This window comes from Solanum dulcamara, chromosome 8 (genome assembly GCF_947179165.1).
Source record: "Solanum dulcamara chromosome 8, daSolDulc1.2, whole genome shotgun sequence".
NCBI classification, from domain to species: Eukaryota; Viridiplantae; Streptophyta; class Magnoliopsida; order Solanales; family Solanaceae; genus Solanum; species Solanum dulcamara.
The window spans coordinates 22,085,112-22,157,200 of record NC_077244.1 but is presented as its reverse complement, the minus strand read 5'-3'; the positions used below and the strand labels follow the sequence as shown (position 1 = coordinate 22,157,200).

The window sequence follows — 72,089 nt, the reverse complement described above, 5'->3', positions numbered from 1 at the left end:
TGAATAGGAGGCTACAAAACTTCTTAGGAAAAAAGTTTTACTTTTTTCATGATCTATGTCGTGCAATAGAGTGGTTAAGTCTTTTTCCTCTAACGCTTGTTTTTTGCAATTTTCAGAATATGCCTCCATGAAGATACTTCGTTAGAAGAAACATGGTTGAAGAGGAGCAACAAGATCCGAATGACCCTATAGATGATCACGTTTCCAATGCCGAGTTCCGAGCGGCCTTTCAAGTGTTTGCTCAAACTATTACGGCTCAAGTAAATCATGAAGTGGTTGCTCCTGCGAATCTGAATGCTAGTACGCGGTAACAAGAATTTGAGATTTCATGAGGATGAATCCTCTGGAGTTTTAGGATTCTAAAGTTGATGAGGATCCCCAAGAGTTTGTCGATAGCATCCATAAGATTGTTGAGATCATGGGAATTAGCCTGGTTGAAAGGGCGGAGTTGTCTACGTACCAATTGAGGGGTGTTGCTCAAATTTGGTTTGATCAATGGAAAAGTGAGAGGCCTAGAGAGGCAGAGCTCGTGACTTGGGATTGATTCAAAGGGGTGCTTCTTGATTGCTTCTTCCCATTAGAGTTGAGGGAGGCCAAAGTGCAAGAGTTTATCAACCTTAAGCAAGGTGGTATGAGTGTGAGGGAGTATGCTCTCAAGTTTTCTCAATTGTCAAAATATTCTCCATTCATGGTTGCCGACCCAAGAGCTCGTATGAGCAAATTCATATCGGGTGTGTTGGACATGGTTGCAACAAAATACAAAACAATGATGTTGATTCAGGAGAGGGATATATCTAGTCTCATGACCTATGCGGAGCAAGTAGAAAGTGAGAAGCTAAAGGTGAAGAATAGGGATTCTAAGATGCTAAGGACCGGTGATAGTGAATTCTCCCATGCTAAGTATGAAAATGGTGGACGTCCTTGTTTTCGTCAAAAGTACTCCGGCCAAAGGTCTTCTAATACTACTATGCCAAGGTTTGACAAAGATAGGATTTCCAACCCTAAACCTCAAGGAGGTGATCCTATAGGCCATGTTACTTCCGCATGCAATAAGTGTGGTAGGAACTACAAGGGTGAATGTCTAGCCGGGTTAAATGTGTGCTACCAATGTGGTAAGCCGGGTCATCATCCAAGGGAATGCAATGTCAAAGATGGTTGTCCTCAAGGACAAGTTGCTTAAGGTGGCCAAGAAAAACCAAAGGGTGGTCAATGCAATAATAGGTTCTATGCCCTCCATGGTAGGCAGGAGGTGGAGGAGATGCCTGATATTGTTATCGGTATGTTACGAGTCTTTCACTATGATGTTTATGTTTTGCTTGATCCAGGTGCAAATTTATCTTTTGTTTCCCCTTATGTGGCCATGAGATTTGATGTTAGTCCCGAGATATTGCTATAATCCTTCTCCATTTATACTCCCGTTGGTGAGTCGATTATGGCTAAAATAGTCTATAGAAGTTGTTCGGTTACTATTTTCCATAAAGTTACCCTATGAGACCTAGCTGAGCTTGAGATGAACGATTTTGATGTTATTCTTGGAATGGATTGGCTATATGCATGTTATGATTTTATTGATTGTAGAACCTGAGTGGTTAAGTTTCAATTGCCAAATAAGCCAGTCATAGAATGGAAGGGTAGTAACTCCGTGTTTAAAGGCCAATTCATTTTGTGCCTTAAAGCTTGGAAGATGATTTTCAAGGGTTGTATCTATCATCTTCTAAGGATTAGGGATGAGAATTTCGAAACCCCTATCCTAGAGTCGGTCCCATTATAAATGAGTTTCCAAATGTGTTTCCCGATGATTTACCCAGTGTTCCTCCTGAAAGGGAGATTGATTTTGGTATAGACTTTCTTTCGGATACTCAACCTATTTCTATCCCTCCTTACCGGATGGCTCCAATGGAGTTAAAGGAGTTGAAGGATCAATTGAAGGACTTGTTAGACAAGGGGTTCATTAGGCCAAGTATTTTTGCATGGGGTGCTCCCGTATTGTTTTTTAGGAAGAAGGATGGTTCACTACATATGTGCATTGATTATTGGCAATTGAATAAGGTAACCATCAAGATTAAGTATCCAATTCCGAGAATAGATCACTTGTTTGATCAATTGAAAGGGGCAATTACTTCTCTAAGATAGACCTTCATTTCGGTTATCACCAATTAGGGGTGAGGGAGTGTGACATTCCTAAAATGGCATTTTGGACAAGGTATGACCATTATGAATTTCTAGTCATTCTATTTGGTTTGACCAATGCTCTTGCAACTTTCATAGATTTAATGAATAGGGTGTTCAAGCACTACCTAGATATATTTGTGATTGTATTCATCGACGACATTTTGTTTTACTCTCAGAATGAGGAGGAGTATGTAAGTCATTTGAGGATTGTATTCCAAGCTCTAAGAGACAAAAAACTATTGCAAAGTTCAACAAATGTGAGTTTTGGTTATGGGAGGTGGCCTTTCTTGGTCACAATGTGTTTGGTGAAGGGATTATGGTTGATCCTAAGAAAATTGAAGCGGTTAAGAATTATCCTAGACCATTATCTCCTTCGGATATTAGGAGTTTCTTGGACCTAGCCGGATATTATAGGATATTTATGGAAGGGTTTTCATCAATCTCGTCACCTTTGACCAAGTTGACTCAAACAAAGGTAAAGTTTTAATGGTCGGAAGCATCTGAAAAGAGTTTCCAAGAATTGAAGGATTATCTCACTATCGCTCCTATCTTGACCTTGCTGGAAGGGTTCGATGGTTTTGTGGTGTATTGTGATGCCTCAAAGGTTGGTCTTGGTTGTGTATTGATACAACATGGTAGTAATAGCCTATGCTTCTAGGTAACTTAAGGTGCATGAATGAAACTATCCAACCCATGATCTTGAACTAGTAGCAGTTGTGTTTGCCTTGAAGATTTGGAGACACTATCTTTATGGTGTCCATGTGGATGTGTTCACCGATTATAAGAGTTTACAATATGTGTTTAAGCAAAAATATTTGAACCTTCGGCAAAGTAGATGGCTTGAGTTATTGAAGAATTATAATATGAGTGTGTTATATCATCTGGGAAAGGCAAATGTGGTTGTCGATGCACTAAGTAGTTGTCCATGAATAGTGTGGCACATGTTGAAAAGATAATAAAAAATTGATTAAAGATGTTCATAGGTTGGCACGTTTAGGTGTGCATTTGGTTTATTCCAATGATAGAGATGTTATTGTTCATAATGGTTCGGAATCATCTCTTATAGAAGATATCAAGGCCAAGCAAGACCAAGATCCAATGTTGGTTGAGTTAAAGAAGTCGGTTGCCAAAAAAGCTATTGAAGCTTTCTCCTAAGGGGTAGATGGTGTGCTACATTACTAAGGCTATTTGTGTGTACCCAACATTGATGGGTTGAGAGAGTTGATATTAAATGAGGCGCATAGTTCCCAATACTCGATTCATCCGGGTTCCACCAAGATGTATCGTGATTTGAGAGAACTGTATTGGTGGAATTGCATGAAGAAGGACATAGCGGAATTGCATGAAGATAACTGTGTTATTGATTTTGAAGGAATTTGGGATGAACATTTTCCATTGATTGAGTTTTCCAGTAATAATAGTTGTCACTCTAGCATCCAAATGGCTCCTTTCGAAGCATTGTATGGGAGGAGATATAGGTCCTCGGTGGGACAGTTTTAAGTAGGTGAGATGGCCTTGTTTGGTCCATATTTGGTTATTGATGCTATGGATAAGGTAAGAGTCATAAGGGAGAGGTTGAAGATGACTCAAAGTCGTCAAAAGTCCTATTCTGATGTTAGAAAAAAAGAGCTTGAATTTGAATTGGATGATTTGATCTATTTGAAGGTTTCACCCATGAAGGGTGTAATGCGTTTTGGCAAGAAAGGAAAAATGAGTACTAGATACGTTGGACCATTCAAGGTATTGAGAAGTGTTGGCAAAGTGGCTTATGAGTTAGATTTGCCATTTGAGTTAGCTATGGTTCACCTGGTGTTTCATGTGTCTATGTTGAGGAAGTTTGTGGGTGATCCCAACTCCATTGTGCCCTTGAAAGATGAAAGTGTTGAGGAGAATTTGACATATGAGGAAGTTTCGGTAGAAATCTTAGACCGAAAAATTAAGAAGTTAAGAAATACAAAAGTTGTATCCGTAAGTGTTATGGAGGAATCAACAAGTAGAAAGTGATACTTGAGAGGCGGAGGCGGATACGATGAAACAATACCCGTACCTCTTTCCCTCTACTCAAGGCTAAAGTAGTAAATTGTTCTTATTCAAGCTAGTTGAACTCTTCGTATTCAGTTCCTCCTATGTCATTCATATGCATGCATGTTCATGAAAAAGTTGATTTCAAAGTTACGATTTTATGTTAAGTTGAAGATTTCATATTCCATGCATTTTAAGATGACATCATAATCATGATGGGTCGCTAGTCCTCTTTTCCTGTTTTTCTTATGAAAAGTTAAATCTCATTCGAGGATGAATGTTTCCAAGGGGCAGATATTGTAACATTCTTCAAAATTCTCATAAGTGCCTTAAGAATGCCTTGGGAATAGGCCACTCTCGTAACACATTATCCTTATTATTTTTGGTAAATTTGAATTTGGAATGTCGATCAGAGGGTCAAAACCTGCAGAAAAATGATCTCGATAGATTTTTAGGAATCATGTATTGAAAGATGAATTTTGTCAAAAATTGCACAAAACAGTGAGCTGCGCGGAAGCTCCGCATTGCCCACATGTTCCCATTTAGTGTAATTTTTCCCCGAGTCACAATCTGGCTAAAAATCTCATTCGCTAAAAATTGGTCTACCCGGGAGAAGCTCCACGTCGTGGACCTGGGCAAGAAATTTAGCTCGAATTCAGTGTTTAAGTAAGAGCACTTTAGACTTTTCCTTAATTGTTAGTTAATGAACCTCGACATTTTTAGGGCCTAATTCTACTCTATAAACTACCCTAAACCCTTAATTCCATTCATTCTTCTACAATTCACCTATTAAAATATTTCTCTCTACAAGATCTCTCAAGGAATCCATTGAAGACTTCAAAGAAATTCACTCAAGCTCTCCATCAAAACCTATGAAATTATTCCAAGTTCCTTGGTGTCCTCACTCAAGGTATGTGGGTATTGATTCATGGATTCTTTCATCCATGATGCCCAATTAATTTCTCAAGGTTACTATTAAATTCAAGTATGGGATTGTATGGGATGTCTATTCAAATTGCATGAGTTATGATTCTACTCATGGTTATGAATCTATTTTAGGATAAATTGATGGTTATTGCATTGAATTGAAGAGCTTTTCCATGAATTCTCCTACATTGATCTATAGGGTTCATGATATGAATTATTGGTATTGAAATACTTCCAAATGATATTATCTTTATGAATTATGTATGGGCTGATAGAAAGTATATGATCACGCATGGTTTTAAGTCAATTTCATGATTTTCAAGTCAATCTATCATGTATTCATGTTTTACCCTAATTTCCAAGTATGAATTATTATGTTAAGATGAGTTATGAGTTGATCATGAGTTAAATGATTTCCAATGAAAGTTTTATAGGAGTTAAAATTGAGATTTGTGATTCTAAAGTTAAAGTTATGATGATGATCAGAGTTAAGATCAAAAGATGTTTATAGATGGTGATAAGGATAATTCTCACTGAAGTTATGAATTCCTATGAATCACTCAATAGATGAACTATTCCTAATATGTTTTAAATATGGATTGATAGGCAGTTACTATCTTTCCCTCATATGTTATGATCACGTTTATGAGTTTTCATTGGGATATTGACTAAGCACCGAGAGGGCTTCTAGGTGGGGTTCGGTCCGGTAACGCAGTTAGTTATCCAAGGAAATCCTAGTAGCAACCTAAAGTCCCAAACTATGTTGCCCACGTAGGTTGCCTTCATGGCCTAGCTAGTGGATCCACATATAGCACAGTTGAGTTGAGTTGAGTTATTTTTGGAGTATGCCCTGGCAAGGTAGCCTCCCTTATTTCAATGTAGGAGTCATCGGCCTATCTCGATGCAGGAGTCATCGGATTTCATGTAATAGCTCACATGGTCTTAGTTATCGGTTAAAGGTCCTATCCCACATAAGTTGAAGTTGAAATTATGAGACGTCAAGTTATGAGTTTATGATAAAGTTTTATGATATGCATTGACCAAGAGTTACTTATGATTTAAGTTGCTTTAAAACTATACTCATGTTCATTATGATTGGTCGTGCATCCTATGACATATTGATTACGTTCTTTACTTGTTCATGCATACCTCACATACATAGTACATTCAAAGGTACTAATGTATATTTTGCCTACATTGTCTCATAATGTAGGGGCAGACGACACTCATGATCACCCCACAAGGCTAGATATTTGCTTTAGATTTCAAAGAAATTGGTGAGTCCTCATTCTACTAAGGATAAGAATTTTATTCATGTTACTATTGCTTATACTTTCTTCTATTGTTAGGCTGATCTAGGAGCTTTTCCTAAGCCCCCATCAAAGACTAGACTAAAGGCATGTTTAGACGATATTATGGTGTAGTCCGATTGGACGTTTATAGAGTTGATCTCCCTTAGTCTCATTCCCTACTTAATGATTACTTCCACTCATGTTTATATTTTTCTTTACCATATGTATGCGATATATGCTAAGATGTCTTATGGTTGGGGTCCCTCACATCCCGATCGTCGTATTTCGACTAGGCCCTAGATTGGGTCGTGACACATAAGTGGCTTTAGATAATTTATTATGACTTTTTTGTTGGGTGTTGTGCCATGAGTGGCTCTATATTGGCTTATTGGTTGAAATCATCATCCTCTCATTATGCATATGATCTTGATTACTTGTATTGGTGTTGAAACTTTGATATGAAATGGCGGTATAAGGAATTAATGAAATTATATGAAAAAGAATGACAAGAAAAATATGATTTCGAGGGACGTGACCCGCACCAGGATGATTTTGAGGGACATACCCTACGCCGGCAATGATATACAAATATTATTTTGAGGGAAGTGCTCCACACCAGGGTAGGTTCATGGATTTATATGTCTCCTATGGGTCCTGGCTTGCCACTAAACATCGGGTGTATATCGGTAGGACAAACATGCATCATTCTCTATGACATTTGTATTGTCATTGATTGATGTTTGTGAATGATTTATTATTATTGATTATTGGTTTCTCTTGTAAGTGCTACCTCAATTTCCCCTTTCTCCATTGTTGATATTGTTGGAAATTAGATGGTGATGATTATTCGCTGAGTTGCTTCTATTATGTTACATCCTTTATTATTATTATATCTCCTAGAATAGGTTGGTTGCTGATTTTCTGTGTAGGTTATAGTAGGGTTCGGATGGTGTGTTAGGATTCAGAGTGTTCGACACCGCTTTGTTTAGGGTCGGCTAGGGATATTTGATGTGTACCCATTGTTATTTTGATACTCACTTCCTTGCTTGTCTACACTTGTGTAAGTTACGGATTCGGTTCATCCTGGTCATCTTCTGCATCAGTATTTGAGGTTTGCATTTAGGAGTACTTCAGGTAGCTGCTAGTTGCTTCATCAAATGTTATATACCCATTACATTATGTCCTTATTCTATTCTAGAATTAAAGATATTCAGACATATATTTTCATCGAATCTGTAAAATTATCTAATAGCGTGATATATATATGGATTCGGGGTAATATTTTCTTAGTTCTTTTCTTTCATTTCTTTTTCTACAATTATCTTTATAGAAGATTGTTTATATTTACCTGTCTTGGTGGGATAAAACAGGTGTTATCACAATCGATTTTTGAATCATGACATTTACAAGTAAGGATTAATTGCATCTGGATAAGTAGATTTTCCTTTGAAGTTCTCGTAATGAACATATGTCGGATATACTCGGTCAATCAGTATATTTGGTATCTTTGAACCATCTAGCTTTGGTATATACCTAGACCACCACATGTAACACAATCAATCCTTTACTATCTATGATTCTTACGGTTGTGTTTGTTTCATCCTTGAACACCTTTTGGTTTCATGAGTGTATAGAGAATGTGCTTTTACAATCATCTTCTTTGAAACGGCTTACACTTCACACTCACATAGGTGATTTTTAACAACGTTATCGCTTAGATACACTATTTGGCCAAATCTGCCAAACCCAGAAACCATTAAAAAATTAAGTTTTATTAACTCATTAAAAATTTAACAATATTGAACCGTTAGTCACAACTTTTAATGATCTCCTTGAACCTAAATTTTGGGATCTCTAGTATGTTAGGTAGGGTTACCTCCATGATGACTTGTCCTAAGTCTTAAACCCATTTCCTTAGATGATCTTTCAACTACTTTTCTAGTTAGGCCTTTTGTATGCGTATCTGACACATTATCTCTATACTTTACATAGTTAATAGTGATAATTCTAGTAGAGAGTAATTGTCTCACGGTATTATCTCTTAGTCATATGCGATGAGATTTTTCATTATACATAACACTCCCTACCCTACCTGTTGCTACTTGACTATCACAATGTATACATATAGGTCCCACAAGTTTGTCCAGAATGGATGTCTTCAAAAAAATTGGAGTCATTCATCATCTTCATCGGCCTTATCTAAAGAGATAAATTTAGATTCCATTGTAGAATGAGAAATACATATCTATTTGAATAATTTCCAAGAGATTGCTCCTTCACCGAAGGTAAATACATACCTACTTGTGGATTTTACTTCATTTAACCCGCCAATGATCCATTTTGCATCACTATATCTCTCAATCACATCAGAATATTAGTTATAATGCAAAGCAAAATTTTGTGTATGTTTCAATTACCCCAAAACTCATTTCATTGTCATGCAGTGAGTTTGATTCGAAGTACTATTGAGCCAACTCAATTTGCTAATAGCACATGCTATATCTGGTCGCGTATAATTCATAATATACATCAAGCATCCCAACACTCTTGCATAGTCTAATTGTAAGCGACTTTCACATTTATTCTTCTGAAATGTGAAGCTCACGACAATTGAGTTCTTGACAACATTAAAATCCAAATAGTTGAATTTTTCAAGTACTCTTCTAATATAATGAGAATGCGATAATGTTACTGTAACACCCCTCAAAATGTTTCCCTAAGATTCGAACCTTTCTTGTATACGTCTAGAGTCGAACTCAATTATTTTGAAGTATGTTCACGAGTTAAGATGAGTTCCTAAGTAATTAAAGAGTATTAGAGGTGATGTGGGGTCATAAGGGATTCTTAGAGCCAAGCTAAGTCCAAAAGGATTCGTCTTGGGTAAGTTGTTGAGGGAGTTTGTATAAAGGTCGACTTCTAACGGCCATAGCATTTGAAATATGACGATCTAGGTGGCCCACGACCTATTAAATTAAAGGTCGTCGAGTCTTCTTTCCAACGCCACCAAGAATGAAAATTTTGAAGTTTGGAGTCAAAAGATATGGCGATTATAAGATAAACTAGCGAGGCAGGGATTTTAGGCCTGGGCTACAATTGCTGGAAAACTGGGCTTGGCGCCATAGGGGCGCGACGCGCCACTATCTCGCCAGGAACAAGCCTCAGTAGTTTGGCCCCTAGCGCGGCGCGCCACTGCGAGGTGTGCAGGGTTTTCAAGCCAAATTTCCAGAACCCAGAAAATATGGCCTTGGCGCTGTAAGGGCGCGATGCGCCACTATCGCGCCAAAAACATGTCTCAGTAGTTTGGTCCTTGGCGTGGTGCGCCACTAAAAGTTGTGTAGGCTTTTAGGCGTAATCGGCCTGGCACTGCAATGGCGCGATGACCCATTATCGCGCCAGAAGCGTTTTAGCCTATTTTTCAGAACTTTTGAGAAGGGGCAATTTGGGAATTGTTCCAAATTATATATGTATCCTTCTTGAGCATTTGGGGAGATATTTTTCAGCCCCACTCTCTCTCTAAAAGCCCTAGAAAATTCTCTCTTCATCTTCTTCCTCTTCTTTTCCATTTCTAATCAAGATTCGAGTTCCCATTGAAGACCCAACATCAAGGCTTCTTCAAGAATCTATTCTAAGGTATGTAAGTCTAACCAAAACATGGGTTGAGTCCACCCATGTGCCCTACATCTTCTTTTGATTTATTGTCCATAAGAATGAAGTTTATTGGTAGAGGTATGTCCAAATAGGTCCCTTTTGATCTATTATCCTAATTCCCTTTTTGATGATGTTGTGGAGTCAAGAAAGTGATATGCTACATGTTGTTATGAGTTGATTGAGATGAGGTGTCGAGCATATATTGTTAATTTCCAAACTATGATAATTTTGATAAAGAAATGTTAATTTTCTTAAATATGTTGTTTATCTTGAATTGTTAATTTGAAACCTTGGAGTTGTGGTGAGTTCCAAAGATGTGTTAAATGAATAGAGAAATGATTGGATAGGTTTGTATGTTGCTATAACGTACATTTAAATTTACTCTTGAAAGATATGAATGGGAGAGGTTTGATTGTGATAGAGTTGATGAGTTGACAAGGTTGTAATGAGACTTGTCGACATGATTTGATTGAGTTGATTGGATGGAGTTTTATGAGCGTTGAGTCTTGGGAGGAGTATCGAGCACCGAATTGGGCAAGAGTATAGTCCATACTCGAACCCAATAACAACGTCGCCAAATGTAGAAGGGGATTGAACCGTTAAAGTCGGATATTTCTCCAAATTTATTGTCCTGACATTATAGTACTTGGTTGGATTAGATCCATGATTGGTTGATTCGTTCATACCCTGGCAAAGTATGAACAAATGCGGCAACAACGTCGGCTTGTTGTAATTTCAATGGCTTATAAGTGATGGTTGTCGGATAAGAGAAACTCCCATATAGGTCTAAATAGTACTCTGAGTTGGATTGAGTTGAATGGTATGTGGTTGGTCTTGTCTAAACCATATTCTTGTTTAGACTTAGGATACTTAATTGAGTTGTTATTTCTCTCGAGTTGAGATTCCGAGTTGATTTGGTTCATTCGGATGTTGTTTCACTCGGCCATTTTGCATACTCGTACATTCCATGTACTGACGTCATTTGACCTGCATCATTTCATGATACAGCGATAGGTACTAGAGATCATCAACCGGTGCTCCGTTGAAGATCTACATACACTCTCAGCCAGTTGGTGAGTCCTCCTAGTTTTCGGAGGATATTGAGCTTTCTTGCATAGTTTTGTCGTCGTTTCCTTTAATTTGATTGTTGGTAGCCATGGGCTTGTCATTGGAACCTCCTAGACTTTGATAGAGGCTTCATAGACTAGAGTGTGGGGAGGTTAGACTTATATTTTGAGGAGTCTTACTATATTTGTTTTTGTTGAGTTGATAGTGTTTGGCCTTCGGCCCCCATAATGTGTTTATAATTGAATCCTCCATCAAGTGAATGTGATTGAATGATAGTGTGACTGAATTAGGTGGTTCGCTTGAAGGACAGAAATGGCTTTCGAGTGCCGGTCACGTCTAGGGTACCCTCTCGGGGCGTGACAAATATGGTATCAGAGCCCAGAGTTTAAGAGTCCTAGGGAGTCTATGAAGCCGTGTCTAGTAGAGTCTTGCTTATGGGTGTGTTGTGCACCACACTTATAAGCAGGAGGCTATAAGACATTAGGAATTGTTTCACTTTTTTTATACTCTGAATTTGTGCGATAGAGTTAAACTCTATAAAACTCCTTTCTAATTCGTGCATTTATACATTACAGATAATGTCTCCTAAACGTACGGCTAGCCAGAGGAATATTGATAACCCCGAGATGCCCCAGTTAGAGGTACGCCCATCGAAGGCTAGAGGCTGACCGGTGAGGTATGCGGAGGCACCTCAAGTGCCTGCTACTCCACCTGTACCCACATCAGAGGTAGAATTTCATGGGGCGATTGCAATGCTCACGCAATTAATGGCTGCACGAAATGGTAACTAGAGTTCGCCGACTCTTAGCTCTAATTCCCAAGAGTCGTCTGCTGCCACCAGAATTAGAGACTTTCTGAGGATGAATCTGCCAGCATTCACGGGTTCTAAGGTTGATGAAGACCCCCAAAACTTTATTGATGAGATGTGGAAAATTCTTAAAGCTATGCATGCTACGGAAATTGAGGGGGTTAAGTTGGTGTCTTATCAACTCAATGATGTGGCAAACATCTGGTATAACCAATGGGAGAAAGGTAGGGGTGAGGATGCTGAACCTGCTAGGTGGGATGAATTTGAGGGAGCCTTTCTTGACCACTTCTTTCCCCGAGAATTGAGGGAAGCGAAAGTGGAGGAATTTGTGAATCTAAAACAAAAGGGTATAACAGTTAAATAGTATGGCCTGAAGTTCATCCAGCTGTCCAGGTATGCTCCAGAAATGATCCCAGATGTGAGGTCAAAGATGAAAAAGTTCATCTCTGGATTGGGGAGACATGTGAAGAAGGAGTGCAAGGCAGCATTGTTGATCTCTGACATGGATATTTCTAGATTGATGGTGTATGCTCAATTGGTGGAGGAAGAGAACAGGAAAGACAGAGAGGAGCATCTGAGCAAGAAGGCAAAATCAGCAGGGCAGGAGAATGAACAGAAATAAATCAAGGGCAACAGGTCTTTCTTCCAGAAGAGGCCTTCCAACTATGCCTTATCTACCGCCAGTGCACCCATGCCGCAGAACAGGTAAGATTGGCAGGGGCGGAGTCGCCAGAATTTCAGACCCCAGGGTTCTCAATCCCAAGCTAGCGTGGGTCAAGGTTCGCAAGGGAAGCCACCATGCATCAAGTGTGGTAAGCTCCATTTGGGAGAGTGCAGAGCGGGAAGGGATGGTTATTACAAGTGTGGCCAAAGAGACCATTTTCAGAGAGAGTGTCCAATATGGGGAGACAAAGCTCAGTTCTCTACCACCGCAGCGCCAGCTAGGGGTAATCAGAGAGGCACTACTTCAGGTACGAGTGGAGGTACAAACCGCATATATGCCATGGGTAGTTGCCAAGATCAAGAGAACCCTCCAAATGTCATGATGGGTATGATTCGAGTCTCTTCTCTTAACTGTTATGTTTTGATGGATCCGGGTGCCACCCTATCTTTTATGACTCCTTATGTGGCTAGTAAATTCAATAAAATTCCTGAATGTCTTCTTGAACCCTTCAGTGTAGCTACTCTTGTCGGTGATTCTGTCTTAGCTGAGAGAGTCTATAGAGGTTGCACTGTGTCAATTCATCACAGGGATACCTTGGCTGACTTGGTTGAGTTAGACATAGTTGATTTCGATGTGATCCTTGGCATTGACTGGCTTTATGTCTGTTATGCCTCTATTGATTGTAGGACTCGGATTGTTAAGTTCAAATTCCCGAATGAGGCAGTCATAGAGTGGAAGGGGAGTCCTGTTATGCCTAGGGGTAAGTTTATTTCTTACCTTAGGGCCAGGAAGCTAATCTCAAAAGGGTGTATCTATCACCTTGTCCGAGTGAAAGACGACAATGTTGAGTCTCTATCCCTCGAGTTGGTCCCGATTGTCAATGAGTTTCCCGAAGTTTTTCCTGAAGATCTGCCTGGAGTCCCTCCTGATAGGGAGATTGACTTTGGGATTGATGTTCTTCCTGATACCCAACCTATCTCAATCCCTCCATATAGAATGGCTCGAGCTGAGTTGAAAGAACAGTTGAAGGACTTGTTAGATAAGGGATTTATTAGGCCGAGTGTCTCACCGTGGGGTGCTCTGGTCCTATTTGTGCGAAAGAAAGATGGGTCCCTTAGGATGTGCATTGATTACAGGCAGCTGAACAAGATCACCATAAAGAACAAGTACCCTCTCCCCATAATAGATGATTTGTTTGATCAACTTCAGGGTGCCACCTGTTTCTCAAATATAGACCTAAGATCGGGCTACCATCAGTTGAAGGTAAGGGAGTGTGATATCCCAAAGACAGCTTTTCGGACCCGTTATGGCCACTTCAAATTCTTGGTTATGTCCTTTGGGTTGACTAATGCCCCCGCAGCTTTTATGGATCTCATGAACCGAGTGTTTAAACCATATCTTGATATGTTTGTGATTGTATTCATAGATAATATTCTGGTCTACTCCAAGAATGAAGAGGAGCACGCCCATCATCTTAGAGTCGTCTTACAAACTTTGAGAGAGTAGGTATTGTATGCAAAGTTCTCCAAATGTGAATTTTGGAATGCATCAGTGGCTTTCTTAGGCCACATCGTATTCAGAGACGGTATTCAGGTTAACGCTCAGAAGATTGAGGCAGTGAAAAACTGGCTCAGACCCACATTCCCGACAGAGATAAGGAGCTTCTTGGGTTTGGCTGGCTACTACCGAAGGTTTGTAGAGGGATTCTCATCCATATCATCACCATTGACCAAGCTGACCCAAAGGAAGGCTAAGTTCCAATAGTCTGATGCTTGTGAGGAGAGTTTCCAGAAGTTGAAGACCAAGCTAACCATTGCTCATGTTCTAACCTTACCCGATGGAACAGAGGGCTTTATAATCTATTGCGATGCATCTAGAGTTGGTTTGGGCTGTGTGTTGATGCAGAAGGGTAAGGTGATAGCCTATGCTTCAAGACAACTTAAGGTTCATGAGACGAATTACCCAACTTATGACCTTGAACTGGCAGCTGTGGTATTTGCCCTTAAAATTTGGCGCCACTACTTGTATAGAGTACATGTTGATGTATTCACCGATCACAAGAGCTTACAGTATGTCTTCAGCCAGAAAGAACTCAACTTGAGGCAACGGAGATGGCTCGAGCTACTCAAGGACTATGACATGAGCATCCTCTACCATCCAGGTAAAGCTAATGTTGTTGCTGATGCTCTTAGCATGTTGTCTATGGGTAGCACTACCCATGTAGAGGAGGGAAGGAGGGAATTGGCGAAGGAAGTACATAGATTAGCCCAATTGGGAGTTCGTCTTGAAAAGAACAATGAAGGTGGAGTTACTGTTCAGGATGGGTCTACATCCTCACTTGTGGCAGAGGTAAAGGAGAAGCAAGACCAAGATCCCGTCCTTCTCCAATTGAAGGGAGTTGTTCACAAATAAGAGGTAATGGTTTTTACCAAAGGGGGAGATGGTGTGTTGAGGTATCAAAATAGATTGTGTGTGCCTGATGTCGATGATGTTTGAGAGAGGATTATGGCCGAAGTGCATAGTTCTAGATACTCTATTCATCCGGGCTCCACAAAAATGTATCATGATTTGAGGGAAATCTATTGGTGAAGTGGGATGAAGAGAGATATTGTGGAGTTTGTTTCCAAGTGCCTAAATTGCCAATAGGTGAAAGTCGAGCATCAAAGGCCATGTGGTTTAGCTCAAAACATAGAAATTTCGGAATGGAAGTGGGAGATGACCAACATGGACTTTATTACGGGTTTGCCGAGGTCCCGAAAACAACATGACTCGATTTGGGTGATTGTGGATAAAATGACGAAATCAGCTCACTTTTTGGCAGTTAAGACTACTGATACCGCAGAAGATTATGTTAAGTTATACATTCAAGAGATCGTCAGATTGCATGGAGTCCCCTTGTACATCATCTCGGACAGAGGAGCTCAATTCACTTCCCAATTCTGGAGATCTTTTTAGAAGGGACTGGGCTCAAAGGTGAACCTTAGTACGGCCTTTCATCCCCAGACGGATGTCCAAGTGGAGAGCACCATTCAGACGTTGGAGGATATGTTGAGAGCTTGTGTGCTTGACTTCAAAGGAAATTGGGATGATCACTTACCTCTCATAGAGTTTGCATACAATAATAGCTATCATGCAAGCATTCAAATGGCTCCTTATGAAGCTTTGTATGGGAGAAGGTGTAGATCACCAATTAGATGGTTTGAGATTGGTGAAGTTGAGTTGATTGGGCTCGATTTTGTTCACCAAGCCATGGAGAAGGTGAGAGTTATTCCAGATAGGCTGAAGACAGCCCAAAGCCGCCAAAAATCTTACACCGATGTGAGGAGGAAAGACTTGTAGTTTGAGGTGGGCGATTGGGTATACTTGAAAGTGTCACCCATGAAGGGCGTCATAAGGTTTGGAAAGAAGGGGAAACTTAGTCCTCGATATATTGGTCCTTACCAGATTGCGAGGTGGATTGAAAGTGTTGCCTATGAGTTAGAGTTACCCTCAGAGCTAGCCTCTATTCATCCGATATTCCACGTTTCGATGTTGAATAAGTGCTTAGGCGATCCCTCGTTGGTAGTCCCCATTGATAGTATTAGAGTTAAGGATAGCTTATCCTATGAAGAGGTTCCGGTCCAAATTCTTGATCGCCAAATCCGCAAATTGAGGAACAAAGAGATTGCCTTAGTTAAAGTCTAGTGGAGAAATCAATTCATTGAGGAAGCCACATGGGAAGCGGAGAAAGACATGGAATCTAAATATCCACATCTATTCATGCCTACCGATGAGAATGTTGAAGGTAATGTCCATTTCCTTGACTTGAATTTGTTTGCGCATTATGAGTTTGATTGGTAATTTGTTTGAGAAATTGATTGGTTGATTGACTGAATTCTGATTGTGATTTGTACCCCGAGTCCATTCTTGGTCACTCATCATTCGAGGGCGAATGATCCCAAGGGGGAGATAATGTAACACCCCTCAAAAAATTTCCCTAAGATTCGAACCTTTCTTGTATACGTGTAGAGTCGAACTCAATTATTTTGAAGTATGTTCACGAGTTAAGATGAGTTCCTAAGTAATTAAATAGTGTTAGAGGTGATGTGGGGTCATAAGGGATCCTTAGAGCCAAGCTAAGTCCAAAAGGATTTGTCTTGGGTAAGTTGTTGAGGGAGTTTGTATAAGGGTCGACTTCTAACGTCCATAGCATTTGAAATATGATGATCTGGGTGGCCCACGACCTATTAAATTAAAGGTCGTCGAGTCTTCTTTCCAATGCCACCAAGAATGAAAATTTTGAAGTTCAGAGTCAAAAGATATGGCGATCCTAAGACAAACTAGCGAGGCAGGGATTTCAGGCCTGGGCTGCAATTGCTGGAAAACTGGGCTTGGCGCCGCAGGGGTGCGACGCGCCACTATCGCGCCAGGAACAAGCCTCAGTAGTTTGGCCCCTAGCGCGGCGCGCCACTGCGAGGTGTGCAGGGTTTTTAAGCCAAATTTCTAGAACCCAGAAAATATGGCCTTGGCGCTGTAAGGGCGCGATGCGCCACTATCGCGTCAAAAATATGCCTCAGTAGTTTGGTCCTTGGCGCAGCGCACCACTAAAAGTTGTGCAGGTTTTTAGGCGTAATCGGCCTGGCGCTGCAATGGCGCGACGGGCCACTATCGCGCCAGGAGCGTTTTAGCCTATTTTTCAGAACTTTTGAGAAGGGGCAATTTGGGAATTATCCCAAATTATATATGTATCCTCCATGAGCATTTGGGGAGATATTTTTCAGCCCCACTCTCTCTCTAAAAGCCCTAGAAAATTCTTTCTTCATCTTCTTCCTCTTCTTTTCCATTTTTAACAAAGATGTTTTCTAAGAGCTTCAAGATTCGAGTTCCCATTGAAGACCCAACATCAAGGCTTCTTCAAGAATCTATTCTAAGGTATGTAAGGCTAACCAAAACATGGGTTGAGTCCTCCCATGTGCCGTACATCTTCTTTTGATTTATTGTCCATAAGAATGAAGTTTATTGGTAGAGGTATGTCCAAATAGGTCCCTTTTGATCTATTATCCTAATTCCCTTTTTGATGATGTTGTGGAGTCAATAAAGTTATATGCTACATGTTGTTATGAGTTGATTGAGATGAGGTGTCGAGCATATATTATTAATTTCCAAACTATGATGATTTTGATAAAGAAATGTTAATTTTCTTAAATATGTTGTTTATCTTGAATTGTTAATTTGAAACCTTGGAGTAGTGGTGAGTTCCAAAGATGTGTTAAATGAATAGATAAATGATTGGATATGTTTGTATGTTGCTATAACGTACATTTAAATTTACTCTTGAAAGATATGATTGGGAGAGGTTTGATTATGATAGAGTTGATGAGTTGACAAGGTTGTAATGAGACTTGTCGATATGTTTTGATTGAGTTGATTGGATGGCGTTTTATGAGCATTGAGTCTTGGGAGGAGTATCGAGCACCGAATTGGGTAAGAGTATAGTCCATGCTCGAACCCAATAACTACGTCGCCAAACGTAGGAGGGGATTGAATCGTTAAAGTCAGATGTTTCCCTAAATTTATTGTCCTGACATTATAGTACTTGGTTGGATTAGATCCATGATTGGTTGATTCGTTCATACCCTGGCAAAGTATGAACGGATGCGGCAACAACGTCGGCTTGTTGTACTTTCATTGGCTCATAAGTGATGGTTGTCGGATAAGAAAAACTCCCATATAGGTCTTAATAGTACTCTGAGTCGGATTGAGTTAAATAGTATGTGGTTGGTCCTGTCTAAACCATATTCTTGTTTAGACTTAGGATACTTGATTGAGTTGTTATTTCTCTCGAGTTGAGATTCCGAGTTGATTTGGTTCCTTCGGATGTTGTTTCATTCGGCCATTTTACATACTCGTACATTCCATATACTGACGCCATTTGGCCTGCATCATTTCATTACGCAGCGACATGTACTAGAGATCATCAACCGGTGCTCCGTTGAAGATCTACATACACTCCCAGCCAGTTGGTGAGTCCTCCTAGTTTTCGGAGGATGTTGAGATTTCTTGCATAGTTTTGCCGTCGTTTCCTTTAATTTGATTGTTGGTAGCCATGTGCTTGTCATTGGAACCTCCTAGACTTTGATAGAGGCTTCATAGACTAGAGTGTGGGGAGGTTGGACTGTTATTTTGAGGAGTCTTACTATATTTGTTTTTGTTGAGTTGATAGTGTTTGGCCTTCGGCCCCCATAATGTGTTTATAATTGAATCCTCCATCAAGTGAATGTGATTGAATGATAGTGTGACTGAATCAGGTGGTTCGCTTGAAGGCCAGAAATGGCTTTCGAGTACCGATCACGTTTAGGGTACCCTCTCGGGGCAGGAAAGCTACACCTTGTGAAGTTTTATGAATTCTGATTCCTAAGGTCAAATCAACTACTCCTGAGTCCTTCATATCAAATTTGCCAGACAACATGCACTTAGTAACATTTATTTTGTTAGTATATTTACTTATTATCAACATGTTATCAACATATAAATAAATAATGACTTTATGATTTGAAGTATTTTTAATATAGACACATTTATCTTGCTCGTTGATCTTAAATATGTTTGACAATATTGTTTGGTAAAATTTAGCATGCCATTGTTTGGGTGCTTGTTTGAGTCCATAAAGTGACTTTACAAGTTTGTATACTTTTTTTCCTTATTAGGAACCACAAATCCCTTATGTTGTTATACGAATTTCTTCCTCCAATTGTCCATTTTTTAGAATGTTATCCTAATGTCCATTTGATGGATTTCAAGACCATGTACAATCACTAGTACTATTAACACACGAATAGATATTGTCCTTGTTACTGATGAGTATATGTTAAAGTAATCGAGACTTTTTTTGACCATGACTATTGACCATAAGTCTATCCTTATATTTGTCAATAGTGACATCGACTTTCATTTTCCCTTTAAAGATCCATTTTGATCCTAAAGATTTATTTTCAGTAGGGAGATCAATCAGTTCCCATGTATGATTATTTAAAATAGATTTAATCTCACTATTGACTGTTTTTTTTCAAAATGTTGATTCAGAAGAAGACATCACTGTTTTAAATATTTGAGGCTCATTTTCAAGCAAGAATACTGCAAAATCTGGTCTAAATGAAGTAGATGTCCTTTGATGTTTGCTATGCCTTGGATCCTCTTTACTTGGTATACTTTTCTTTGGTTCTTCCTGCGGTCATTTATATCTTCCACTTGATGAATCACATCCAATTTTATACATATAGATATGATCAAGAACTCAGCCTTATCTGACTTAGTTAATGTATTAACATGAATTTTAGGATTGTCAGATTTGTGAACCAAAAATGGATAAGTTTTGTTGTTTGTAGCATATCCAATGAATACACAATCCACAGTTTTGATCCAAGTTTTACCCTATTATAGGATTTAATAATTAATTGGAGATTAATTAGTGTAAAATATAGTTAACAAAAGAAAAGTTAATGAATAAAGAAAAAAAAAGAAAAATAATATAAAAAATTATAATTTCTAACATGGGCTGACGTAGTGCTGATATGGCTAGCGAGTGTAAAATACCACATAATGTGATAGTGGTGTTATATATCTCAAGGTGGTATTAAATTCACTTTTAAGTAATGAAAATGTGTAATAGGTCATCGTAATATTTTAAACATGTATTCAACTTTTTAAGACAAATTCAAGTAGAAATCTATGCATTTTCCTATAAATAAAGTGTGGAAAGTCTAAATATTACACTCCCAAACTTCGAAAGTCATCATACAAGACTATAACTAATAATGTCTAAGAATAGTCATAAAATAAAATAAATAATGTCTGGAGGGAGTAGACATCGGTCGTTAGAGGATCTGTGGCAGTCTGAATAGGATTAACTCACCCTCAGATTTCCATAGTGCTATGCTAGATGTGGGATCACTTGGAAGTCTCTGGGGCACAGTTTGCACGCAAAAAAAGTATAAGAGTAGTATCCGTACAAATACTATGTATTGGTAGGTATTTATAAAAATATACACTATTCCCCATTATTCACTTTATCAGTACAAATACTATGTATTGGTAGGTATATATAAAAATATACATTATTCCCCATTATTTCACTTTCTCGCTATTCGAAATATCATAAGAGAAGAAAGCTAGCAGGTTAGATCCTAGGGTAGATTCCTGCTGATGAATGATCGACTAGCTTCCTCTTTAGTTGTTTGATATTGGGTTCATGTTCAGTGTACTGTTCTTTTTATATGAAATTCCAACTTTTTGAGCCCTTTTTCATTTGTGCATCTTTCTCCCATGCTTTCTATTGGTCAACAACCAACTAAATCTATATATATATATATATATATATATATATATATATATATATATATATATATATATAAAAGAAGGTACAACTACACATTGTCAACACACTTAGCAAGTAAAGAAATGAACATCAATCCGATAGATAAACTCATTTCCGACATATTAATATCATCAATTACTGGAGAAATAAGTCACCACAACAGATATAATAATCATCACAACTTTGCAATGAATAAGTAGTCACACAAAATCATGGAATTATATCCACACTGATCTCACTATTGTATAGCCTCTATATATCATCTGTCACTCATAGAGTCACTCATTTGTAAACACATGCTAAAGGAACTTTAACCTTGCCCAACTAGTCATGAAATGTTGGGAATCCTAGGTGTTCATATACAATACTAACATGCTATCCAACCCATCACTCTTACCGGTGTGGTATCCGATCTACTACACATAACCACTCATCCATAACCTCACATCGGACTCCATCCACTCAATCATCAGAATAGTATATGTATTCTCATTTTTTCAACATAACTCAGCCTGCTCTCTGTTCAGTTATCTCTCAAGACAACACAACAAGTACAATTGAATATCACAAATGCACATCATCAACATAAGTCATTAAACACAAATTTTAATAATTCACGGCTTATTCATAAAAGCATTGTCACCCAACAAATATCAACCACTAGTTATATACGAAAACCAATCAACATGCTTTATACACTCACAACACATATAAGGGACTAATCAAAATCTAACTCCCAGTAAATCGTAATCTACCTCAATTGAAGACTTGAATCAAGAAAGCTACTTCACATGAGTCTTTCGTTTCCTCAATGCTTAGAATGTCCAAAGTCTAAAACAACAAATATAAATGTATTTAATCAACTAGTCTTGAAACAATAACTTTAGGAATTCAAACCCACTTCATTCTATCCTTTCCCTAGGTCTAATTGATTGCCCAATAATTATTTCATCATACAATAGTTTCTCCATTATTACAATGGTTTGATTCAGAGAGTTTCTACTCTATTAACCCTTTAAAGTAGTTTTTATGCCCAAAAAATTATTTTTATGGGACTCTAGATTTCCTAACCATCAAAAACAAGAAATAAAACACTAATTCAACCCCAAGAATTATAAATTAAAAACTTAGAGTCATAATAACCACTAATCACATTAACATATATGTTTTCCATAAATTTCATGAGTTCTAGGGTCCTAAACCCATAATTCTGCATTAAGAACACCCCTTTTGATTCTAGAATATTAGCGAATTAATGGATGGAAGGGTTGATGGAGAAGACTTACCTCAAAGAACACACATTATCAAAACTAAACAAGCCATATCAATTTTAAAACCTCCCCATCTTGAGTACTTACTAGCTCATTTTCACTTTGGGGCTGTAACCACCTCATAACAACTGGACGGGTCGTTATAATTTCTCACCACTATAAATAAAATCCTTGTATATTTTTGAGTTGATTGGTCACTTTTCGAGCAAGCATAATGTTGAGTTGAGATTCAACCATTAGGTTTCTCTTTTTCTTAATTCTCTTAGCTATAATTTTATATGAACAATTTGAATTCTCGTGTCTTTAATCAGAATATGAGTGATTAAATGCCTTTATTTTAGGGTTATGTAGCATGATTGATTAGTAAATAGTTGAACTGATGAAGTTTATTTATCATATTACTTGTTCTTATAATTTTGTACTTACTATTTTAATGCTTAATTACCATTAAAATACATATATAATCTCATTGTGAACTTGGAGGAAGAATCATTGAGGTAGAACGTAGAACATAAGGAGTAAGATCTTTACTTTGGTAAAATAAGCCATAGACTGGCATCTAGGATAGAAATATACCTAGACGTCTTACCTGGTTATAAAACGGGAAAATATATGAATTGTGTTCATGTTGGTTTATGAAATTCCCACTCAATGATGTAGTTGTGAGACCAATCTGGATAGACAATTAGAGGTTCAAAAGACCATGATCAAATCATTAACCCCATAAATCAACAACTAAATGAATAAACTAAGTCGATAAAATCATATACTCTACAAGATTGTCTAGCAGAGTTATAACCATGAAATTTCTCTCAAATTGTGATCACAAACAATTTACTTGCTTTCAGTCTTTAAATTTACGTAGATATAAACAACAACCAAAATCTTCTATTGGTTACTTAAGCACTTGTTTAATTTATGGTATTAGAATAAACTAGACCCTTGCTAAGTCTCCGGTCCTTTGGGTACAATATCTGAACTTCATCGGTCTATATTACTTGTACGACCACATACACTCGCATGTGTGTTGGGAGTTAACCCCGAACAGTTAGGCAAGTTAGTAGGTACATTAGAAAATCTCCGGCACAATGAAATAGGTTTAGCGATTGTTGTGATCCTTACAAGATAACATCTAAGAAGTCCTTGTGCCTAGATGTCCCTACTAAGTGAAATTTCACACTTTTGATGCTAAGTGTTGATATGGTTTATGAGGAAGCTTTTACAAAATATTGTGATATTGATTTTGGATTGGTGAATTATACTACTAATCATCATTTTGAGGATGAAGAAGTTGCAGGTGCACTCTAAGTAGTGATTGGGAAAGTGTTAAGACGCATTGTAAAGTTTCTTGAGATCTTTTGTCAACTCACCTTGAAGGTATCTGGTTCCCTTTATGTTACGCCTAATGTGCACTTCCTTGAAATTTTTGAAGTTGGTTCTTCTTTGATAGAGCTTATGAAAAATGATGATATTGTCGTGCAAAAAATGGCAAAGAATATCAAAGAATAATTTGAGAAGTATTGGGGTGATCCTATAAAGATGAACAAAATGATTTTTATTCCATGTGCGTTGGATCCTCCCCACAAGTTTCACTCCCTTTATTTTACCCTAACTTCTATGTTTGGAAAAACACAAGGGGCAAAATTATTAGAGGAAGTCAGGACATTCATGACATCTTTGTTTAATGTGTATGCAAAGAAAAATGTTAATTCATATTCATCTTGTCCATCTTCACCTTTTTCATCAAGTACATCGAGTGGTAGCATTTTTTCATCAAGTCCAAATAATTTAAAAAGAAAGTCTCAAAATTCAGGCAAGACTTAAATAAATAAGCATAAGAATGGTGGGGGTAGTGATTCTAAAACAGAGTTGGATAAGTATTTGTTTGAAGATATTGAGGAAGATAGAGATGAGTTTGATATTTTATTGTGGTGAAAGGTGAATTCACCTAAATTTTCTAGTTTTAGTGAGATGGCTCGGGATGTGTTAGCCTTTTCCATTTCTATTGTGGCATCTAAATCTGCTATCAGTATTGAAGGGTGTATACTTGATCTATTTTGGAGTTCATTGACTCCTTAATAGTCTAAGCGCTTGTGTGGGTTTAAGATTGACTTCGTAATAAATCAACTACAATTAGAAATGAGGAAGATTTAGATAAACTCGAGCAACTTGAACTTGTTAATACTCTTATGTTTTGAATTTTCACGGGTTTAAGATTGACTTCGTAATAAATCAACTACAATTAGAAATGAGGAAGATTTAGATAAACTTGAGCAACTTGAACTTGGTAATACTCTATGTTTTGAATTTTTCATGCTTTAAATCTTTAGACTATTGTTATCATGTCATGTCATGTTATGTTAATACGCGTTATTTTGAACTCTGCAGCTATATGATTAATACCGGAAGAGAGTCTTGCATCATCGACACATAGTTGCAAGTTTCAAAATATGTTGTAAGTATTCTAAAATCAGTTTGAATCTGGTTTTTTACAGAAAACAACAAGCTTCTGAGTTCTGCTTTTTAAAGCTACTTTCAGTATTCATTGTTTGCTTCTGCTATCAGTTTTCATTTTTAGTTTTTAGTGTTTTCTGAAATCTACTTTCAGCATTGTCAATTGTCAAGTGGATGGAATAATCTATTTACAGCTATGTTTATATTATTTTGTGGGTAGTTTAGATATTTCGTATGCTAGATCTCTTGTTTGATTAGTATTCCTAGCAATTTTTGGATCTTGCGTTGGCCAGCTAAGTTGGTGAATCAGTTTTGAGGCTGAGATTGGTTGATGATGGCTTTCTGCTTTTTCAGTATTACACTGTTTACTAAAATTTATAATATTGATGTCTGCTTATTCTTTTCAGGCCATGCTTAGTTGAGATGGCTGCTTCTTGGTTGGAAAGGAGATGATTGTTACCTACTACTAGGCATGTCTTAGTTGCTTTTGTTGCCTGCTGCCTGTTGCTACTATAGTTATTACTGAGTACACTTTTGAGTTTTGAACCATTGTGGCATGTACTCAATTTATGATATAAATTTTTGGAATTTAACATAAATATAATATTGATATAAGGATACTACTCCCTTGAAATTTTCAGAGTTTTCCTTTAAGTGCAAAACTAGGTTGTCAGGAGTTGCATTCTTTGACCTGTAATGCTACTTTATATCTATGCAGCTGGATTTTGATGGTTGTATTAAAACTGTTGAACGGAAGCCCGGTGCACTAAAGTGCACTCTATGCGCAGGGTCCGGAGAAGGGCCCAACCACAAGGGTTTATTGTACACAGTCTTACCTTGCATTTCTGCAAGAGGCTGTTTCCAAGGTTTGAACACGTGACCTCCTGATCACATGACAGCAACTTTACCAATTACTCAAAGGCTCCCCTTCTGTATTAAAACTGTTGCACCGTCAAAAGTGTCTATTACCTTATTATGCAAACTGTATTATTATGCTAGTTTGGTTGCTTGCAATTTGCAATATGTTGGATTGTTTTGATGTGTAATGTGTTGTTGGATGTGGGCTCATGGCTGCTGGATTATTTGTATGCTTGCACATGTTGTCAACCTTTTGTTTTGTCATTTATGTGCTATTATGCTTGCAAGTTTATGGTGTTTTTGGTTAATATCTTGATCATTTAAGGGTGCAATTTTGAGATTTCGTTACTTTTGGTTCTGTTGTCTCTAAAATTAAAATGAAAATAGTTGCTTGTTGAAATTTCAAAACCGAACAAATCGATTTACAAAACCAAATTAAAATAATAAAATGAATCAAACTGGACCTAGAATGGTTCGAGTTTGAATGAAAATTTCAGAAAATCAAAATTTAAAATTTCATATCGAAGATAACCAAAATCAAACTAAACCAACTCACGCACAGGCCTAATCTATTCGCTTGAAAGTTGACTTGAGTTTCGTTAGTCATCGGAGTCACTATAATATTATTAGTCTTGCTCGCCAAAATTAAGTGTGCTAGGTGACTAACGAAAAAAGATACACAAATGATCTTTCTATTTGAGTCTAAGTGACAGCACTAGAGTAGTTTTACATATGGGCACTCTCTAACTTTTATTTTACAATATATACTAAAGTTCCTCAATTATTTTTTATAATAAAACAGCACTCAACTTAGCTTGAATATCATTGAGTCACTAAATTATTCTACTTAAAAAGGGAATCTCTCAACTTTGTATTAGTTCCACATACAGTCAACAATGATATTTTGTAACCAAAATGTCAATCGATTCTACATAAATATCATTAAAATATGTCTTTTGTTTGCTCGTAATAACATTTTGTGATGCTTAGATAAAGTTAAATGACTTGAGTACAAAACTAATTTGGTGACATTTATAATACTTCTGTAAATAATCGCTTTCTCATTACAAGAAACAATTGTCACTTTCATGCAATATAATAAGTTGAGTCACCGTCCATGAAACTAACCTGGTATAGAAGAGGATGATAGCTAAAGAGTCAAGTGATAACTAAAAGAGTCGAGTGCTATTCTTTTAACCTCAAAGGTCTAAGAAAAAATTTAGACCTACCATGTGTTCTATAGTTGGCAAAAAATATTTATTGAAACAAACGAGTTAGTTATTTTTGTGTGTTTTAAGTATGTTAAGCAAAACATATTATCTTTGTATATAATAATTTACATAAGTACTATGGGAGATGGAGTCGTGGCAAGGATGAAGGCTATCAGTATAAGAGTAGAGGAGAAAATGTTGTGTTGAAATATCACTAATGAAACTTGTTTTGCATACTTCCACTAAGAAAGTCATTTTCCTCATATTTTAAGGAACTTGTTTTTCTAAAAAAATTAGAAAATATTTTCCTCCATACTGAACACATCCTAAATGTAAGTTCAGGAAACGTATCATCAACCCAAATCGTACAATCTGGAAAGTTGAGACATGCAAAGAAAGAAAAATGCAACGTTGATCAAAGACACGCTGATTCATAACAGGCACAGGAGCAAAGAAGGAAAGGAGGTCAACCGTAAGACCAAAACCCTATAAGGCTATGCAAATTAAAAATAACAAGGGCATTTTTCAATTATTTTTTATTTTGATAGGCACGAATGAGGATCATTGAGTGTGTTCTGAGAATACGAGACAAACTATAATCAAAACTTTCTAATGCATTTTAATTGATTTGACGAAAAAGTTAAAACCATGAATGAATGTGCCACTTAAACTGTTGATGCTATTGGATGACTACCATTTTTTCCCAACAGTGCAACCAGCCTATGCCAAGAGAACTTGAAAATAAAAAAAAAAAGATGACCAAACGACTGCCTACAGATTGTTCTCCGACCAAGCTCCAAGGCTCGAGGATGAGACACCTAAACACCGTGATCATAACATGGGTCATTCTAGACCTAGATTCAAGAATGATTGAACCATGGCCCAATCGAACCATTTGCATGCCCATTGCTGTGGATCCCAACACCATTTGGAACAAGGGATGGGGGCAGTCCAACAGCCATTGGAGGAGGAGCAGGAAACAAAGCATGAGTGGGTGGAAGGTTGTGGGGGCTTACTAGAGGACTACCAGCTGGACTTCCATTGCGCTGTTGGATAACGTGGATCTGTCTGAGTCCTTCTTCATGAATCCGTGACAATGTCTCCAACTCATTCATTGATAAAGCTTCCAAGCCAGCTCCATACAGTGGGGCATGCCGAGACATTTCTTCCTGAAGTGATGCTTCAAGCTGACGGATATATTGCTGAAAATGAAGCAACAAAAGAAAAGAATCAGTTTTGATACTAATGCCTATCACAGTAAGTTCCACCGTAATACATAGGAGTACAAGATGCAAGAAATTGAGCCAAATTTGAACATAACAATGATCACTAATGATGTGGAAGAAAGGAGAGAAAAAGCCAAAAAAAAAAGGAAAAAGATTAAATCATCAAATTATTAGAATAGCCTTTCTACTTATCTAAAGAAAAGTTACTAGGCATTTTTTATTATTTCCTATTTTGACTAATATAAGGTTTCTAAAAAAGAAAAGAAAATTAAAAAAGGATCCACTGTTTTGCTAGCTTTTACACTCTTGTGCGACCTTTGAGAGAACGTGAAAGCAAAAAGGGCACAACCAATAAACCAACAAAAATTCAGTACTCTTATATAGACTCAAAACACCTGAACCAGCCCTAGAAGGATATAGAACTCAACAGCCTAACCCAGTCCTGCCTTTCATGTGAAAGTACCCTCAAAATACTAGCCCACCCCAGACTATAGCAGGCCATGGACTAGCCCTCAACTTTTTCTTTCAGAGAAGTTCTTTAGAAGTTGGCCAGCTGCCACCAGTAATGCTATTCAAGGTTTTTTTTTTAATTTTTTTGTACTTCCATTGCTACAACCAAAAGAAAAAAAGAATGACAGAGATAGTTTATTTTTTGGACAGAGAAACAAATCATGCTCCACAAACTTTAGAAATACATATATGAATAAGACATGTTGCCATATTCCTTTAAACACAGGTATAATGGCAGTCTGTCAAGGAAAAGATTTAGTATGATAGGACAAGTTAAGAGCCCATCGTTGATTGTGGATGGCGTACTATAAGGTCTTAGGCAATGCTCACCTCATGAGCAATCTTATCTTTTGGGATTGAGGCATACATTGACAATCCTAGCTCAACCACACCCAACTAATGGGTTGGGTTGGTGCTGACCTCACAGCCAAGCCCATTGTGACAGGTCTACTCTGATATATCGTTAAGAAATTATTAATATAGCAAGATCTCATTCCATGAATTTATAGGAGAGGTTTAGAACCCCTATAATTGTGTAAATAGGCATAGGAATTATTAATAATTACCTCCCTTAACATTTTTAGGATTACTAGCACACTATCCTTTCCTTTTCAGGATTACTTGTAAACACTACTAACACCAACATGTTTGAGGGAATAATCAATAAATTCATTCCCGACATCACTTTCTTTTGTCCTTTTTTACATGGTATCAAAGCCAAACCTTCCAATTCTTGGTTTATCTGATGTTAGGCCCCATGTTATAATGTTCATGATTCAGATGTCCAGTCCTAGGCATGCATGGTCATGGACAGTTTCACTTCAATGCACATGAGTTAGTTTTCCAGATTAGTTAAGCCTAAGGTCCATTGTCTTATCATGGTACTAGAGCATCTAAGATCTTGGTAAAGATTTGAATAGCTTCTACTAGCGACAGGTGGTGTCAGTCTGTGTATCGCTCACCTGGCCGATACTTAATTCGTTTCTTCTTTCTTTCAGGGTCTAGCACAGCTACTCTCTCCGGCTATCAATGTTCTTCTCTCCGTTCAAGTATCGTTCATCTCTTTGGCAACCGTTATGCTATCACTTTCTCTAGGCTACCAGTGCTGCTACTTTCTACGCAACTGACACCCTCCATTAGAGGCTAGGGTTTGAGTCCCTACCAGTGTTTAGGAAAGTGCGCTTCACCGCTTTAAGTCGAGGTGAGAGAAGAGCGCTTCAACTGGCCGAAGCAATGTAGCTGAACAGAAGCGGTCTTTTCTGGGCTTGAAGTGCGGTGTGACCAGAAGCAAGATAAGTAATAGCTTTTTATTTCTTTAAGTGTAAAATCATTGATTTTAATTTTTTTTAAAAAAGTAACGTGACTTGACCTCGACAAAAAACTAGGGTTTCAACCTCAACCTTCAGCAGAAACCAGGTACTTCCTCCTTTTTATTTCTTCTTTCTTCTCCCTTCTTCCTTCTTCTTAGTTCTTTCTGGTGCAGTTGTGCTGCTAGCCTGGGGTTCTTTTTCTTCATCTCTGTTTTCTTCTGTTCTGTTTCAGTCTAATTATATGTTGCTGAATATTTTTTTCTTAATAGTGATTGTTTATTACATTATATGATATTATTTTCCTTAACAGTGATTATTGATTAAGTTATATGTTGCTGATCTTTTTTTAACAGTGAATAAAACGTTGCTGATTTTTTTTTACTTACTAGTGATGTAATATGTTGTTGATTTTTGTCCTATGGTCTATGGAGGATTTTGTGATATCTACTCTTTATTTTTTAATATGAATTTTTTATATATATTATTGTCTCTATTATTTTGGTCTTTACTAAAAGGCATAATACATAAATATGACCCTTAACTTGGCTTCAGTTGGTAACTATCACCTCTAACTTTACTAGTGCACAAGTAGGCACTTTAACTATCCAAAACTTAAATAAATAGACGCATTCGTCCTACATGGCAAATTTTATGTCCTACGTGGCGTCCAACGTGTATTATGTCACGTAGGACATGTGGTCTACTTGCTCAATTTTATACAAGTTTAAGTGTCTACTTGTGCACATCCAAAGTTGGAGGGCATAAATGTAAAATGAGACCAAGTTAAAGGACATATTTACATATTATGCCTTCCTAAAAATTACGGTTCACTTCAATGAAGTAGTCGCTTCCCTTAAAGCGTGCAGCAGGGCCTTGTCATTCTTTTCTGCTTTGCGCTCCCCAAAACACAGGTCCCTACTCTCAAAATTTGTTCTCCCAACCTTGAAAATTCTTTTTAAAGAGCAACAGTTTGACACCCTACTCCCAGTAGTCTTTCTACCTACTCTGAAAATTCTCTCACTCTTCTAATACTTTTTCCTCTAATTCTTTTTCTGCTAAGAAAAAGTTCTCTCTGGTCCAAAAGTTCCTTCACTTTCTCTGTTTCAATTTATAAAACTGAAAAAAAAAACTACTTCCTTCCCAAGAAACATATCTTCTTTTTCTTCTTAACTTCACAAAAGCAAGAAAAAAGATCTTTTTCTTATTCCAACAAAACAAAGTTGATGTGGTTCAGACGAATGGGACTGGAATCTTGCCTACATCAGATACAGGGATCAAACACCTCATTCTATTATCCATGAAATTGAAATGTGAAAATCAAGTAGCAAGACACATTGTTTCGAGTCCAGTGTTTCATTAAAGAATGAAAGCATATATAAGTATATTGTCATTTTTTATCGACAATAGATTGTGACAGAATTTCGACAACTTTACAAAATAACTGTGACTCCAGAATTGAGTATGTTTGTGCCAAGGAGCATACAATACGTAAGCTCCAACTTGAGGGGGTGGGGGTGGGGGGGATGCTAATTATTAGAAAAATATTAATATAGTAAGAACTCGTTCCTTGTATCAATAGGAAAGGTTTAGAATCCATATAATTGTGAAAATAGGAATAGGAACTATTAATAATTAGTTTCCTTTTTTTAGGACTAATTGCATACTTTCCTTTCCTTTACAAATTTACGTGTAAACACTATTTAAACCCCAACATGCTTGAGGGAATAATCAAGCAATTTAGTCCTAACTTTTCTTCTTTTCCCTTTTCAAATTATATAACAAAATATAAACTTTCTTTATCTTGCATGAAAAAGCAAAGAGAAAAAGAAAGATACAACAACAAAAATACCCAGTATAATCCCATAGGAAAGAGAAAAGAAATATAAAGATTAAAAAACGGATAGAACTGAACCCTACAGGTAATTTATGTAGATGTGGCTCTACAAGAAAAATGATCTACGCTCTTTATAACACTGAAGAAACAAAAAAATACTCTCTAAATGAACAAATATCCATTCTTCATCCAGGAGGAGTTAGAATAAATAGTATAATGGCTTCTTTACCTAATATATCTATTTTTCATTTTTAAATATTTTGTGATATTCGACCAAGCAAGGAAAGATCCCTTTTTCTTAGTTTTTCACAATATAAAGATTTAAACCACCACCATAATGAAGGTGGAAGACGAAAAATCAGGAAATAGAACAAGAAATGTCAAGAGCAAAAACCTCGCAAGCCTCCAGCTTGGATTCCATTCCATCGATAAAAGCTTCACAGCGAGCAACCTGCTCCTCCTTTTCACGTTTCTCCTCTTCCGTTTGCCCAACTGTTTGGGTCAACCGGCGTACTTCATCCTCAAGTGATTTTCGTAATTCTTCTCTGGTCACTTTTTCTGTGGCATAACGTTTCAATTCCTCATCAAATCTTTTCCGTGCAGCTTCAGCATTCTTCAACCTTTCTGCAAGAGCATTTTTCTCCTTCATCACTCTCTGCAAGATTGATAGTTTATCAGTCGGGGAAAGAGAAAAACATGTCATGTGTGAATCCATTTGGAGAACCCCAAAGGAAAACAAAAAGAAACAAACGCATACAAATTTAAAACACAAGAACTTCCATTTGCAACTATTACAAGCACAATCGTCAATAGACTTTGAATGTTTCTGTGAGAAATATTGGAGAAGAAAATTATTGAATTGTGTCTACACTATTACACAGAAACCCTATTTTATAGACATTACAATACAATCCTTTACCAAGTAGGATACTATTTACTATTTTTATTCCTACTACTATTCCTATTCTAAGTAGGATTGTACATACCTATTTCTATTCTAACACTCCCCCTCAAGCTAGTGCATACAAGTCATATGTATCTAGCTTGTTACAAATGTAATTAATACAAGGACCTTTTCATCCACTGCTCAGACCACAATTGAGATTGATTCTCTCCATGAGGGTATTGATTTCTATTCCACCATTACCCGTGCTAGATTTGAAGAGCTTAACATGGATCTGTTCAGAAAGTGTTTGGAACCACTTGAGAAGTGTTTGAGAGATGCTAAGACAGACAAGAACTCTATCCATGATGCTGTACTTGCTGGTGGCTCCACCAGGGTTCAGCAGCCTGCAGCTCCTACAAGACTTTTTCAATGGAAAGGAGCTCTGCAAGAGCATCAACCCTGATGAAGCTGTTTCTTATTGTGCTGCTGTACAAGCTGCAATTTTGAGTGGTGAAGGTAATAAGAAGGTGCAAGACCTGTTGCTGTTGGATGTTACACGTCTTTCCCTTGGACTTGAAACTACTGGTGGTGTCATGACTGTGTTGATCCCCAGAAACACCACTATCCCAACCAAGAAAGAGCAGGTCTTCTCAACCTACTCAGACAATCAACCTGGTGTGTTGATCCAGGTCTATGAAGGTGAGAGAACTAGGACCAAGGACAACAACTTGCTTGGCAAATTTGAGCTCTCTAGTATTCCTCGTGCTCCCAGGGGAGTTCCTCAGATCACAGTGTGCTTTGACATTGATGTCAATGATATCTTTGAATGTTTCTACTGAGGACAAGACTACTGGACAAAAAGACCAAGATCACCATCACCAACGACAAGGGAAAACTCTCCAAGGAGGAGATTGAGAAGATTGTTACCGGGAAGATGACACGGTCCACAACAAATCGGATATGAAAAAGAAGTCCCCGGAAAGATGGCACGGTGCTACACAAATTGGATGTGAGAAAGTAGTCACCGGAAAGATGGCATGGTGCTACACAAATATGATATGAAAAAGTAATCACCAGAATGATGCATGGTGCTACACAAATCAAATATGAGAAAGCAGTCCGAAAAAATGCACAGTACTACATAAATTAAATATGAAAAAGTAGTCACCGGAAAGATGCACTGTACTACGCAAATTAGATATGAGAAAATAGTCACCGGAGAGATACATGGTGACCCCGACTTTTGCTAACATAATCATTGGCCAGACGGACGGCATATATGGGTATAGACGCCCATCGTAGAGGCTCTGATACCATGTGAGAAATATTGGAAAAGAATATTATTGAATTGTGTCTACACTATTACACAGAGACCCTATTTTATAGACATTAAAATACAATCCTTTACCAAGTAGGATACTATTTACTATTTACTATTTACTATTTCTATTCCTACTACTATTTCTATTCTAAGTAGGATTGTACATACCTATTTCTATTCTACCAGTTTCCAATCCTTCAGGAACTAGATTGAACCTTTCAGCAGTTCCAAAAAAAAAGTGACTCTGGAGGCACTCCTTGAAGATAATTAAACATAATCAAATAGCTAGATTTTACACACACAAAAAAAAATGGTTGCAAAAAAGCAACACTCCATTGTCTTAAATTGTTTGGCATTGTTTGACTACTTATGGAGTCTAAGAAAAAAAGAAAACACAAGGAAAATACTATAACACCAAAAGAACCCTTGCAAAAGTTGCACACAAGGGGGTATGGTCTATTCACAAATAACAATGCGGCGGGTGCAAATATTGGAGACCAGGGTTCAAATCCTAGTAAAGACAAAAAAAGATATTAGGTGATTGCATCCCATTTGCCCAAATCATAGTGGGTTGAATTACCCAATAGCTAGCTATGTTGGTAGCAGATATTGCAGGTATCCAAGTAAAAATAGTTGAGTTGCACAAACTGGCCCCTACACTATTATAGAAAAACCTTGTAAAAATTTATTTTTGTACTGGGACCTTTATAACAAGTTATGCTAACAGCAAAATGGGAATAGAAAAAATAATTAGCATCTAAATATAAAAAGGCGTTGCTCTTTCTGGGGCGGACAAAAAACAAGAGTGTCAACCAAATTGGGCCAGATGAATTAATTAATTATAAATACTAGCATAAAACGTTGATAGTATAATTTGATTGAACATGAAAGGTTATTGGCATAATTAACTACATGGTTTGACTTTTGAGGTCTGGGTGTAACTTAAAACTCATCTGAAAGCAACAATGCTATAAGATTAAAAGAGCAGCAAAATAAAAATGATGTACCTAATAAAAATGCCACATGGACTGATTCAGAGTCTTACTCGGAAACTGGCAGGACCAAAAAACTGATTCTAATTAAGGCAAGTTTTAGCATCAGACCCTTGATATTTCATAATAAATTGACTTGTGTAAATAAAAAATCTGGTGAAATGACACCAAGAATGTGAAGCTTCAAAGAAATTTTCAACTCATTTAGGAAATTTGCTTTGCAGTGCTTTTACTTGAGCTGAGGGTCTATCAAAACAATCTCTCTACCTCCCAAGGTAAGGCGGGGTAAGGTTAGCGTACACACTACCTTCCTCGGACCCCACTTGTGGGATTACACTAGGTATGTTGTTGTTTTTAGGAAAATACTCCCTCCGTTTTAATTTATGTCTTACTTTCCTTTTTAGTCTATTTCAAAAAGAACGTCTCTTGCCTTTGTTTGGCAACTCTTTAATCGTAACTTTCCACATAGCATGTTTAATTAAAAAAAACGCATAGCATGTTTAAGACCGCAGGATTAAAGAGCATTTTGATACATTCTACATATCTTTAGTTTATTCTTTACTTTCTTAAACTCCGTTCCAAGTCAAAATCAGACAAACAAATTGAAATGGAGTACAAGTTTGTTGATAAAATGACCAGAACTCAGAACACAATTGGTAATATGATCAATAGACAGAATAAGAGCTTTCAGTAGAGAAAGCAAAAAATATAAACAGGTAGCAACAAAAAGATAAGATAGAAAAATAGTAATGTCATCAGCGGAAATCATGGGAAAGACTGAAAGAACTAAAGCTCATAAAGGTTTGAAGCTATACAACTAAAGGTTCAGCATAAAAAATAATACATGCCAATTAATGACGGAATGCATACCTTCAATTCATCACGTTTCCGTGATTTCAGTTGGGAAAGTTGTGCCTCCGCATCATGTAAACGATCTTGAATAGCTCTTTTTTCTGCAGTGAGCTTAGCAATTTTCTCATCACGCTCAGACCGTAGCCAATCAAGTTGACTCTCAACTTCTTGCATTTGTTCCGTGAGTTCCTTTCTTTCCCGAGCAAAACGATCCATCTCAATCCTCATTTCAGACTGATGTTCAATGTTTATCAAATTAAAATCACCAGAAAAAGAATGAGATATTCTTTCAAACAAGCATGCTTTGAAAAGTAGAATCCCAAAAAAGAAACAAAAATGACCAAGATACCTTGAGACGGTTATTAGTAGCCTCCGATTCGTTAAGCTTTTGGGACATGATAGATTTTTCTTTAGCCATACTGGCAATTTCCACTTTCCTTTCCTCGCGAATGCGCATAATTTCATCTTCAATAGCACACAATTGATGCCAAAGTGCGGCACGATCAACATTGGCAAGTTCAGCAACCTCCCTCATCATGCTTAGCACTGGTCTAACAATTTCCTGCTCCTCACATATCAAGATTATCAATATCTCCAAATCTAGATCTACTTCACAAGCACTTTCCCTTGAACTGGTAACACGATCAACAAGCCTCTTGAGTATCCTCAATCGGTAAGACTCATCAGCATACCACTTAAACAATATGGTGTAAAGCAACTTTACAAAACCTTTTACACGTGGATCTCTAGAGAGCACCAATGTCTCAGCAAGACCAAGAATTGATGTAAAATCATCTCGCTGGGCTGTCAATTGCTCAATGGTTTCCCCTTCCACAATCACGTCAGTATGCGGAAAATTTTCAACATATTGAGAGGTCAAATTTAATCTCCGGGCAAAACGTCTTTCCAAGACCATGGCTACAGACTGAGCCACAATGGCCCCTCGAGCTACAGTTCTCTCAAAAGTTTGGGAAGCTTCAATGGCAAGACATGGAATTGATAACATATCAATAAGTATATAAATATCGGAAAAATGATGATTTGAAAGGAAAGCTTGCTCATCCACTTCACGTGGTCTTTCAGAAGTATGACAACTTTCACCAAATAAGAAAATCCCAGATGGTACAGCTGAGCAATTATCACCAGAATCATTCTCACAATCAATATCTCTTAGAATAGCTTCAGCAACATCTGTACAGCTATTCACAGTTCGGCTCAAATAATCAAGAACACATGGGGAGACTTCATTGCCTAGCTTTTTAAGCCGGATACGTACGGCTCTGACCTGCAGAGAAATCAAAAATACTACACTTGTAGAAGGGTGCAAAATAAGACCAAAAAATATATAAAACCAAATTTTACGCATACTGCTTCTGGAAGATGCTGACAATGAAGGGCAGCCTTGAATATGAAGTCAACAGTTGCTGCAAGAGGTTCATCAATGGAATCCACTAAAAGATCAAATGACTGGAAAAGGACACGTTCCCACACATCACTGCTACACTCCAACTGCCCGAGTGCACCAAAGACCTGAGAGATTAATACTTAAAGCCATCAGATCACAAAAATGCCACTACACAAGAGCTGAATGCTAAATGTATATGTAAGAAACAAAAGGAGAAAAATATTATTGAATTGTGTATCTATATTATTACACAGAGACCCTATTTATAGACACTATATTGCAATCATTTTCCAAGAAAGATTCTACATATTATTATTGTTTCTATTACTGTTCTAACACTCCCCCTCAAGCTGAAGCATACAAGTTATATGTACCGAGCATGTTACAAATGTAATTAATACGAGGATTGATGAGGGACTTGATGAAGATATCTGCAGTTGCTTACTCGATTTCACAAATTTTGTACCAATATCTCCTGAGAGTATCTTTTTGTGACAAGTGACAGTCAATCTTAATGTGTTTAGTCCTTTCATGAAATACTACATTTGACGTGATATGAAGGGCCACTTGATTATCACACAAGTTTTATCTAACCTATTTTTCCAAGTTTGAGTTCTCTCAACAACTATTTGATCCAAACTATCACACAAGTTGCTACAACCATTGCTCGATATTCTGCTTTTGCACTAGATCAAGCAACTGACTCTGTTTCTTACTCTTCCAGAACACCAAATTACCTCCTACTAAAATACAATATCCAGATGTAGAACTTCTATTCGAGAGTGATCCTGCCCAATCAGTGTCTGTATATCCAGCCTTGATCCTCAAAGTGTAGTCCTTTCCCTGGAGCTGACTTTATCTATTGCAGAATAAGAACTACATCCCAATGACTATCACAATCACGGGGAGAAGTCATAAACTGACTCACAACACTCATATGAAAAGAGATGTCAGGTCTACTCACCATGAGATAATTCAACTTTCCAGCCAGAAGCCTATATCTTTCTATATCTTCCCGGATCACCGAGTGGATCCCCTATCTAGGCAAGAGTTTAGCCTTTGGATCCATAGGAGTGTCAATGGGTCTACATCCCATCATTCATGTCTCCTCAAGAATGTCTAAGGCACACTTGTATTAAAAATAGCAATACTTGATGTGGACTGAGCAACCTCAAAAAATAGAAAATACTTCAGTCTGACAAAGTCTTTAGTTTGGAAATGCTGAAAACAATCTTGTGAAATCAAAATTTTGTAGCCTAAAATCTGAAAAAATATAAACCGTTGCCGAAATCTGAAAAAAAAAGAACTTGTTTCTGTCAGCGGAAAATCAGATCTAACCGCCAGAAAGTGGTCAAAATCAGGAAAATATTATATGGGTAGGGTCGGAATGATCAGGCGACCCTTCTGGAAAAATAATCTACTGAAAAAGTGGCTGGAAACAACTTGGAATCGCCAGAAATAGTACTGAAGTCATCGTAACAGTGATTTCCTCACTGAGAAGTGCTCAAATTTTGGTATAAACTGTATGGGTTGTCTCGGAATCAAGAGACGAGTAGATCTTGAACAAGAAAGTTGCTGGAAACTGGCTGGAAAAGGCTCATGCACCGGTGCGTGGTCAGATCTCGCCGGAGGTAACGCACTTCTGGAGGCACGTGCGAGGTCGATTGCCGGAGCAGTTGGCTGAGTTTTCGCTGGCGGAAGGTGGGGGACCCTATGATGGTGTTGGTTTTCGCACGACCCCAATGGAAGAAGAAGATGACAGAAAACCGTCGCCAGAAAATTGACGCATGGTGACCGTGACTTTGTTTTCTTTCCCCAATATTTCTCACCAAAGCTCTGATACCATATAAGAAATAAAGGAGAAAATCATTATTGAATTGTGTATCTACATTATTCCATTGAGACCCTACTTATAGGCACTACATTCAGTCTTTTTTCAAGTAGGTTTCTATATACTATTCGGAGTTGTTTAATGTGAGGTATAAAGTATAATAATCCCAGGAATAAAATGCAAGACTATTTTATCCTGCGTTTGGTTGGAGGTATTAGGCAGTCCTGGGATTATTTATCCCATCATTTATACCTTAGTAATGGGATAAGTTATCCCATATATATGGTGGAATAATTTATCCCAGGATTAATTGTTCCCAACCAAACGACCCCTTCATGGTCCTATTCCTATTCTAACAGTATATGTGATAGAAATAATGTCAAGGTACAAATTTTTTCATGTATGTTTGGAAGAAATGAAAGATAATTAAGATTATCTTACTGGAATCATTAATGCAGGTTCAGCATCTGGCTTCTGAAGTCGTTCTAGAAGCGCATAAGCAGCAAGCGGATGTTCTGAATGCTCAACCAATTTTGGGACCAAAGCAACTAGGTCCGGCTGTAGATGCTTCGGAGCTTTATCCAATACAAGGGCTATCTTTTCGGCTGACTGTGGCCTCCTCCTTGGCTCAGGACAACCTTGTGGAACAGCTCCATCAAGTGCTCTTAGGGAGTTCACTATCAGTCCAAGAAGCTCCTCAGACTGCTCTGGCCATTTAGTCTGAAATTAAAGATTCTTTGAGTGGTTTGTATACCCAGACATATCAAACCAGAAAACTTCAACAGGAAGATAGCAGTTGTACCTTAGTACGAAGGGAAGGATTTTCAGAGGAACCACCAGCAGATGTTTCTGGTGGATGCGGATGCATAGGTTTCCCATTGAATGCCCTTTCAGGTGCATTAATCCCATCAATATCTGAGCTCTGAACAGCAGATGAATTCATGCTCTCATCCGTCACCGTATCCAGTCTATCATGGGCGTAAAGTTGCAAAGGTTCATTTGCACCATTAGCTCTATCAGACCCCAATTGACTACCTGCTCCATTTCCATCTGAAAAGGCTTTAGGATTCACTTCAGATGACCCACTACTCGAACTTCCTTCTGAAGGTTGGCAACATTCAACCATAATATCCAACAGTAAATCAACGATCGCTTGCTGCAACACTTTTACCCCCATCAGCAAGTTCATCAAGCTGGGGGAGGATTTGTCATTCTTATTTACCTTCTTTCCATCACTACAACCAGATATATTAGTAGGAAGGAGTAGACGCTTTACTTTAGCAGGGTCATCAAGATACACACGAAGTCCAGTCAAGAACCCAGCTATTGCACCGGCATCCATAAGGAGTTTTTCCCTTAGAGTGACCTGTGGCTGCGATGGATTATCCCCATATGTGAGGTGAAACCCAGCTCCAGAGAGAAGATTTCTGAAGATATCCTCTTCATCACTGATCCCTTCACTATCTTCTGAGTCAATGAGTTCATCAGGGTCAGTTGTCAGAGCATCTTGATCATCCTCCGAAGCCAACACCTAGAAAAATTTGAAGAAACAAGAAAGAGAAACTAAGATCATAGAAAAAAAATATTCTACTAGCAACTAATATTCATGGGAAAAGAGATTGCAATTAAACACTGCCAGACCAAGCCACTTGTAATGCCCCAAGTACCCAACTAATAAGCAGGGGTTGTTTGGTCATAGGATAAAAGAAAAGAAGCAGAAAACACAAAAGCATAGATTCTGAAGAAGCAGAATATTGTGAACTAATAGCAGAAACTTCTCTTCAGTAGAAGCCTTCTCTAGAGCAAGGAGTGAGAAGGCTTTGGGGCATACAATAATAATCACTGAGATGAGTTGGGATTGATTACTTTAATCCATGGATTACTTAAGTTTATAACTCTTAACCATCAACATTTTTTATTATTTCATAGATTCTCCATAAGAACTCTACTACTCAAATCTGAGATTTCATGACTTTGTGGTCTCAAAGGTGTCATTTTTATGCTCTAGCTTAGTAGTTATCATTATACATGAAAGGATAACCTAGATTACGGGTTAAATAGTTGAGAGTTAACGGTTTTAACTTGGTCTGTTTTGAAAATAACAGCCACTTGTTCCTACATTGCACACTGGCTTTTGATTTGTGGTGCATGTTTCCATCTCTCTTTAGTTATGCCTCACAACATTAAGGAAGCTTTTGAAGGCGGGAGATGCTGGAAAGCTGGTAATGCCATCAAAACCATTTGGCAGATGATTCTAGGTACTACATGCGGGTGCTTATGGACAGAACAGAATAAAAGATGCTTTGATGGTTTATCAACTCCGTATCAATCTATCAAGGCTAGATGTCTCTTGCATCTATTTAGTTCGTTCAATGTAACGCCTGTAGATAACCCACAAACACAAATTGCAGTTTATTGCTCCTTAATTCAAGAATGGCTAACCTTTATTTAAGGAGGCTATATTCATTTTTTGTGAGCTCAAACGTAATGTCCTTGTACTATCTTTTGCATCTACTTAATGCTAGCAATGATACTTTTACTTCATCCAAGAAGTTAAGGAAATATTAGTTATTATTAGGTACTTGAACTACATATGTTTCTGTAACAGTATATTAAATAATTATGCATTTATCATAAAGAATGATCAGTATCTTTCAAAATAATCATATTTTAAAAAGTAATAAAAGTTCCAATAATGAATTTAGATTTCCTTACTAAAAAAAAACAATGAATTTAAGTTTAGTCAAACTGTGTAATTACACCCAATTACCCAAATCCAATTACAAGATGGCCTTCCAAACAGACCCTTAAGGTTTAATTTCGGGGATGAATTATATTTGAGTAAGCCATGGGTTAAACCCTAGGTTAGATTAAAGATCAATTGGGTGTAAAATCATAGTAAGTCACTTTAAATTATCTTGTTTAGCAGAGACTCTTGAATTAGTTGGATGAAGGAGGAAAAGGGTCCAAGTTTTACAAGCTTAAGACTCAAGGTATGTAATGGATATACTAGGCCTTAAGCTTATTTGATTATGAACAAGGTTAATGTACCAAAATTGTACTTTGTGCCACATAATTAACCGACAGTAAGGCACATTCGGCCCAACAGATGATTGGGTTCCAGATCCTTGGAAGCAATGAACAGTACGAGGCGTTTTAATTTATGGGATAAACATCAATGGGATGCAATTGCTTGTATGATGGGTGACTACTCAGTTTCTGTACAACTTTCTAGCACAGATTATGGGTTTATGTCGGTAATTTCATCTGCGCTCCAGAAGATCTATAGAGGAGATCTCTAGTTTGAACTTTACAACAGTTAGAGGACTTTGACAACTTGGCTTTTCATGTCAGGGGATTCATGGGGAGAAGGAATAGCACAAGAATCACATCAGCAATGCAAGAGATCTCGGATTTTATACAAGAACTCGAGCTTATTGACCTCCACCTCTGTGGTGGTAATTTCACTTGGGAGAACAGTGACAATTCAGAGGCCGCATCAAGGTTGGATAGGTCTTATTCTCCATTGTTTGGGATGATAATTTAATAACATCAGATAATTTGCTCTGCAAGACACTCTTAGATAATAACCCCATATCAACACTTAGAAAAGAATGATCCCCCCCCCACACCCCGTACTGTTGAACCACAAAACACACATGAATTTTCCCCAAGTTTTCATTTTACTGTGTTAAATCTTTTCAAATCTCAAGATACTTCTAACAAAGAAAGAAAAACACAAATGTAACTAAAATGCATGCAGGTATAAAAGGTGCCTTAGCCACCCAACCATCCCATTCCCTCAATAATTTAAGTCTCACATAACAAAAAACGTGATTAATGAGAACTTATATACTCGTCAGCATTGTCGAAAGTGAAATTCCTAGGGAAGTAGCAAAATCGCTAGCACTCTAAGCGCAAAAAGTAATTGAACAACACACCTTAGTGGGAAAAAATGCAAATGAAGAAAAGATTAAAGATACATAAATGTAATGCAACAAAAATAGCTACAAACACAAATACAATGGATAAATGAACAGAAAAAACTACTACTAAGTGAAATATGAAAAAGATTATGTCAATCACATTAAGAAATAACTTCATTATGATCCAGATTTTCAATTCCCAAATAAAATTGAATATTCTTCTTAAAACTAATTCCTATTCATAATCACTACCATGTCTACCTATATTTACAGAATAAACACGCCTCTTTGCTAGCTATATTTACGTTTAGAGGCAACCTACTCAGCACAAGCTCGGCGACTAAGCAAACGCCTCAGTGTCTTGGTGCATACACTGAGGTATCACCTACGTGAGGGGAAGCATACCGACTGAATTACACCAGACTTCAACACTAAAACGCAGTGCAAGTAAGCCTTAAAAGCACTTATACTCATTTCTTCCCAAAATATTGACCTACTCTCCTCTTTATCCATCCAAAAGAAAAAACTTGGTTTACTTTATGGAAAAAAAGCATTGATTATTTTCTTAAAAGAATTTAAATGAATCCAACTAGTACCACTTCATTAAAAATTATTTTTTATCATAAAAAACTACTACTCCCTCTAGTTCATATTAAGTGAATTGTCAGGATATTTTTCATAGTTCAAAATAAGTGAATTATTCAAAGTCCAAGAAAATTGTTGGGACTTTTTTCCACATTTACCCTTTATTTAATGAGGTTCTTAACTACTTTACATTTTCTAGGAGACTAATTTGGAAATAATCACAGGGTAATAGTGGAAAATGCTTTTAATTTATGTCGTTAAATATTTTTCTTAAGGGGTGGAATTTTATTGGGTATGTTGTTGTTGAAGGGGTTAACTTAATATGAACTAGAGGGAGTACCCCTCTATATTATCTTTTTAAAAAAGATTACAAAGCTTTATTGCAACTGCACCAGCACAAAGATAGTGCAGCTAAATGCAGTATAGAGATGCAGAACTAAACTCCTTGGCATGCCAGGAGCTGAGGAATTTATCAGATTGTCTACCTCATATACATTTTCCAGTTTACACCAAAAAACAAGCAAAGAATTTCTGTATATTTGAGTCTTGAAATAGACCTAATTTTGGAAACATCGTTGCCTTACATTGTGCAACACTTTTAATCAGACAATTTTTTGTACTCTTCAAACTGTTATCTTAAGCATTTTTCTACATGCTAATATGGTCTTCTATTGTATTAGTCCTGCTAGTCAGGGTGAGTAAATTCTTTTGGTAGACAAAGTTTAAGCTATTCCTGAATGTGTTTCTTCTTTTTTCTATTTTTTTTAAAGGTTGGGGAGATCTGGGGTATGAATACGGCTTATGTTTAACTTGCATAATAAAAACTATAGAGTAAATAATATCAGGCAAAGTATTTTGGTACATAGATATAATAATAATATTGCATATACATTAACGGAATATTGAGTTAAGAGAATCCATATTTTTTCATTAATTGGTAAGAATATGAAACATTACTCTCATTAGCCCAAAAAGAATGATGTGCACTACATTATAATTTCTTAAAATTACATGCGTTATAAATCACAATTTTATGGTTAAAAAGATGAAACAAGTGTTCGTAAAAAATCACAATCAAATAAAAACTCATTGACTTGCAAATTGCAATTTTGCATTGTTTATGGGCAGGAGGGAGTTTCATTTTTGGGGTAAGAGGCATCTGAAGTATGTCCATATTTGTGTTTTATTGAACTTCCATATTATCTGCCCTGAGAACAGAGAACCCATGGTAGGAAGCACTTTCCTTTTAAAGGGCCTATACGAATCTAGATTAGCCTGACCAAATGGTTATATCAGGAAAAGGAAAACCACCAAGCCAGGTTCAAGTCCAAGCTTCAGTGCTAGTAAGACCAATTCTGAAGCATATTCAACAAGAAAACAAATTTGAATATTTGACACTCAAATCTTCCTTTCTCTATTTTAAATCTAAGAATATAAGCACCATCTACTTTTTTGTGAGAGAAATCTGAAAACTTGAAAAGTGAATGCAACACAACACGAAAAGAGAAAAATAAAAAGAAAGAACAACAAGAGTAGGGAGATAGGAAAGAGAACAGAGAAAAAGCTTCAATCTGAGACCTCAATCCTAATACAAATGAAGACATTCTCAAAAAGAAACCAGGTGTACATCTATAACGCATTAGTAAGCTGAAAAATGAAAAACATCCTATATCTTTTTTTATAACCATGGTGTAAGTGCCAGTTTGCACGCACCTCGACTAATTTCACAAAATACCTCCCACCAGTATCAACTAGGTAAACTCTGTCTACCAAGGCTAGGACCGATGGGAAGAAATCACCTAGTATATTTGTCTCTGCTGGGATTTGAACCTAAGACTTAGTGAACCCACTTCATTGACCACTAAGCCACAACCTTGAATAAAAAATACCCAATATCATAGGTGAACTTTTCCAGCTATTCCTTTTTTGTTATCAGTCTTCTTCCAGTTCTTCTCTGCCACTCATATAATGAACTAATGAAGGAGCAGAATGAGAGAATTTCATGTAGTTGTTTCCTGTAAATATTAGCAAGCTGCAAATATCCCACACCCAAAATGTAACATTAGCAATTTTCACTGTAGCTCAAATGTGGGAGCAGAATGAGTTGCACATTGCCTCGTGGCATATTAAGCTCCCTGTTTGGCCATAGATTTTTTAAGCTTTTATTCAACAAAAAAAAATTGAAAACATTGTTTGTTCATGGAATTTGATCAGTTTGTGAAAGAAAACAAATTCAAGTTCCAATAACTATTTTTCAAAAACTCTTCTCTTCAAGTCTCAACCAAATCTATGTCCAAACGCTAGCTAAAGACTAAAATAATTCCATCATAGAGGCACACATTTATGGTGAACTAAATTGATAAAAGGGGTGAGCTGATTATTCTACATGAATATAGATCCCTTGGTGGAATAATGGAACAACTGTCAATGAAGGTGATAGAAATTTTATGATCACACAGATTAGACGCAGAAAGAGAGAGAAGTTATAGGTAGCTCCGTTAGCCCTACAAACCCACAAACAAGAAACAGATGTAGAGAAAAGAGTGATGACTAACCTCTAGGTCAGCAAAGTCAAACCAAGGGCAACAGTCCAAAATTTCACAGACAAAGACAACTGTATCACGTACAAGAAACCCGGCATCTGATTCCAACATATCTGAGACCTTCATGAATTGAAGAACAGAATTATTCCAAGTTTTCGTGCAAATGGAAGACTCCTTCCATACAGTTTTAGAATGACTTTTCTGGTTCAGAATCGCCATCCTGTATTTAACCCAAAAATTCTTCTCCGGATCACTGCCGATAGACTGATCACTCTCCAAATAAATACATATAGTGTCAAAAGATTCATATACACCTGCAGTGTAAAACAAGAAGTAAGACTGCCAGTTGTCAAAACCAGGGCACAGACAACGTTAAAAATTTAAGCAAAGGAGTCTAAGCGGAAAATGACGCACCAATACGAAGCTCACATCCACCTGCTTGGAAATATTTGCTAAATATTTTCCGTGTTTCCATTATCTCCTTGAAGGACAAGAAGTTCTCCACCTTCCAAGTAAAAGAACTTTTTTTCGCAGCTTCGTCCAGCTGAGAACCAGCATTTGCTAGCTCAATATCCTCAACTATCAATTCTTGAATGATGGATGACTCCTTCAAAATAAGGACTTCTGCAGAAAACACGACCGTATCCTGAACGAGAAATCCAGAATCTTGATCAAAGAGACTAGTGAGAGTCACAAATTCACGCCAACCCCAGTCTTTTGCAGCTTTAGAGTATCGGTTCTGAGATTCCTTGGTGACAGACTTCTCCTCCATTTTTTGGTTCACAACAGACAGCCGATGGCTCACAAAACAACTCCAATCACTGTTACTATTCCTCGAATCTGTAACTTCAAGAAACACTGAAAGGTGGCATGGTGGCTGAGATTGCCCTGATACCGTAGATAAATGTAGCACACATCAGTAATGTGATATTAGAAGTAGAAAAGCATATCAATGAAGCTCATTTAGTTCCAAAGAAAAAGTTAAATGTGGAAAGATATAAAAGGAAGTTACATGACTAAAATTTGAAGAACAGGTAGTGATAGTACTCAAGAATTAACATGCTCATCACAAAATAGCAGAAACAATTGCGGGTGTATGAACAAGTAGCACAACACTAAATTTATGACTCAAAAGGGCCATTTATGCTGGAAGCAAGAACTTTGCATGATCAGATAAGTACATACATGATACATGAACATTTCTCTAATCTCCATGGAGCCTTGATATCAGATTTACCATAGCAAAATATTGAAGGAACTTATTTACATACTGAAACCAAGCCTCACTAACTAACACCATACTAAAAAAGGCAATAAAAACAGCTGTGAGCATACTGAAACATATTTTTCATATGTGATGAGATTACTGTAGGCAGCATAAGGCATACCTCTGGGGTAAACAATCAGCCGACAATCCCGGTTACCAATCTGAAACCTCCTGCTCTTTATGCAAAGCCCAGTAATCTTCCTTTTCTTTAAAATATCCTTCAACCTTGTGAAGTTCTCAATCCTCCATGTAAACTTCCCCATGTGACCATCAGATTTCCTGGAACCACCCCCATTCCTCAGTCCAATCAGTCCACCATTCTTCGAAAAGCTACTAAGCTCTTTAATAACATGGAATGAAGTGCTAAAAACGGCAGTATCATCTACCAAGAACCCTGAATCTGATCCCATAAAATCCACCATTTTCATATAATCGTTCCATCCCAAGCTTGTGTTATCCCCGCTCTTATTATCAGCAGCAAACCTTCCATAAGAATCCCGATGCATGTGATTCAAACCCGGCTTCTGATTCAACACTGACATTCTAAACAAGCACCAACAACTTCTATCCGAAATCAATGTCTTCTCCGTATCCTTACTCTCTAAACACATAGACAAATACTCAACCCCATTTACCGCGCTTTGATACACACTAATCCTCAAATTACACTCCCCAGCTGGAAAAACCGGGCTCATAACTTTCTGAGTCTTTATCATTTCCTTAAACAAGCTAAAATTATGAACCTTCCAAGTAAATTTGCCACTCAGAACATCCCCAGAGGAAGCAGTAACGACTACATTGGAAACAGAATTTGACTGCAATTCGTTGTTATCACGTGAAAAGCTAACCGATTCATTAAGTATAAGTATATCTGCAGTGATAAGAATGCAATCATTGTTGAATAAGAACCCTAATTTAGGGTCTAATATGGAATTGGAAGGAGTAAAATCACACCATCCATGAGATTTCTTTTTGGAAGAAAATCGATGCCATGAATCACGATGAATGGACTTTGAGGAATCAGTAGGGTTCTCAATGGCAAGACGGTAACTGGCAAAACAGTCCCATTTAGACGACGTGGTATTGCGAGGGTCCATAATTTGAAGGTATACAGAAATATAACCTGGCAATGCCTGTGAGTCACCTTTAGGGTAAACTAGCAAACGGCAATCGAAACCGCCGACTTCAAAGTACTTGCTCCATAACGCCCTCGCCTTTACTCTTGTAAAATTCCCTATTGCCCATTTGCAAACGGCGCCGTAAGCACTCCGCCTCTCAACTGTCACAAACTCCGCCACCGCCGCTGCAGTGACGGAGGTAGGGTCCCGAGAAGCAGCTAGGTCCTCCACCGGCGCCGTTGGTTTCTCCGATGATGACGTGGCAGGTGATGATGTCATAGAAGGTGGCGCAACAGCCGACTGAGATTGCTCAGCTGATGATGAAGAAACCGCCGTTTCGATGGCGGATGATAGATTCTGATAATGGTGGTTGCGGCTGTTTTTCATGTTTGTTTTTTTGGGGTTAAATTATTTTTGAGAAACTACTTAGGTTGTTTATTCCTCGTCTCTATATTTATTGGTGTATTTATATGTTTTTATTGACGATGATGAATGGAGAAAAAGAAAAAAGAGCAGAGGAAAATGGGGTTTATGCAGCTCTGTGTGATGATGAGGGTGATAAAACGGAGAGGGATTAATACCCTTTCTCTTCTCAAACCTATGTTCGTTTGTCATTTATTTTTTTGTTGCAATTATTTATGTTTTTAAAAAAGGGAAAATTGCCTAAATCGGCATTTTGCTTATACGGGTGTTTTTCTTTAGGGTAAATATATTATATTGCTTTATTAAGAAGGGAAAAAAAAAGGTTTAGTTAATAGTGTTTTATCACCCCTTATTTTTGTTTAAAGTTAAAAAAAAAAATCTTAAAACGAGTTTTTGGCTAAAAACATTTCTTAATTATGGGACAAACTTAAGGTACATCCTTGTGTTATAAAAGTGAACAAAAAACATCTCTTATCTATATCAAAAATTGTAATATTCATCCTTCCGACAGCTATGGTCTAAAAGTCAGCAGTTTGGCCTGACAACTTGAATTTCAAGAAAAGATAAAATTCAAAATTGAATAAACAACAAATACTACATACAACTTGCTTAGTTTTGTCATTGACCAATCAATTGATTCAAATCCAATTTATCAAATGCACACTTAAGCCAAAAAGAAAAAAATATATCAACGAATAAAGTCTTAATAGATATGAACAAAACAATCAAAGCTATAATTGAAGCATTGAAATAAAAGAACTGACAATAATAAATACAATAGAAAATTTATTTAAAAAGAAAAAAATGTATATTGATCAAGTAAATCATCCCTTTTATGCAATTGTTGAAGCATTCATATCATAAAGAGTTAAGTTGAAAGGTTATACAGAAATGGAGTTTCTTGTACTAAGAATTTTCACTGAAGCCTTTACTTCAATTGAATCCTCTGTTGTCTTTCTTCATCCGACCCATTTTCATTTTCGTTGTCTGTTGACCTTCGCTACTTGATCCAGATGGGTTTAACCCATATTCACTCATCGAATTACTATACTAATCACTGCTGCATAAAAGCCGTCACGCGCCGATTACAAGGTTGAGGAGGAAAGGTACAAGGAATAGAGCGGGAGGAGGGAGGAAAAAAAATGACCATAGTCGTTAGTTTTTGTCAAGAAACTAACAGAAGGATGAATATTGTAATTTTTGACATAGATAAGGAATGTTTTTTGTTCACTTTTATAACACAGGGATGTACCTTAAGTTTATCTCATAATTGAGGGATGTTTTTAGCCAAAAACTCTCTTAAAACTCTTTTGCATATATTTCACATTTTTGTTTTAAACTAAAGAAGTTAATTTTTAAACCAGACAACTAAATTAGTTGCTTAGAGACTATTTTATTATTATATCAATAAAAAAATAATTATCTTTTATATTATGGTGCAAAAAAATAGAATTTGCAATTACTAAAAAATATATCACACTTGATGAAATTTATCAACAAAATACTTGTTGCTAGTCAATTTTATTTTGTTTTAAAGAAAAAGGATGAAGACTATTATCTCGGCACACTATAGCAAGGACTACTAACGCACAACTTGAGCTAGAAACATGTCAAAGAAAAAGCTTGATGCCGGAAAATCCTTTCTTACTCCGACTAAGCTAGTAACACCTACAAATGATACTAGCTACACGTTGTTATTCTTTACCTTTGGGAGCTTTCAACCTCTTCAATTTTAATCAATATCGGAGGAGAATAAAAAAAAGTGCTTCAACTCTAACTTGCAAAAGTCGACAACTGGCGACTACATTTTTATGAGGCTGACAGTTCTACTCAACCCACTCTAGGAGAAGAGAAGAACTTCTATGTTAATCGTTTTGCTCAAAAAGGTAAAATCCTCTCTTATATTTCCCTAAACACTAAAAGGTCGTTTGGTGTAAAGGATAAACATAAATAGTCCTGGAATTAAAAAAAAGTCCTGGATAAAATTTTGCTGTCTTGTTTGATTGGCAAGTTTGGGATAACTTATCACACCATTTATACCATAGTGATGGAATAAGTTATCCCACCTTATCCCACAGTAAGTAATCCCAGGATAATTAATCCTAGAATAATTTGTTTCCAACCAAACGACCCCTAATTAGGTAATATTTTGTGAATATAGTGGATAATGATATGAAATCTCAAGAATAATATTGGGAAACTACTTTGATTGGATTGTAATAGAGGATACACTGATATGAAGATAATGGAAAACTATGTCTTTCATACTTGAATTTTTGCTGCAAAACCCCAAATACTTTAATTTTGTTGAAGATTGTGACAAGATGTTGATGAAGGGACCTTATACTTTCCATAATAAGTCATTTATAGTTCAAAATTAGGTGATTGAATTTGTTATTGATCCTGATTGCTTATTAATTATATCCCTTTGGTGATCTTCCCTGATTTATTAGTATGATATTGATCTTGTGAGGCATTAAATTAGGTATCTAGTATTGTTGGTCGACAGTTATACATTGATAAGTTCACTGCTAAAATGGAGAGAACATATTATGCTTGTGTGCTTGTGGAAGTTGATGTCTCACAATCTGATTCAATTGAGATTATCTGTCATGCCTTGAGTCTACACCCTAGACGTAGCCTGCACTTGGATAATCATTGCTGGTCTCAAGTGAACTCTTGATCTGACTGACTACTAAACGGAAAGTTAAACATACATACGGAAACTTAAAGAGATGGACAATTTAAATACTTTAAATAAGACTCATGTATGTGCTTGAAATAAACTCAATGTAATAATAAGATTTTAAGAAAACATTTGAAAAATCTTAATACTGAACTGACTCTCTACTATGTCTATAAAGCCTCTACTAACTAAGGACAGGTGCTGAGAAGGAGTCCTTCAGAAGGAAGGAGGTCTCACCAAAAGCTAATGAAGTAATGATCTCAATGAAGCACACGTTGATGACCTTGAGAACTTGTATTTGCATCATAAAATGATGCAACGTCGAATGGCGTCAATAGATGAAATGTATTGTATGTATTAAAGCTGAATGAAATGATAACTAAACTGAATACTCATGGTGAAAGGAATACAAAAAATAAGTTGAGTGAAAGTAAAGCAATGGAAGTGTAATGAAAACAGGTTGAGCTTTACAACTGAAATAATGAAATAATGCAATTCTAAAATAGTAACTTTACTTTTCTAGGGAATTTATCTAATCGACAACCATCACTATGAGTCTCGTGATGATACAATGTCTAGCCCACCTTGCTAGAGCCATCATATACCTTGCCAAAGTATAAGATAACAAAATTGAACTTATGGATCCATCTTAAAAGCCCTTATCAGGAGCTGGATCAGGAGTCGTTCGAACCAATGGCACGATCCTATCTATGTTGGTGGTGCAATTTATGGGATTGGGACTATTTGAACTTTTACCCAAATTGGTGCTCAATGCTACTCCCAAAACATGCATTATGCACATGATAATATCAATGTGAGTGAATACTCAAAATACTTTTTTATAAGTATACTGAACTGAACTTACTTTTGAAACTGATTATGCTTTCTCTTAAATTAGTCATGCTCTTTTCGAAACAAAATCATGCATTTGGAATCACTCAAGTTCCCTTAAAATTCTTTTTCAACTATTAACTAAAAATACTCAACTTTACTTAATTTAGAAAACAATGCATAATGGATAGTAATGCAATAATCTTCAGCAATACTTAACAAATGGGAGTTCATATGATAAAGTAAGCATGAACAATAAATTCAAGAATCATAAATACATGAAGAATTGTAATCTTAATGATAAAAATCATAATTCAACGATAAGGAATAATGTAGTTCAAAACTCATGAAAATTTGGAATAGAAACCCTAAATTTAACTCTTATAGATAGAATTTACATGTAGGGCGTGAGGACAAACTCAGTCCAATACTATAAATAGTCTTACATACCTGGAAGAACAAGATTCTTGAAGAAGCTTGAAGAAGATGCTTGAAACCTAATTTTCTCCTCTTGAATCCTTGCTTAAGTCTTAGGAATGATTTTGGGAGTAATTAGGTCTAACTATACTAATAAGGACCTACATTTTATCCCAAAATGTCAAATTTAAGGCTTATAAAGGGTGGAAAAAGACCGAAATGCCCTTTATTAAAAACTGTCAAAGTCCCAGGACCATCTACGATCCATAGAAACTTCTACATGTCGTAAAAACCAATGTAGGAGCTTGGATGACTTTTAGGGTCCTTTGAAGTTTGGGTTTATGGATCTTTTTATGATTTGTAAACCCATTTATGGGCCATCCTATATGCTTGTGGAAATTATTCTGAATGAGGATTTCAGGATCTCATCCTATGAGGCAAGTCTATGGTCCGCAGTTATTTTTACAGGTCGTAGAAGCGGCTCGTGAAAATTAGAAAATTTTGTTGTCTTTTAGAACATTGGTCTAGGGTAGATATACGGTCCATAGAGTGAGTTACGACTCGTAATAGGGAATCGTTCTACACACATGACATTGCTAAGTCTCTGAAGTTGATCTATGGATCAAGTCTACGACTCATAAAAGGTTTTTCCATAAACACAGTTCATAAATCTCAGGCCTTTTTTCCTTATTTCTGAAGTTTGGTTCCATGATCCCATCTACGATTTGTGGTTGCTTTTATGAGCCATAGATGGTGATCGTAAAAATCAAAGTTCATCAAATATAGAGTCTTTTTTCTCGGCTTTTGATCTGATCTAAGTTAGAATATTTTGGAGTGTTACAATATTCCCCCCCTTGGGATTATTCATCCTTGAATGATGACCAAGCTAGGAATTCACAAGGCACAAATACAATGTAGAAACTGAAAACATTCAAACAGGAACGAATAGATCGAGTATCTTATTTTTATATCTTTCTTGACTTCCTATGTAGTCTCTTCAACAAATTGATTTCTCTGTAGAAATTTAACTGATGCGACCTCCTTGATGCTCAACTTGTGAACATGACGATCAAGAATATGAATCAGAATCTCCTCATAGGATAAGCTATTTTTCTCACCAATAATCTCCGGAGACACAATGAGTGAAGAATCATCAAAGAACTTCTTGAACATAGAGATGTGAAATATTGGGTGAACAACAGTTAACTCTGGTGGTAGCTCCAACTCATAAGGTATATTACCAACTCTCTTTGAAATACGGTAGGGATCAATATAGCGGGGACTGATCTTTACTTTCTTCCCAAATCTCATGAAACCTTTCATGTGTGAGACCTTCAAGTAAACCCAATCATTCACTTCAAACTTCAAATCTCTTAGCCTAACATTCACATAGGTCTTTTGATGACTCTATGTAGTTTTTAACCTCTCTTGGATAATCTTAACCTTCTCCATGGCCTAATGAACCAAGTCTGAGCCTATCAACTCAGTTTCACCCGCTTCAAATCAACCAATTAGAGATCTACACCTTTGCCCATAAAAAGCCTCATACGGAGTCATCTGAATACTCGAATAATAACTATTATTGTATGCAAATTCTATGAGAGGCATAGCCATCCCAATTTCCTTTGAAGTCAATAACATAAGCTCTACACATATCTTCTAGAGTCTGAATTATACCCTCTGCCCGCCCATCAGTCTGAGGATGAAAAGCAGTACTAAGGTTCACCTTAGAACCCAAAACTTTATAAAATAACTTCCAAAACTGAGTGGTGAATTGAGCATTCCTATCTGAAATAATAGTTAGAGGAACTCAATGAAGTCTGACTATCTTGCTGATGTACAATCTGGCATAGTCCTCTACTAAATCTATAGTCTTTACTGGCAAGACATAGGGTGATTTAGTCATCCGATTTACAATAACCCAAATCGAATCATGATGTCGGCGAGATTGCGGTAAACCATAGCAATAGAATTCATGTTGACCATCTCCCATTTCGTCTTTGGAAGTTCTGTATTTTGAGCCACACCACATGGTGTATGGTGCTCAACTTTGACCTATTAACAATTTGGGAACTTACAAATAAAATTTATAATATCTCTCTCTTCATTCTACTCCACAAGTAGACATCTCTCAAGTCATGATTTTGGTGAAGCCCGGATGAATAGAATATCTGGAATTGTGGGCATCTTCCATTAACCTCTCTCAGAGACCGTCAACATTCAAAAACATAATCTACTTTGGTACCTCAACACACCACCCCCTCTTGTTCAAAGGTCATCACCTTCTGGTTATGAACATCTTTCTTTAACTAGAGTAAGATAGGATCCTTGTCTTGCATTTCTTTCACTTCCACTAGTAAAGACGATTCAACCCATTTTGAATAATAACACCACCTTAATCTGAGTCTACAAGGCAACACCCAAATGTGTAAGTCTATGCACCTCCTTAGCTAGCTCTTTCTTTCCTTCCTTGACATGGGCGCATGGACAACCCGCTAAGAGTATCAACAATCACATTAGCTATACCTAAGTGGTTGAGAATACACATATCGTAGTCCTTAAGCAATTCAAACTACCTCCTCTGCCTAAGATTTAGCTTTTTCTGACTAAAAACATACTGAGGGCTCTTGTGGTCAGTGAATATATCCACATGCATGCCATAAAGATAATGACGCCATATTTACAAAGCAAATACCACTGCTGCCAACTCTAGATCAAGAGTTGGGTAATTCGTCTTATGAATTTTAAGATGTCTGGAGGCATAAGCTATAACCTTACCTTTCTGCATCAAAACACAACTGAGTCCAACTCTGGATGCATCACAATATATGATGAAATCTTATGTACCCTCTGGTAGGGACAACACCGAAGCATTAGCCAATTGAGTTTTCAATTCTTGAAAGCTTTTTTCACAAGCCTTAGATCATTGGAACTTAGCCTTTTTCTGGGTCAACTTAATCAATGGGGATGAAATAGATGAGACTTCTACAAACCTTCTGTAGTAACCAGCCAAACTCAAGAAACTCTTTATGTCAATTGGGGATGTGTATCTAGGCTAGTTCTTCACTACCTCTATTTTCTAAGAATTAACTCGAATACCTTCACCAGATAATATGTGGCCTAGTAATGCCATGGATGCTAGCCAAAACTCACACTTTGAAAACTTGGCAAATAACTTCCGGTCCTTGAGAGTTTGGAGAACAATTCTGAGGTGGTTGGCATGCTCCTCCTTGTTCCTGGAGTAGATCAAGATGTCATCGATAAACACAATAGCAAAAATGTATGTCCAGATGCTTAAATACTCAGTTCATGAGGTCCATGAATATTGTAGGAGCGTTATTCAAATCAAAGGACATAACAAAGAACTCATAATGACCGTATCGGGTCCTAAAGTCTATCTTCGGAATGTCACTTTCTCTCATTTTCAACTGGTAATAGCCGAATCTAAGGTCTATCTTGGAGAAACAAGTGGCACCTTGAAGTTTATTGAATAGGTCATCAATTATGGGGAGAGGATACTTATTCTTTATGGTGACTTTGTTCAACTGGCGATAGTCGATACACATTCGAAGGGAACCATCTTTTTTTTGCACGAATAGGATAGGAGCGCCCCAAGGTGAGACACTAGGTCTTATGAAACCCTTATCAAAGAGATCTTTCCATTGCTCTTTTAACTTTTTCAACTCAGATGGAGCCATTCTATATGGAGGAATAAATATAGGTTGCATATCAGGAAGGACATCTATCCCAAATTCTATCTCTCTAATGGGAGGAACTCGAAAAAGATCATCATGAAATATTTTTGGAAATACATTTATAACTGAAACTGATTGAAGGGATGGTGTCTCAATACTAGAGTCTCTTACTCGGACTATGTGATAGATACATCCCTTGGAAACTAACTTTCTAGCGTTAATGTATGAGATGAAATAAACCTTAGGCACAACTGGACTACTCTTCTACTCTAATATGACTGGCTCATTAGGAAAATGAATCTTGACTATTCGGGTTCTACAATCAATTGAGGTATAACAAACATATAGCTAGTCCATGCCTAGAACAAAGTCAAAATCCACCATATGTAACTCAACTAAGTCAGTTGGGGTTCTTTATGATAAATGGAGATGGTACAATGTCTATAAACTCTTTTAGATAGAATAGACTTACCAACAATAGTAGAAATATGGAAAGTCTCTAGAAGACGTTCAGGACAGATCTCAAACTTCATGGCTATATAAGGATTCACGAAAGACAATCTAGAACCTAGATTTAGTAAGGCATATACATCAAGAGAGAAAATTTTGAGCATACTAGTGATGAAATCTGGCGAGTTCTCCTGATCTTGGCGGCTAGCCATAACATACAAATGGTTTGAACCTCCGCCTATCCCTAAAGTAGTACCCTTTTGGGCAACTCTGCTTGATGGAGTTGCTAAAGGGGACTAGGCCTTATTGCCCCCATTACCTTATTTCCACATCGGATAGTCTCTGAAGAAGTGACCCATGTGTCCACACTTGTAGCAACTACTAGAGCTGTCATGACATTCTTCTAAATAGGGCCTACCACACTTACCATAAAGTGGGTTTCGAGAAGATCATTGTGCCATGCTATCTTGCAACTGGGAACTCTAAGCCTTGATATTCTGACTACCCTGAAATTTTTGATCATTCATATTATTCTGTACAGGTGCACTTGCTAACAATGGTGCATGACCAGATGAGCTTTTCTGAAGAAAGACCGGTCGTTGTTACCACTCTTTTGTTGATGCAGCTCATGTCTTGCCAACTTTTCCCTCTTATTCTGATGCTCTTCTCTATCCCTCTTCTTATCTTTCTCAACTTGTTATTCATACAACATAAGCCTAGAGATGTCCATGTCAGAAATCAGAAGTGTACCCTTGCATTCCTTTTTCACATGTTTTCCCAATCTAGAGACAAACTTTCTCATTCTTGACCTTATATCCGGGACCATCTTCGGTGCATATATGGATAACTGGATGAATTTGAGACTATAATCTTTCACAGTCAACCTTTCCTATTTCAAGTTCACAAACTCTTCTATCTTCGCCTCCCTTAGCTCTTGTTGGAAAAAGTGTTCCAATAACTCTTCTTCGAACTCATCCTATTCAACCGGTTAACATCCTCACTATGACTTTCTTCCCACTGATTGTACCAGATATTTTCTACATCCTTGAGTTGATAAGCAACAAGATCAACTCCCTCTATCTCAGTAGTATGCATGGCCTTCAAAATCTTCCACACCTCATCAATGAAGTTCTGAGGATCCTCTTCAACCTTGGACCTTATGTACACTAGTGTATTTTTGTTCAAGAAATTCCCGATCCTTGTCATAGTTGATGACTCTTAGGGGATGTACTTAGTGATTGGAGTGCCCTGGCAACCTGACTGAGTAGCCACAAACTAAGTGAGCATCAAGATAGATTCCATGAGATCTGCCTCTGTCTTGAGAGAAGGTTGTGGAACAGGTGTGTGGAACCATTATAGTGATAGAAGACATCTCTTGAGTCCTAATATTAGTGCCCTGGTCTGACAGGCAAGCTCCATTCCTAGTCTGCATTCTTGGAGGTAGAGGCATGGTTCTCATATTGGTTCCAACAGTAACCTCAGTGGTAGCAACATTTCTCTGGCTAATAGTACACTTTGGAGGGATGATCTAAAAATGTGTGAATGTATGAGTTAGAAGAAACTATTATAGAGTTAAACTCCATCCTACAAATTTAGAGTATGAAAAAAGGGTGATACTTCCCAATGTCCTTTAGCTTCTCTATTATAATAGTGGCACGCTTAACACCAACAAGAAGGAGTCTATTAGACATGACTTCATATACATCCTAGGACTCTTGAACCTTGTTCTCTAATATCAAGTTTACCACACTCTGAGTCTACACCCTAGGTGTGGTCGACACTAGAAAAACCATTGTTAGTTTGTTACGACCCAAGCTAGGCTCTAAGCATGACACAAAGGTTAGAATCCTGAGGGACTCCAACTAAACCTCTTAGCATACATAGCATGATATTCAAATCATAAAATAAAAGATAAACTTTAAATACGGAAATAGTCTCATAATAAAAATTTCGAAATAAGGAGAATTCAAACATAAAAGCCAAATGACTTACACATACTTCTATAGTCTAGAAATGCCTCTACTAACTTTAGACGGGGCATAGGATAAGCCCTAGCTCACCAAAAATAAAAGAACATAAGTATGAATAATAAAGAAATAACATGATGGGTTCTCCCTCGAATAATGAATACTCACCAAAAGATAACTCTGAGTACGTAACCAACTAGCCACGTGCGGGAGGATGAGAGTCGGACCCTACATTATGAGATAATGTAGACAAAGTATGCGTTAGTCTATGAAATGTACTAAGTATGTGAGAAATATGCATAAACATTAATAAACAGACATACTAAACATGAACATGTGATGCATGAACAATTAACTTGAAAAACATGAAGTAAAATATGAAAACATTTAATAAGTTCAATGCATCATAAAAATATCATTTAAGAGCTTATAAGAAAAACATAGTCATTTTGTGGGATATTAACCTTAACCGATATTTAAGACCATGTGAGATATAACATGAAATCCTCTGTAACTGCCACATCGTGAAGAAAGGTTCTACTTGCCAAGGTAGACTCCATATCATAATCATATCATGCGCTGTATGTGGATCACTAGCTAGGCCAATTAAGGCAAACCTACGGGGGCACATAGTTTGGGACTAGGGGTTGCTACTAGAAACTCTCTTACCAAGTCTCCACCACAAAGTTCTCTCGGTGCATAGTTAATCTCAACGGAATAAGTACATTATTTATCATTCATATCATTCGAAAAGGTAATAATCAATACCAATCCACATCATCAGATAATCATAAGAATAACTCTTTAAGAATCATGATCACAACATATTTATATAGACACTTACCATTCTAACCATCTAAATCATGATTCCTTCATATTGTGCGAAAATATTTCACAGTTTATTCATTCATACTTTAAAACATGCTTGAAACCTAATTCATAGCTTTCATAAAATATTTGCAAAGTTCATGATCATAGATTCATAAATTCTTATTTTAAAATCATAACATAATGCATGGGTCCATGTGAAATCAATTTAAAATCATGTAATAAAGTGAATTCATGTATAATAGGATAGAATGACATCAATTGAATTCATAATGAAAAGACCCATGTAGAATTGACATAAAACCCTTTAAAATTGGGTGAAATCGAATTAGATAATTGAGTTTCCTTTGGGACCCAATGGATTAAAGAAATCCATTGGTGAATGACCATATACCTGGAAGACAAAGCTTAGATTAGTTGCTTCAATGGAAGCTTGAAGACTTGAGCCCTAGTTCTTGCCTTGGAGAAGAGCTTTGAGAGAAACTTGAAAGAGAACAAATTCTAACTTGGGAGGATGAGGGTTTTGAAGGTTTAGGAATTAGTTATAGTACCTTAATAAAGCTTAAAATGACCAAGTATAAGAATTAAATAAATGAAAAAAATACCCAAATACCCTTGAAATTAAAACTATTGGGTACACCTTCACAAACCACTATATGGACAGTATAAACTACCACAAACTGCATAGGCGTCCGTAGAAGTGAAGGAGAATAGGGTCATGGGGAGGGTGATTTAGACAGAAGATTATATGGGTCGTATAACATTAGATGGGAAGTAAAGGCCCTCGTGCAAGGCCACCAAGAGACCAACTTCCCTTAGGTGTTCAATGGTTGGTCCAATATATTTCCCAACTTTTTCTTAGCTTCTTTTCTACGGTTGCCATCTATGGGCCATGTAACTTTGTATGGTCCGTATAAGGTCTCATCTAAGTCGCTAGTGTCCATTTTCCCCCAAGTCTCAATTTTATCGTCTCCATGATCGCCTGATACAGACCGTGTAGCCTTGTATGGTCTGTATAGAGGCTCGTATAAGCCATGTACCAAAAACTTTTGCACTCGTTGGATTTTTCTCCACTCTTCTTTTTCGTTTTGACTTTCCAACTTCTGGGGTCTTATGATATCTCTTTCTTGGGAGCATTCTCTCCATTAATGGGACTCAAGCTAGCATGAATAGAGTATGAAAAGAGATCTAACAACAAAACATGAATGCAACTACACATAAAATGCATAAACCAATGAGTAATCAACTCCAAGCTAAAACACAAAAATTCAAAGAAGTGAACAAAAAGGAACTCAATACCTCAAGTTGGTCTAAGAGGAAAAAGATGAGGATAATGTGACATTATATCGGCTTCGGCCTTCTATGTGTCCCTGAGTTATTTGGTTCCTCTAAAGAATCTACACGGATGCAACTTCTCGACTTGACGATCTAAAATCTCAAATGGAACCTCTTCATAAGATAAACTTTCTTTGACACCAATGTTTTTCAAGGCACAATAGAGGTAGGATCATCATGTAAGAGTCCGTAAGATAAAAAGTCAAATGATAGTAAAATATCAAGAAAAGTCTACTAACCCAAAGTCTACGAGTTGGTATGCGACTCATAGGGACTTGTATAGGTCATAGAAGTGAGTCATATACATGAGTTCAGAATTGGAAATCTGCCAAGGCAGGAAGGAACTTCACGAGTTAGTTGAAGACTCATAGAGAAAATGACAAATCATAGAAATGAGTCATCGTGGCAAGGTCTAATGACCTGCATGTGTGACCCTCATAATCCACTTTACGACTCAACAAGATGAGTTGTAGAGGATATGGAGACTAGTCAAAATGATTCTTATGAAAACTTCAGAGGCTCAGTAAATAGGTAATTTCTCAAACCTACAAGCTGAGTGACCTTACAATTTGTAGAATCCAAGACGATTCATAAACACGACTCGTAATAAAAGTTTAGAGACTTATTTTTTAGGTCTTTCTTAGGCCTTGTAGGATGATTCATTTTTACGACTCGTTATTGCATCTATGATTCGTAGACCTTATCGTAGAGTTGCCTGATTTGAATTTAATAAGGGGTAGTTTGGTATATTTGCTATATTCTAATAATGTTTGTGGACTTTTTAAGGACTAGATTCATTATGAATTGTATCCTAAATACTCCTAAACTCTTTTATTCCCTCATTATTTCCCAAATAAATTCTATACTTCCTTCCAAGGTTCCTCAAGAGTTCATCAAACTTTGGTCAGGGTTTCTTCAAGATTAAGTCTCCTTTCTCAAATTCAAGTCCAATTTAAATCAAGGTATGTGTGGATTGATTCATGAGTTCCTTCCACTCATCAAGTCCAAGGTTTATTTTAAAAATCTCATGAAAGCTCATTACTTTTAAACTTAAATTTTTATGAGTTGTGTTGGGCTGATTCAATTCGTATTTAATCATTTCTAATGATCATTATCAGCATGTTTTTACATGGACTATGTTATTTCATGAAGCTATTTTCTATGATGAATTGTATGAATTATGATTATGGAGTTCAATGATTTTAAGGTATTCTCATAATTTTCAATCAAATTGATTATGTATATGAGTTTTACTCTAAATTTAAGTATGAATTATGATCATGAATTATAAGTATGTTTAAGATATGAATTTAATGCAAGTTATGCGGAAACGGTGACTTACGCTCATATGTGCTGACCTAGGACCTTATGATATGGATTATGCAAGTATGATTTGTAATAATGAAAGGTCAATTCTTATCTTGCAAATATGTTATGAAATAATCTATTCTATGAATTCTAACATTTATGAACAAGTTATGATATATGCTAAGTATGTTTACTATGTTATGTATTCTATGGGAATTGACTTAGCACTAAGTGGACTTATGGTGGGGGACCTACCAATAGCCTTAGTAGCATCCTTATGTCTCTTAATACACATGCCATGGTAGGTTGACTTCATGTATTAGATTGTGAATCCATATATAGAGTATGTACATGACCCACCTAGCGGGGTAGAGTCTATCTTGGCAAGTAGATTCTTCTTTTCTTCATTTTATGGGGAGACGATAGTATTTCATGTTATAGCTCGCATGGTCTTATTTTCAGTTATGGTTCCTATACCACATATGTATATGATTATTATATTATCTTATGATCTTCAGCTATGTCTCTTAAATGCTTTCATCATTCTGATTTTCTTCAACGATTTTACTTATCCCCTTTATCATATATATTCATAATCATTGCATCCTATGATTTATATTGCATGTTATGGCCATATACTTAGTACATTCAAATGTACTAACGCATATTGTTTCCTACATTATCTTCTAATATAGGGATTGAGCTTGAGGATCATACCCACACATGTGGCTAGTTGTGTTCTTATGGTGAAGTCTTGGTGAGTCCTCATCCATCAAGGGCGGTTTATGAGTTGTTTCTTTTTTCAAAGATATTTATTTTCTTTTATTTTGAGGGTGAGCTAGGGATATGTCTTAGCCCTCACCTATGTTCATGATTAGAGGTATTAGTTGGATAAATGTTTGAGTCTATGTTGTCAAATTACATTCTTTGTTTATGATTTAAGATTTAGACTCTCTTATATTGATTCCGCATTTACTTTACCTTATGTATGCTTTATGATATGTCAAGAGTCTTGGTTGGATCCCCTTAGGGGTTTCAATCACTGTGTTATGACTATGCCCTAGGTCGGATCATGACAAACTTGGTATCAGAGTACAAGATTTAAGATGTCCTAGGGTGTCCAATATTTTGTGTAACGTATAGTCTTATTCATGGTTGTGAAGCACGCCACATCTATGAATATGAGGCTATAAGACATTTTAGGAATCCTCATTTCTTTTATGATCTATGTCGTGCGATAGAGTTTATTCTAAGACTTTCTTTCCTTAACATTTTTCCTTTGTGATTTTCAGAAAATGCCTCCAAGAATACCAACATTGCCAAGAGGCAACAATACTAATGAAGACCAAGATATTTTGTCTCCTCAAGGCAATGACCCTTTGCCCGAGCAAATGACACATACGAAGTTCCAGACCACTTTTACCATGCTAGCCTATGTAGTGGCCAACCAAGGGGTTACTCCTCCTTCTAATATTCCTAATTCAGCTTCTAGAGTGAGGGACTTTGCACGAATGAACCCTCCCGATCATGGTTCAAAGGTCGATGAGAACCTCCAAGAGTTCATTAATGAGGTCTACAAAATAGTGAATATCATGGGGGTGACTTCGAAAAACAAAACAGAGTTGGCAGCTTGCCAACTTAAGTGTGTTGGTTAAGTTTGGTACACTCAATGGAATTTGAAGAGGGTAGATGAAGGTCCTATTGAACGGGAAACCTTTAAACTTTCTTTCCTTGATCATTTTTTTCCCCTCTTGAGCTAAGGAAAGTTAAAGTGTTGGAGTTCATTAATCTTCGACAAGGAAATATAGGAATGAAGGACTATGCCCTCAAGTTTACTAAGCTATCCAAGTATTCTCCTTTATTGGTTATCGATCTGTATGCCCAAATGAGTCAATTCATATCGGGGGTATCTGACTTGGTTACTAAGAAATGTCGTACTTTTATGCTTATTTAGGATATGGACATATCTCAACCCATGAATTTCACCAAATAAATAAAAGGAGAAAAGCTCAAGGTGGGTTCTAAGAGGATGAGGGTGAGGGATTCGAAGAGGGCCAGGTATGAAGGTGGGTTCTCCAGTGCTAGGACCGATGGTAGTGGTCGTTCTCAACAAGGCCAAGGTTCGGGGAAAAATCTTGCTAAAAATAGGGTAACTTACCCTAGAGTTCAAGAAGGAGGAGGTGTGAATGCTAGTAGCCTTTCTTTTCCTAAGTGTGCAAAGTGTAGAAAGAATCATGGAGGGAAATGCTTGATAGGAATGGGTGCTTGTTAAGGATGTGCAAAGATGGGCTATTAGCAATCTGAGTGCCCTTATGTTGCCAACAAAGGTGGAGAAGGTCGTCCTCAAGGAGGCCAAGTGCAATAAGGCTCCCAAGCTCAAACTAAGGGTGGCCAACGCAATAACTGATTCTATGCCCTTCATGCTAGATGTGGATGAGACTTCCGGTGTGGTCACAGGTATGTTACATATTTTTTACTTTGATGTTTATGCATTGCTTGATCTGAGTGCCAACTTTTCTTTTGTTACTCTTTACCTTGCTATAAGATTTGATATGTGCGCCGAAGTGCTATTAGAACCTTTTTCGATTTCTACTCTAGTTAGTGATTTGGTAGTAGTCAAGAGAATTTATAAAAGTTATCCCATGTTGGTCTTGCATAAAGTTAGTCCATTTGATCTTGCTGAACTTGACATGACCGATTTTGACATCATTCTTGGCATGGATTGGTTATATGCCGCTTATGCATCTATATATTGTAAGACCCATATGGTTAAGTTTCACTTTCCTAATGAGCCTATTCATGAATGGAAAGGTATATCCAAAAGGTGCATCTATCATATTGTACGAGTTAGGGATGTTGATTCTGAAATTCCTACTCTTGAGTCGGTTCCTATAGTTAATAAATTTCTCGATGTGCTTTCTGATGACTTGCCCGGTATTCCTCCTAAAAGAGAAATTGATTTTGGCATAGATCTCCTTCCCGATACCCAACCTGTTTCTATTTCTCCTTACTGTCTGGTCCGATGGCTTAAAGAGATTAAAAAATAATTAAAGGATTTGTTATATAAGGGTTTTATGAGGTTAAGTATTTCACCATGGGGTGCTCTCGTGTTGTTCATTAGGAAGAAAGATGGATCACTCCAAATGTGTATAAATTACCGGTAATTGAATAAGGTCACCGTAAAGAACAAGTATCCAATTTCGAGGATAGATGATTTATTTGACCAATTACAAGGGGAAAGTTACTTCTCTAAGATTGATCTCCATTTTGGTTATCACCAATTAAGGGTAAGAGAGTGTGATATCCCCAAGACGGCATTTCAAACAAGATATGGTCATTTTGAATTTGTAGTAATGTTATTTGATTTGACTAATGCTTCCTCCATATTTATGGACTTGATGAATCATATTTTCAAGCCATACTTAGACATGTTTGTAGTGGTGTTCATTGATGACATCTTGATTTATTCTCAAAATGAGGAATATCATATAGGTCACTTGAGAATTGTGTTGCAAACATTGAGAGAGAAGCAATTATTTGCCAAAATTAGTAAGTGTAAATTTTGGCTAATAGAGGTTGCATTTTTTGGCTATGTGGTGTCAGGTGATGGAATTAAGGTTGATTCAAAGAAAATAGACCCAGTGAGATTGGCCTAGGCTATTATCTCCTTCGGATATTAAAAGCTTTTTGGGTTTAGCCGGATATTATTGGAGGTTTGTTGAAGGCTTTTTGTCTATTGCTTCGCCTTTGACTATGTTAACCCAAAAGAAGGTGAAATTTCAATGGTCGAATGAATGTGAGAAAATTTTCCACATATTAAAGGATCGACTTACGTTAGCTTCTATTTTGACATTGCCCGAAGGTTCTGATGGGTTTGTTGTTTATTGTGATGTGTCACATGTTGGTTTGAGTTGTGTTTTGATGGAATATGGTGTGATGACCCTCTCTTTTGGGCCCGTATATTCAAGTATTGTCTATGCCAGGGTCAGCCAGTTCGCACCTTAGTCCCTCTTCACACTACAGTGCTACGGGGTATCGAATTTGGAACCTCTGGCTCCTTTACATCCCACCTTAGGGGATCGCCTTTCACCAGTTGAGCTAACATCCCTCAAAATGCTCATAAGTGCCTTAAGAATTCCTTGGGAATAGGCCGCTCAATTAATACATCATCCTTAATTTTTTTTGGAAAATCTGAGTTCGGAATATCGATCAGGGGATCAAAACCTGCGAGAAAATAGTTTTGGTGGATATTTAGGACCCGTATATCGAAAGATAGATTTTCGAAGGAATTGTGCAAAACAGTAAGGTGCGCGACAAGTCTGCATCGCGGACTTGCTCGCCTCTGCATCGCGGACTTGCTCGCTTCTGCGTCGCGGACCTGGCGATGATTTTTCATGGCTGAAATTAGTTTTTAGTAAGGGCATTTTAGACTTTTCTCAAATTGTTAGCTAATGAACCTAGACGTTTTTAGGACCTAATTCAACTCTATAAATTAACCTAAACCTTTAATTCTATTCATTTCTTCTACAATTCACCTACTCAAATATTTCTCTCTTTACAAAAGACTTTCAAGGACTCTATTGAAGACTTCAAGTAAATTCACTCAAGCTCTGCATCAAAACTCTCAATTTTCTTCCAAATTAATTGGTGTTATCACTTAAGGTATGTGGGTATTGATTCATGGATCATTTCATCCATGAAGCCCAATCAATTTCTCAAGTTTTTTATCAAATTAAAGTATGGTATTTTATAATCTTTACTCCTATTGCATGAACTTTGATTCAAATTATGATAATGAATCTATTTTGATATAAATTGATGATTATAGCATTAAATTGAATAGTTTTTCCATGAATACTCCTATTTTGTTTTCTAGTGTTCCTGATGAAGATTATGAATATTTTCAATTATACTTCCTAATGATATTATCTATAAGAATTATGTATGAGATGGTATAAAGTTTGTGATCATGCAAGTTTTCAAGTCAAGTACATGATTTTCAAATCAATTGATCATGCATTCATGCCTTATCTAAATTTCAAGTATAAGCTATGATCATGAATTTCCAAGCATGAATTATGATTATGTATTTCAATTATGATCATGGACTATAAGTATGTTTCAAAGGATGATTTTCATGCAAGTTATGAAGTAAGGTGACTTAGGGCCCTATGTGGTGACCTAAGGCCTAACGATATGAATTATGCAAATATGATTGTAATGATGAAAGGACAATTCTCACATTACAAGTATATTATGAAAATAAGCTACTCTATGATTTTATGATAATGACTATGATATATGAAATTATAATTTTTATGCTATGTATGTATTCCGTGGGATTTGATTTCGCACCAAGTGGAATTGAGGTGGGGGCCTACCAAAAGCCTTAGTAGCAGCCTCATATCCCATAAACTACGTGCCACTGTAGGTTGCCTTCATGGCCTAGCTATTAGATCTACATATAACATATGTATAACCCGCCTAGCGAGGTAGAGTCTACCTTGGCAAGTAGATTCCCCTTTTTCTTCATTGTATAGGGAGAAAACAGGATTCCATGTTATAGCTAGCATTGGTATTATTGTCTGTTATGGTTCCTATCCCACATATGTATGATCTCTTATATTTTCTATGATTTTAAATTATGCTTTTTAAATGCTTTAGTCAATATGATTTTCCTCATGACTTTAATTATCTCATCTTACCATGTGATTTACTTGACTATTGCATTCCATGATTTACGTTGCATGTCACACCCTTATATAGTACATTCTAATGTACTAATGCATACTTTTTGCCTATATTGTCTCATAATGTAGGGGTTGAGGTTGAAGATCATACTTATTTACATGGCTAGTAGGCTTTCTATTCGAAGGTGTTGTGGTGAGTCCTCATTTATCGAGAACTAGTCATCGAGTTGGTTACTGTTTCAAGGACTTTTGTTATGTTTCATATTGAGGGTGAGCTAGGGATATGTCTTATCCCTCGTCTATACTCATGTGTAGAGGCATTCAGTTGGACAAATGTTTCAAGTCTATGTTGTCATATGACATTTTTTCATTTACTATTCATGGTTTAGACTCTCGTATGATATTTCTGCTTTTACTTTACCTATGTATGTTTATGATATGTACAAGAAGCTTGGTTGGAGCCTTTTGGGGTTTCGATCTCCTTGTTATGACTAGGACCTACGTCGGGTCATGATACATGGTAAGTTTTTAGCCTATGCATCTAGGCAACTCAAAGTGCATGAAAGGAACTGTCCAACCTATGATCTTAAACTTGCGGCGGTGGTGTTTGCTTTGAAAATATGGAGTTATTACCTTTATGGGGTGCATATTGATATGTTTACCGATCGTAAAAGATTATAATATGTGTTTAGCCAAAGAGACTTGATCCTTTAGGCAAAAGAGATGGCTTCTAAAGGATTATGACATTAGTATATTGTACCATCCGGATAAGGCAAATGTTATGACCAATGCTCTTAGTTGTCCATGGATAATATTTCTTATATTGAGAAAGGTAAGAAGGAGTTGGTTAAATATGTCCATAGATTGGCACATTTAGGTGTGCAGTTGGTTGACTCTAATGATGGAGGTGCTCTTGTACATAATGGCTCGAAATCGTCTCTTGTGGCAGATGTTAAGGGCAAACAAGACAATGATTCGGTTTTAGTTAAACTGATGAAATCAATTGCCAAAAAAGCCATTGAGGCTTTCTCCCAAGGGGGAGATGGGGTACTATGTTACCAAGGTCATTTGTCTGTTCCTAATGCTGATGGGTTAAGAGAGTTGATATTGAATGAGGCCGATAGTTCTCGGTATTCAATTCAATCAGGATCCACCAAGATGTATTGTTATTTGAAGAGGTGTGTTAGTGAAATGATATGAAGAAGGACATAGCGGAGTTCATGGCTAAGTGTCCTAATTGTCAATAAGTTAAAGTTGAGCATCAAAGACCGAGAGGTTTAGTCCAAGATATTGAGATTCCTACTTAGAAGTGGGAAGATGTGAATATGGACTTTGTAATGGGTTTTCTTCGTACTAGAAGACAACATGATTCTATTTGGGTTATTGTATTTCGAATAACTAAATTGACACATTTTTTACCGGTTAAGACTTCTTATGGTGCTGAAGATTATGCTAAGTTGTACATTCATGAAATTGTGAAACTTCATGGTGTTCCTTTTTCGATTATATCGGATAGAGGTACTCAATTCACTTCCTATTTTTGGAAGTCATTTCAAAAAGGTCTTGGCACTAGAGTTAAGTTAAGTACTGCTTTCCATCCTCAAACCGATGGACAAGCCAAAAGAACAATCGAAACTTTGGAGAATATGTTAAAAGCCTGTGTGATTGATCCTAAAGGATGTTGGGATGAGAATTTACCATTGATTGAGTTTTCCTACAATAATAGTTATCACACTAGCATCCAAATGGCTCCTTTTGAAGCCTTATATGGAAAAATATATAGATCCCTAGAGGGATGGTTTGAAGTAAGTGAGATGGTATTGATTGATCCAGATTTGGTAGTTGATGCAATGGAGAAATAAGGCTCATAATAGAGAGATTAAAGACGGATCAATGTCATCAAAAGTCCTATTCAGAACTAGAAGAAGAGAGATGAAATTTGATGTGGATGATTATGTCTATTTGAAGGTTTCACCTATGAAAGGTGTAATGCATTTTGATAAGAACAGAAAATTGAGTCCTAGATATATTACTACCCAGTGCTTGCAGGTCTGACTGGTGCCTTCTCTCCAACAGCTGCTTTAATCAATGTTAAGTCTGACTATGGACCTTATAGAATATTGAAGCATATTGGTAAAGTGGCATATGAGTTAGACTTGCCATTTGAGTTGGCTATGGTTCATCCGATATTTCAAGTCTCTATTTTAAAGAGATTTGTGGGTGATCCAAACTCTATTGTACCATTGGAAATTGTGCATATTGAAGAGAATTTGACTTATGAGGAGGTTTCGGTGGAAATCTTAGACCAACAAGTGAAGAGGTTAAGAAATAAAGATGTTATATCCGTCAAGGTATTGTGGAGAAATCAATAAGAAAAGAGTGATACATAGGAAGCGGAAGAAGGCATAATGAAGCATTACCCATATCTCTTTCCTTCCACTCAAGCCAAAGGTACTAAGTTATTCATGATAGAGTCGATTAAAATCCTACGTAATTTGTCCTTCTTATGTCATTCATATACATGCATGTTCATGAAAGTTGAATTTTAAAGCCATGTTTTATGTTAAGTTTGAAGTTTTAATGTTCTATGCATTTTAAAGTGTCCTTATGTTCATGTAGGGTTACTAGTCCTCGTTCCATGTCTTTTATATGCTGAGTAAATCTCTTTCGAGGATGAATTTTCCCAAGAGGGATATATTGTAAGAACCCGTAAGATGAGAAGTCAAATGAAAGGAAAATCTCAAGAAAAGTATACTGAGCCCAAGTCTACGAGTTGGTCTACGACTCGTAGAGACTTGTATGGGTCGAGAAGTGAGTCATATACATAAGTTCAGAATTGAAAATTTGCCAAGGCAGAAAGGAACTTCATGAATCAGTTGACGACTCGTAGAGCAAATAACGACTCGTAGAAATGAGACATCGTGGCAAGGTCTGATGACCTGCAGGTGGTATCCTCACAATCCACTCTATGACTCAACAAGAAGAGTTGTAGAGGATATGATGACTCATCAAAATGAGTCATATGAAAACTTCTAAGACTCAGTAAATGGGTAATTTCTCAGACTTGCAGGACAAGTGACCTTACGATTCATAAAATTCAAGATGAGTCGTAAACATGACTCATAACAAAAGTTCAGAGACTTTTTTTCAGGTCTTTCTCATGGCCTGCAGGACGAGTCATTTCTACGACTCATCACTGCGTCTATGATTCGTATGCCCTATCATAGAGTTGTTCGATTCAAATTTTAATAAGGGGTAGTTTTGTATTTTTCCTTATTCTAATAATGTATTTGGACATTTTAAGGACTAGATTCATTACAAATTATATCGTAAATACTCCTAAACTCTTTTATTCCTTCATTATTTCCCCAAACAAATTCTAGACTTCTCTCCCAAGGTCCCTCAAGAGTTCATCAAGCTTTGATTAGGGTTTCTTCAAGATCAAGTCTCCTTTCTCAAATTCAAGTCCAATTTCAATCAAGATATGTGTGGATTGATTTATGAGCCCTTCCACTCGTGGAGTCCAAGGTTTATTTCAAAAATCTCATGAAAGCTCATTACTTTTAAACTTCAATTTTATTAATTGTGTTGGGATGATTCAATTTCATTTTTAATTATTACTAATTATTATTATAAGTATGTTTCTACGTAAACTATATGATTTCAAGTTAAATTATGAATACCATGCATGAAGCTATTTTCTATGATGAATTATATGAATTATGATTATGGAGTTCAATGTTTTCAAAGTATTCTCATGATTTTCAAACAAATTGATTATGTATATGAGTTTTACTCTAAATTTAATTATGAATTATGATCATGAATTATAAGTATGTTTAAGATATGAATTTCATGCAAGTTATGAATAGAAGGTGACTTAGGGACCTATGTACTGACCTAGGACCTTATGATATTGATTATGAAAGTATGATTTACAATGATGAAAGGTCAATTATCACATTGCAACTATGTTATGAAATGAGATATTGTATGAATTATGAAATTTATTTACAAGTTATGATATATGCTAAGTATGTTTACTATATTATGTATTTCTTGGGTTTTGACTTAGCACTGAGTGGACTTGAGATGGGGGCCCTAC

General features: G+C 36.9%; 1 protein-coding gene and 1 pseudogene across 2 annotated transcripts; one reads left to right on the top strand and one right to left on the bottom strand.

The window, feature by feature from the left end:
* Positions 1-27,354: 27,354 nt before the first annotated feature.
* LOC129901161 (uncharacterized) lies at positions 27,355-48,959 on the bottom strand. Of its 2 annotated transcripts, XM_055976285.1 has the most exons (10): positions 47,358-48,959; positions 46,384-46,857; positions 45,982-46,283; positions 39,718-40,446; positions 39,357-39,635; positions 37,048-37,209; positions 36,029-36,964; positions 35,698-35,913; positions 32,023-32,283; positions 27,355-27,950 (listed from the first exon to the last, which is right to left on the bottom strand). In XM_055976285.1, exons 1-10 carry the CDS (start codon positions 48,739-48,741, stop codon positions 27,609-27,611), a joined length of 5,085 nt encoding a protein of 1,694 aa, XP_055832260.1. In that variant the 5' UTR covers positions 48,742-48,959; the 3' UTR covers positions 27,355-27,608. The 2 variants fall into 2 exon arrangements, with proteins under 2 accessions (XP_055832260.1, XP_055832261.1); XM_055976286.1 differs by lacking the exons at positions 27,355-27,950; positions 32,023-32,283; positions 35,698-35,913; positions 36,029-36,964; positions 37,048-37,209 and adding an exon at positions 38,348-38,920.
* Positions 32,292-33,904, top strand: LOC129901162 (heat shock 70 kDa protein 4-like; annotated as a pseudogene).
* Positions 48,960-72,089: the final 23,130 nt, after the last annotated feature.

What these genes read in the sequence shown, in the direction of transcription:
- LOC129901161 (XM_055976285.1), bottom strand. Translation starts at nt 48,741, where the DNA reads ATGAAAAACAGCCGCAACCACCATTATCAGAATCTATCATCCGCCATC. An exon ending in GCTGATTGTTTACCCCAGAG is followed by an intron (nt 46,858 to 47,357) that starts GTATGCCTTATG and finishes CTACGGTATCAG; the next exon opens with GGCAATCTCAGCCACCATGC. An exon ending in TGGATGTGAGCTTCGTATTG is followed by an intron (nt 46,284 to 46,383) that starts GTGCGTCATTTT and finishes TTTACACTGCAG; the next exon opens with GTGTATATGAATCTTTTGAC.